The sequence below is a fragment of the Pan paniscus genome, chromosome 9, assembly GCF_029289425.2.
Source record: "Pan paniscus chromosome 9, NHGRI_mPanPan1-v2.0_pri, whole genome shotgun sequence".
In the NCBI taxonomy this organism is placed as follows: Eukaryota; Metazoa; Chordata; class Mammalia; order Primates; family Hominidae; genus Pan; species Pan paniscus.
In genome coordinates, this window is record NC_073258.2 from 57,397,577 (window position 1) to 57,469,665 (window position 72,089).

The 72,089-nt window shown below is 35.6% G+C and overlaps 3 protein-coding genes and 1 pseudogene across 3 annotated transcripts; 2 read left to right on the forward strand and 2 right to left on the reverse strand.

The window, feature by feature from the left end:
• Positions 1 to 9,894: 9,894 nt before the first annotated feature.
• On the forward strand, positions 9,895 to 10,917 carry LOC100974481 (olfactory receptor 5T3). The gene is given in 1 exon segment (XM_003806080.4): positions 9,895 to 10,917. A coding segment is annotated over 1 exon segment (969 nt). The 5' UTR covers positions 9,895 to 9,948.
• A 20,206-nt stretch (positions 10,918 to 31,123) lies between these two features.
• On the forward strand, positions 31,124 to 33,792 carry LOC100968283 (olfactory receptor 5T1). The gene is made up of 3 exons (XM_003806067.5): positions 31,124 to 31,142; positions 31,606 to 31,723; positions 32,459 to 33,792. Exon 3 carries the CDS (start codon positions 32,612 to 32,614, stop codon positions 33,596 to 33,598), a length of 987 nt encoding a protein of 328 aa, XP_003806115.2. The 5' UTR covers positions 31,124 to 31,142; positions 31,606 to 31,723; positions 32,459 to 32,611; the 3' UTR covers positions 33,599 to 33,792.
• Positions 33,793 to 47,190: 13,398 nt separating this feature from the next.
• On the reverse strand, positions 47,191 to 48,127 carry LOC106634409 (olfactory receptor 8H1-like). The gene is given in 2 exon segments (XM_014343679.4): positions 47,191 to 47,553; positions 47,555 to 48,127. Coding segments are annotated over 2 exon segments (936 nt in total).
• A 5,485-nt stretch (positions 48,128 to 53,612) lies between these two features.
• LOC100974808 (olfactory receptor 8I2-like) lies at positions 53,613 to 58,253 on the reverse strand (annotated as a pseudogene).
• Between the last annotated feature and the right edge of the window lie 13,836 nt (positions 58,254 to 72,089).

Below are 72,089 nucleotides of genomic sequence, written 5' to 3' on the forward strand. Positions count from 1 at the left end.
CAAATTCCCAAGTCTTGGATGTGAGATGAATATGCAGGTCCAGGAAGGTCAAATAACCCTGAATATATTCTATTCAAATAGGTCTTTTCTGAGGCACATTATAGTGTCAAATTAATTGTCAAAAATTAAAAACAAAAAAAGAATTTTGACAGCATCAGGAGAAAAGCTTCAAGTCACATGAAAGAAAACCCCCATTAGACTAACAGGGGATTACTCAAGCAGCAACCTTACAGACCAGGAAATATGGGATGGTATCTTCAAAGTACTAAAAGAAAAAAAAAAGCTATCACCCCAAGAATATTATCCACAGCAAAGCTAGTCTTCAGAAATGGTGGATAAATAAAACCTTCCACAAACAAGCAAAAACTAAAGGAATTTATCGGCATTAGACCAGCTTTAAAAACAATGCTCTGCCAGGCACGGTGGCTCACGCCTGTAATCCCAGCACTTTGGGAGGTCCAGGCGGGCAGATCACGAGGTCAAGAGATCAAGACCATCTGGCCAACATGGTGAAACCCCGTCTCTACTAAATATACAAAAATTAGCTGGGCATGGTGGTGCATGCCTGTAGTCCCAGCTACTCGGGAGGCTGAGGCAGGAGAATCGCTTGAACCTGGGAGGCAGAGGTTGCAGTGAGCCCAGATTGCGCCACTGCACTCCAGCCTGGCAACAGAGCCAGACTCCAAAAAAAGAAAAAAATGCCCAAGAAAGTCTTACATCTGGAAATGAAAAGAAGATTGCCACCATCATGACAACATGCGATATTACAAAACTTACTGGTAGAGCCAATACACAAAGAAAGAGAAAATAATCAAATCAAATCACTACACAACCACCCAACCACAAAAATAAGCAATAAGATTGAAAGTGAGGAATAAAGGATATACATAACAAATAGAAAACAATCAGTAAAATCCCTGATGACTCACAAGGTGGTGGTTGCTGAAAGTTGGGGAGGCTGTGGCAATTACTTAAAATGAGAAATCAATAAAGTTTGCCACATTGGTTGACTCTTCGTTTCACAAAATATTTATCTGTATCATGCAAAATGTGGTCTGACAGCATTTTATTCATAGTAGAGCTTCTTTCAAAATTGGAACCAATCAGCCGGGCATGGTGGCTCACGCCTGTAATCCCAGCACTTTGGGAGGCTGAAGTGAGTGCATCATGAGATCAGGAGATCGGGACCATTCTGGCTAACACGGTGAAAACCGTCTCTACTAAAAACACAAAAAATTAGACGGGCATGGTGGTGGGTGCCTGTAGTCCCAGCTACTTGGGAGGCTGAGGCAGGGGAATGGCATGAACCTGGGAGGTGGAGCTTGCAGTGAGCTGAGATTGCACCACTGCACCCCAGCCTGGGTGACAGAGCGAGACACAGTCTCAAAAAAAAAAAAAAAGTTGTAACACCAATCCTCTTAAACCCTGCCACTGCTTTATTACTTACTAATATGCTTTGGTTGTGTCCCCACCCAAATCTCATCTTGAATTGTGCCACCCATAATCCCCACACGTCATGGGAGGGACATGGTGGGAGGTAATTGAATCATGGGGGTGGGTTTTTCCCTTGCTGTTCTGGTAATAGTGAATAAGTCTCATGAAATCTGATGGTTTTATAAAGGGCAGTTCCCCTGCACACTCTCTTGCCTGCAGTCATATAAGATGTGGCTTTGCTCCTCCTTCAACTTCCACTACAATTGTGAGGCCTCCGCAACAAGTCCATTGAACCTCGTTTTTTTATTAATTACCCAGTCTCAGGTATTTCTTCATAGTGGTATAAAAATGGGCTAATACACTAACTTCATTTAATATTCTAAATTATTTGTCATTCTAATGATGTTAACAGCATCCTCACCAGCAGTAGATGTCATCTTGGAAAATTCTTTATTTGCTTGTCCATAAGAAGCAATTCCTCATCTGTTCAAGGTTGGTCACGAAATTGCAGCAATTCAGTCACCCTCAGGCTCTACTTCCAGTTTTAGTTCTCTGCCTTTTTCCAGCATATCTGCAGTTACTTCCTCCACTAGAGTTGTGAACCCCTCAAAGTCATTCACGAGGATTAGGATCAACTTCTTCCAAACTCCAATTAATATTTATAATTCGACCTCCTCCCATGAATCAAAAATATTCTTAATAGCATCTAGAATGTTGAATATTTTCCAGAAGGCTTTCAATTTATTGTACCAAGATCCATCAAAGGAATCACTATCTAAGGTAGCTATAACATTACAAAATGTATTTCTTAAAAAATAAGACTTAAGGCCAGGAGCGATGGCGGACGCCTGTAATCCTAGCACTTTGGGAGTCTGAGTCAGGTGGATCACAAGGTCAGGAGTTCAAGACCAGCCTGGCCAATGTGATGAAACCCCATCTCTACCAAAAATACAGAAATTAGCCGGGCATGGTGGTGCATGCTTGTAATCCCAGCTACTTGGGAGGCTGAGGCAGGAGAATTGCTTGAACCCAGAAGGCGGAGGTTGCAGTGGGCCAAGATTGTGCCATTGCACTCCAGCCTGAGAGACACAGCGTGACTCCATCCCAAAATAAATGAATAAGTAAGTAAGACTTGAAGGCCAGGTGCAGTGGCTAACACTTGTAATCCCAGCACTTTGGGAGGCCTAAGTCGGGGGATCACCTGAGGTTGGGAGTTTGAGACCAAACTGGTGAACAGGGTGAAACCTCATCTCTACTAAAAATAAAAAAAAAAAAAAATTAACAGGAAATGGTGTCCGGTGCCTGTAATCCCAGCTACTCAGGAGGCTGAGGAAGAAGAATCACCTGAACCCAGGAGGTGGAGGTTGCAGTAAGCCAAGAGAGCATGTCACTTCACTCCTGCCTGGGCAACAGAGCGAGACTGTCTCAAAAAATAAATAAATAAATAAAAAATAAGACTTGAAATTTGAAATCACTCCTTGGTCCATGGGCTGTAAAATGGATGTCATATTAGCAGTCATGAAAGCAACATTAATCTCCTTGTACATCTCCATCAGAACTTTAGGTGACAAGATGCATTGTCAATGAGTAGTAGTATTTTGAAAGGAATCATTTTACCTGAGTAGTAGGTCTCAACAGTGGACTTAAAATATTTAGTAAACCATGCTGTCAACAGATATTCTATCATCCAGGCTTTGTTATTCTACTTATAGAGCACAGGCAGAGTACACCGTATCTGTACACTTATTAAGGGCCCTGGGATATTTGGAATGGTAAATGATCACTGGCTTCACCTTAAAGTCACCAGCTACATTAGCCCCTAACAAAACCATCACTCTGTTCTTTCAACGAAGCTCTAAAGCCAGGCATTAACTCCTCTTGTATAGCCATGAAAGTCCCAGATGGCATCTTCTTTCATTAGAATGTTGTTTTGTCTACACTAAAAATCTGTTGTTTAATATAGCCACCTTCATCAATGATCTTAGCTAGATGTTCTGTATAATATATTGCAGCTTCTACATTAAAACTTGCTGGTTCACCTTGCACTTTTTTTTTTTTTTTTTTTTTTTTGACAGACTCTCACTCTGTTGTCAGGCTGGAGTGCAATGGTGAGATCTTGGCTCACTGCAGCTCCCACCTGCTGGGTTCAAGGGATTCATTCTCCTGCATCAGCCTCACAAGTAGCTGGGACTACAGGCGTGTGCCACCACACCCAGCTAATTTTTGTATTTTTAGTAGAGATGGGGTTTCACCATGTTGGCCAGGGTGGTCTGGATGTCTTGACCTCATGATCTGCCTGCCTCAGCCTCCCAAAGTGCTGGGATTACAGGTGTGAGCCACCACGCCTGGCCCACCTTGCACTCTTTATGGTGATAACTTCTGCCCTTAAACCTCATGAACCCTCATCAACCCTTTCTGATTGAAACCTCATCAACCCTGCTAGCTTTCAACTTTTCTTCTGCAGCTTCCCTACCCTCTCAGTTTTCACAGAGTTGAAGACAGTTAGGACCTTGTTCTGGATTAGGCTTTGGTTTAAGCTAATGTTGCAGCTGGTTTCATCTTCTATCCAGACAACTAATATTTCCTCCATATCAGTAGTTAGGCTATTTCACTTTATCATTTATATGTTCACTGGAGTAGCACTTTTAATATTCTTCAAGAACTTTTCCTTTGTATTCACCACTTGACTAATTACTTATCACAAGAAGCCTAGCTGTTGGCCCATCTTGGTTTTTGACATGCCTTCCTAACTAAGCTCAATTATTTCTAGTTTGATTTAAAATTAAACACATGTGACTCTTACTTTCACTTGAACACTTGGCCGTTATTGTAGCATTATTAATTGGCTTAATTGCAATATTGTTGTGGCTCGGGAAACAGTGAGGCCCAAAGTCAGGGAGAGAAGCTGAGGAACAGCAGGTCTGTGGAGCAGTCAGAAAACACACAACATTTATCAATTAAGCTTGCCATCCTATATGGGCACAGTTCATGGTGCCCCTAAACAACTAAAATAGTAATCGAAGGTTACTGATCACAAATTACCATACATAAATAAAGTTTTAACTATCACGAGAATTATCAAAATGTGACATGGAGACACAAAGTAGGTATACATTGTTGGAAAAATGGTGCCAATAAACCTTCAATTGCCAAAAAAGAATAAAACCCCACAATATCTGCAAAGATCAATAAAACAAATGAAATAAGCTATGCTTGTATAAGGCTTGTATCTGAAGTTTTTTTTGTTTTGTTTTGTTTTGTTTTTTTTTGAGACAGAGTCTCGCTCTTTCACTCAGGCCAGACTGCAGTGGCTCTATCTCGGCTCACTGCAAGCTCCGCCTCCAGGGTTCACGCCATTCTCCTGCCTCAGCCTCCTGAGTAGCTGGGACTACAGGCGCCAGCCAGCGCACCCGGCTAATTTATTATATTTTTAGTAGAGACGGGGTTTCACCGTGTTAGCCAAGATGGTCTCGATCTCCTGACCTCATGATCCACCCGCCTCGGCCTCCCAAAGTGCTGAGATTACAGGCGTGAGCCACCGCGCCCGGCCTGGTACTATCTATCTGAAGTTTTAGGCATCCATTGGAGGTCTTGGAATGCATCCCCCATGGATCAAGGGGTACTACTATATCATATGTTTATATATATGTGTATTTATGTATATACACAGCCCTACACATATGAGGTATGTATATACATAAATGTGTGCATATACATATATACACACATATATATGTATGTGTGTAGAGATATATATATACACATACATAGTTACACACACATAAATATATACAAAACACACACATGCCTAGAATCTACATAGAGAAATTTAGTAGACAAAGGAGGTATAACAAAGTTATTATATTTCTTTAATTCTCCAGATGTTCTTGAAGAGCAACTGGATTAGAAACTGTAGATCTAGTGAATGGTTTATTTTTTAGGTAAGCATATTGAGTCTGGAATAGGGAAATAATTTTCATAATTATTCATGCATTTATATATTTAAAATTTATTTTTGGCCTATTTTGGGGAGAAACAGAAAACTTCTATCAGGGACTATAAACACCATGAAGACAAGCAAAGACACAGAAAGGGATGAAATATGACATTGTTGCAAGCTTTGGATATATTTTAGAGAGGGTCTAGACTGTAACTTTATGATGTGGGGATATCAGAAACAATATCTGATGAAGTGATGTAAAATGACACTGAGAATTATTTTCAGCGACCCACTTTTAAAGATGAGCAGACAACGAAGATTGCCTTTATTATGTCAGAAATCAATTGACCATATATATGTGAATCTGGTTATCAACACTTTATTCCATTTTATTAATTGAAGTGTATTTTTTTACCCAATATTTCACTATCTTGGTTATTTTAGCTTTGTGGTAAGTCCTAAACTCAGTCCCATTCACAGATTGTGTAAACATTCCAAATTTATTTTTCGTTTTCAAAACTGTTTCGACTCCGTTTTTTTTAATTTTGCATATAAATTGTGGAATCAATTTCTCAATTTGTACAAAAAATTCTTACTTAATTTTAACTAGAATTGCATCGAATCTATAAATCAGTTTGGGATTTTAATTAATAGATAGTTCACAGTTAGGCTGCCTTCCAGTATAAACTTTCTTTTCTTTATATTTTACATTCAGATTTCAGAAACCAATATTTCCTATCTACCAATATACAATCTCTGGGTATGGAACCTAGCTAGACATTTATGTATTTTCCATAATTTCCCCAAGACTTACTTATGTACATAGCTGGGTAGTAGCTTATACATTAGTATGTAGAATCCCCAAGACAAGACTAAATTCAACGCAAAAAGTTTGACCTTTATCTCTGTCAGAGGTCTTATATTCTAAGGTCCTATTATATAGAACATTATTATCTGTACACTATTCCATCTCTCCTGTCAATATTTCCTATTCATGTATTCATCTTTATCTCTTCTCAAGGGATAGAACACTCAAGGTGTCTAAATCTGCTTCTCATACAACTTAGAATTATAGCACTTTAAAGTCAAAAAAGTAAACTTTATTAAAGATTGTAAATCCTGTCATGAGTTGCGCTTCCATATTATTTTATTACATGTCTCCAGGATTTCCAGAGAATGTGCATGGTATATTCCCAGAAAAAGGAAACTGGAAATCAGAGAATTTCTCATCTTACTGGCATCAGAGCTGGGACTATGTCTTGTATCATTAGGATTCTTTTCCACTGAGGGATCACTTTTTTTTTTTTTTTTTTTTAGCCAGAAGCCAAAGTTCTTTCAGGTAATCATTTTCATCATGTAGTTCATTACTCCAGAAACATTCACTTGTTTACTATTTTAAAAGTATTCTTGATACATTTCTGTCCCAGAAAAGAATTAGTGTGTGTTTTCAATGGGCCATCCCTGAGGACTTGAAGAGCTTGAGAAGCCGGTATAAGAATCCACATGTATAATATTTATCATGTATCTAATTGAGCGAGCAGCTTATTTCCACAGGTAGGAGGAAAACCTCTTTATTACATATAACACATTATAGAAGCTATATTATATTTGAAAATATATGCTTTAATATTTAAATATAAAAGGATTCTATTAATCTCAAAAATTGTACCACAAATTAAATCATATGCCTTCTAGGATATATACCACAGAAAATATAAAGGACTTCCTACATATTTTCGTGAATAGAGCCATAAATTAGAAATTTGTTTTATTTTCTTTCTGATGAATAGTCAAAATAGGGGCAGCAGGATTAAGGGACAATGTTTCATATTTAGAAAAATTATTAGATACAGAGAAAATTAACTTTCAACTAGCTTTTGGGTTTATTTCATTTTGGGTTCAATTTATTTTATTTTCTGATACAGGAATACCAGAAAAGTTAAGTTTATTGTAAAAGTTAGGTAATTGACTAAGAAGCAAGTTTAGTTATTATTTTAAATTTTCATATTCTATTTAAGCTTAATATCTTTAAATAATTTAATAACACAAAAATTCTATTTTACATAGTTTCTAGGACATAACATTTCTAAAACTATGGCAGGTTACATCAGGGTTGCACTGTGGTTCTATTAAAATATTGATTTTGTAAATTCCTGTTTATATTATTATATAAATAAAAATTTTAAGTCATATGTTATATGTATGCATTATTCACATGTAATTAAAAAATTATTTATTAAAATTGATCTTAATGCATCTCATAAAAAAGAACTGTGCAATCACCTCATGTTTATGCAGTTGAACGAGGTATATGTGAAAGTTTCATCCAATCTTACTTATCCTTTGGTTTGGAAGGAGAAGTAATTTTTCCAAGCTTATGCTGCTAAACATGACATTTAAACATAGAGTTTTAGAGTCCAAATATAATTCCCAGTATTCTACAGTTGCCTTATTTCAGATATCTTAGGAAAATAAAGTCTGGAATTGTAATGTAGCTGACCTTTCTCCTCTATGTGGTGGTAAACATGTATTTTGTAATGGACTCCTTTGGTAGATTATTAGCACATTTTTCAAAATTCACTGGCATTTTTTTTTGAACCGTGCTTCTTCTTACCTGGCTAATTCCTGTTTGTTCCTGACTCTTGTCGGTAAACGTTTGTATATATCCCATTGATTCTTCTAACACAGAAAGAAAGAGAGAGAGAGGAGAAAATATAGGAGAAAGAGAGGATAGGAATTTGTATAAGAGAATTGTATTTTTTTATGACTCAAAAATACATTAATTCATATTTAAAATATTTATTGATAACTTTATAAGCTATTTTATTCACATAACACAAACAAAATTACTTAATATATTTGTGTATGTGTGTGTTGTCATGAGTAATATGTAAGTAGTCTGGATTTACACAGAAAGTGGAATTTAACTGAATTATATCTTTTGCTGTAGAATTTTCTAAGAATCAAATGAGAATTTTTGTTTTGTTCTGTAGTCCCTCATTTATGAGGTTATTTATTTTGTATATTAAAAAAAATCTTCCCCATGGATCTGTTAGGACATTTCTATAATAATATATATAAACACTTGGCCTTTTTTTTTCTTTCTAAAAGTGGTTTTAGTCTTATTTGTTCATTCTCTTCTTAATGTGTGGTCATCTTAACATGACAAAATTTTGGTATGTCTCACATCATGAATATAAATCATTTGTAAGTCACTGAATTCAGAATGGACCTGCATATGACAGAGTTGTCACCCCTTTTAAAACTTTCATAATCTATGACATGATAAAAGAAAAACAAAGTCACCTTGCTTAACTCTCCCCTCTAATTATACCTCTAAATTTAGTGTATGTAGTACTAAACCGTTTCAATAACAGGTTTTCAGTCTAGATACAGAAGTCCCTGTAACCTTGTTACCTTTTTTCTTTTAATTATTTATTTATTTTTGGTCGTGTAATTGTCTTTCTTCATACTTGTCAATGTGAAACAGAATGATACCATCAGCAAAGAAGTCCAGAGGACAAACACTACTTTCTTGCAAATATAGTAATGTTATTTTTTAGCCAGATATTCTATAATTTTTATTAGTTATTATTGGTGATTTTTATTTCATAGTAATTTTAGAAACTCTAAAAGCAACTATAATATATTAAAAGAATGGCCATGATTTATTTTTAACAGAAATATAAAATAAAATAAAATAAAATAAAATAAAATAAAATACATCCAAGGACTTTGCAAAAATAACAAACATATGAATTATTAGTAAGATATATCTCACATTGTTATTAAGTTGAAATTTAAAAACAGTTATGATAAATAAGGTACAGAGGCCAAAATTTGCTAACTAGGTGATATATATTTCAGGAAGAAAAAATCCTGAAAATAAAACACATTGTAATGTTTGTAAAGGTACGTCTATCTCCAGAATACGGTCTGCTCTTCTATGTAATGGAACAAGATAATTGCCAGAACAGAGGACACGAAATGGTTTTATTTAAAAAGGCTGCTGCATGCGACAAGTTGAAATGTATGTCTGACTTATCCCCATTTTCTAGTCATTTGGAAGCCTTTTAAATTAAATAGTTTTGATATTTTTAAAAATTTAAATTCAACTGTGCTGTGAGTGTGGTTTCTCTTATTTTAAAATTGTGAACATTTACAAAAGACATTTCATGTACTTCATCACAAATCTAAAACTGTACTCAAGTGTGTGCTTTCCACTATAACATATTTAGTTTTAAACATTTCTACATTCAGTAATCTTTGTGAGCTTTAGGACATAATATGAGAGCAAGCAGTAAAAAATTCAACTGAAAATTAACTGGAAAATAAAATCACTTTAATTAGCAGGGTTTTTTAAAAACATGATAAATTTAGCCAAGAAATTAATTACATATTTTTTCCTTTTACTTATACAGTGAAATTCATCTATTTGGCTCCAATTACTTCATCATTGTCTATTCCATTACTATCAGGGAAATTATTATGCCCCAAGAAAAAAACAAGGATACAATTGAATGGACTCCATTTTCACAGGCTATAACCTTTATAACCTGTAAGTAAAAACTGAAATGGACAAGTTGTCATCAGGTTTGGATATATGCAGGAATCCACTGAAGAACAAGACTGAAGTCACCATGTTTATATTGACAGGCTTCACAGATGATTTTGAGCTGCAAGTCTTCCTATTTTTACTATTTCTTGCAATCTATCTCTTTACCTTGATAGGCAATTTAGGGCTGGTTGTGTTGGTCATTGAGGATTCCTGGCTCCACAACCCCATGTAGTATTTTCTTAGTGTTTTATCATTCTTGGATGCTTGCTATTCTACAGTTGTCACTCCAAAAATGTTGGTCAATTTCCTGGCAAAAAATAAATCCATTTCATTTATCGGATGTGCAACACAGATGTTTCTTTTTGTTACTTTTGGAACTACAGAATGTTTTCTCTTGGCTGCAATGGCTTATGATCGCTATGTAGCCATCTACAACCCTCTCCTGTATTCAGTGAGCATGTCACCCAGAGTCTATGTGCCACTCATCACTGCTTCCTACGTTGCTGGCATTTTACATGCTACTATACATACAGTGGCTACATTTAGCCTGTCCTTCTGTGGATCCAATGAAATTAGGCATGCCTTTTGTGATATGCCTCCTCTCCTTGCTATTTCTTGTTCTGACACTCACATAAACCAGCTTCTACTCTTCTACTTTGTGGGTTCTATTGAGATAGTCACTATCCTGATTGTCCTCATCTCCTGTGGTTTCATTCTGTTGGCCATTCTGAAGATGCATTCTGCTAAGGGAAGGCAAAAGGTGTTCTCTACATGTGGCTCTCACCTAACTGGAGTGACAATTTATCATGGAACAATTCTCGTCAGTTATATGAGACCAAGTTCCAGCTATGCTTCAGACCATGACATCATAGTGTCAATATTTTACACAATTGTGATTCCCATGTTGAATCCCATCATCTATAGTTTGAGGAACAAAGAAGTAAAAAAGGCAGTGAAGAAAATGTTGAAATTGGTTTACAAATGAAGAATATTTTTAAAATTGAGTAAATGTGAAAAAATTGTTGAGTGTCAAGAGTTCACATCTCTATATTTTAGTTAAAGTATTTGCATATCAAAGAATAGTTTCAAAAACGCATTAAGCAGCCTGCCAATGCAGCATTTTTCAAATTTAAACAAATTGCATCACATATATGCCAATTAATTTGTTCAGAGACCTATATTAAATATTATTTGATATAAATATATTGTTGTTGTTACCAACCACACACTACTAACAACAGCTTTCACAGTAAGTAAAAATCAGTTACACACTTATAACTAGTAAGTGAATCCTACAAAATCCTGGGAATTGATAAATGCTTACATGGCTGATAAAAAGTTTTTGCATTCATTGTGGAGTTACTTCCTCAATCTATAAGCCCTAAGAAGAAATATCCAAATTTTACTTTACTTTCCCTAAATGTGCCTTCATAAACTGAGATCTAGTCAAGCTTCCAAACATGCTTTTTGCTGTGTTTATATCTACATCATGAATTCTTTCCACAATTAAATGCTTTCCTTGCCCCTTTTCAACCACAGAAGCTGATTGTAGTCATTGTGAAACTATATTGGTTGTAAATGCTAATATTTATTGAGAGTGTTCTGAAGGCTCAGGAAACACTATACCCCCGGAATGAAACTATGACATATGTATAAAAGACTGCTCTAAGGTCTGACAAACTAGCATATCCTTGCTCACTTTGTAGTCCTGCCATTATCTTCTATCTAATCTACTTTACCTATAAGAAATGACTGCAATGTCATCCTTCCAAAAAATTTACACCTAGTGAGCAAGCCCACAGAATGGAAATTATTTTGCTTTACCTTTACTCACATCTGGCTTTACTTTACGTATTCTGCTTTAGTAAGTTTTGTTAAAACATTTATTTGAAGATTCATTAAAAGTGGAAATTAATTGTTTTTTCAAAAAACACACACTTGTCCCTCCAAGGATATTTTTATGTGAATTAACCAGAATGATCCAATCATAACATAGTAGCCACACTTAAAATTTCAGATATCAGTTTCTAATCTTTACTAATCAATTATGCAAAGAGAACCCAACCCTCTCTTTTCGAACAAGCAAATGCTTGCAATCAAAATCTGTACTAAATTTCCTCTTAAAAAAATAAATCTATTTTTAGATACAAAACCCTGATTACACTGTAGACAAAATTTTCTTAAAAGAATAAGCTATTTGAATTACAGAATCTTAAAATGTAGTTTTCTGTGTATGATCTTTTGGGGAGAATGTTCTGGAAGAAAATTTAATATGCTTCAAAAATGTGTCTAAATAAATAGCTGTCTCACAAAATTTAAAATTTCTGCAGAATTCCAGAATCATTTATTTTTTTGAGGGTTTTTCAAATTATGGTGTCAAAATTGTTAGGTAACGTTTTAGTCAAAGTTGCTATCTCTTTTTTTGTTTTGTTTCTCTTTCAAATTAGCAAAAATAGTCATTCTTTGAGAAAGGAATAGGCAAGCATTAGGTAAAATGATGCACTGACATATGCCTAAAAATATCTGGTTAACAATGCATTCAACAAACCCATTCAGAACTTGTCAAGTTAACCATCACGAAAAGTTCACTATCTCTCTTTTTATCCTAATCGATTAGAAAACAAATGGTGTGAATAAGCAGTCTCGAATGACCTGCTATTTGTTCAGGTCAAGGTGAAAAAAAATGGTATATTTAACTCTCAAGTCAATAGAACATTTTGTTACATATCTCAGCTCAATTACCTTTCGCCCCAAAAGAATGATTTGACTCACTATGACCCCATGGAGCCTCTCTCACTTATCACAGTTGCCATTTAGCATGTGGTGTTGTGATTTTATAATATATTATCCAGATCTACCATGATGCTGACATTGTAACTTGCATAAAAACAGGCATTGGGCATATTTGTCCTCAAAATTGTATCCGTGAGTCCTAAAAGAGTACCTAGAACTTATGGTTTGCTGACAAAATATTTATTAAATAAATAGTGAGTACATGAATGAATTATATTTAATACTAATAATTAACTTATGCTTATCAGGTACTGGACAACCATGTAAAAGTTTTTACTATATTAACTTATGTAATTCTCATAACTTCAGGAAGTGATTGTAGTAATATCTTTTAACAAAGTTGAGGAAACAGCAGCACATAAATTTTAAGGAATTGGCTCAATGCCACATAGCTCTAAAGGGTGATGTCAGGATTCACATCTAAGCTGTCTGGTTACAGAGTTCCTGTTTTTAAGCTTGTTATACATGGAGTGAAAGAACAGATTTATCTTTTCACTTTACCAACTTTATTAGTCATCCTCCAGAGAGCATTATTGAGAATACTGAAGCTCCTCATTAAGTCTGTGACAGAAATAAGAAGAAAAAGGAATGCATTTTAAAAGTACTGAAAATGTGGTTTCCACTGATTTCGCCATTCATTCCATTCATTGAGATGTAGAAGTTTCCAGAAATCAGTATGTCAAAGAGGTATCCGTATTCTTATGTTTATGGCAGCATTATTTGCAGTAGCCAAGATATGGAATGAACCTAAATGCCCATCTACAAATGAATGCATAAAGAAAATGTCACACAAACACACACACACACACACACACACACACACACACACACAATGGAATACTATTGAGAAATAAAATAGAATGAAATCCTGCCATTAATGACAACATGGATGAATAAGTGAGTGAAATAAGCCAAGCACAGAAATACAAATACTGCACAATCTCACTTATATGTAGAATAATAATAATAATAATAAACAACTTGATTTTATAGAAGTAAAAAGTAAGTGAAAAGTGGTTATCAGAAGCTAAACAGGGTAGTGGAGACAAATTAAATGAGGTTGGTTGATTGATATAAAATAACAATTAAACAGGAAAAGTAAGTTCTGATGTTTTATTACACAGTAGGGTGACTGTGGCAGTAACAGTGTAGTATGTATTTTAAGATAGCTGGCAAAGAATATTTTAAATGTTATTCCACAAATAAATGATAAATGTTTAAAGTGATGGATATCCTAATTACCTTGATTTGACTATTTTACAATGCATACATGCATTGGAACATCACAGTGTATGCCATAAATAAATATGTACCATTCTTTTTTGTCAATTATAAATTTTAAAATTAATTAAAAATAAAAGTTATTGGAAGTGAAATTTCATCTGGATTTGACAATTCATTTTATTTATTGAGACCTTTTGAATTTGCAAGTTTTGAGCCTATATGATAAAACAAGACAAATATAAAAAGTAAAAGTGAGAGAGAAAAAAAAGACAGAGAGAGACACAGACAGACAGAAAAAGGAGAAGGAAGGAAATAGGAAGGGGACACACTGGAAAGATGAATATTGTAGAAGTTGAGTGGTTAAGATCAGTTATATGTATACTGATTCTGAGGTTCCATTACGTTTTTAATGCATAGAACTAAAACTCCAGAAGAATATTACAGTGGTGAGTGGAGAGTTATCCAGAAAAGAAACATTTGAAACCCCAGTATTGGGTGGGATTTTAAATGATATACAGAACTTCCACTTCCACACAGAATTTGGAAAGCAGCAAAGTAAATTCTTCTCATTCTAACAACTTAAAAAGCCAAGTAATCTTCAAAATTGTAGCTTTTCATGAGTCTGTCAGAGAACCAAGGTTCAAAACATCCAAGAAATCTGAATTCCAAAGAAGACCAAGTTACTTCAAATGTAGATGAGATGCCTGAGCATCTCTTTCTTTCACTGTGGGCACAGAGTATGAGATATATTTGTTCACCATACAGATAGGAAGAAATTACTGGCTATATACCCAAAGGATTATAAACCATTCTAGCATAAAGACACATGCACACTTATGTTTATTGCAGCACTATTCACAATAGCAAAGACTTGGAACCAACCCAAATACCCATCAATGATAGACTGGATAAAGAAAATGTAGTACATATACACCATGGAATACTATGCAGCCATAAAAAAGGATGAGTTCATGTCCTTTGCAGGAACATGGATGAAGCCGGAAACCGTCATTCTCAGCAAACTAACACAGGAACAGAAAACCAAACACTGCATGTTCTCACTCATAAGTGGGAGTTGAACAATGAGAACACATGGATACAGGGAGGGGAATATCACACACCAGGGCCTGTCGGGGGGTGGGGTGCCAGGGGAGGGATAGCATTAGGAGAAATACCTAACGTAGATGATGGGTTGATGGGTGCAGCAAACCAACATGGCACGTGTATAACTATGTAATAAACCTGCGTGTTCTGTGCATGTATCCCAGAACTTAAAGTATAGTTTAAAAAAGATGAAATTAGCTTAAAATTAAGTAATTTTAAAGGCCAAGTGAGAGTTATTGGGAAAAGCAGGAAGTCCTAGAATAAAGGAGTTTGCATTCACTCCCAAGGTTTTCTCTGCAGGCCCCCAACAAGCATTTATGAAAAAAAAATAAAATAAAATAAAATTAACTTCTTCAAATATCGTTTTTCCTGGTTGTCTTTGACTAAAGAGCATGAAAATTACTAGAATAAATGCTTTAGTGGAGAGGGTAAACACCATGCATGAATATGTGAGAAATATCAGAGATGGAAAATATATGGACGTATTCAATAAAATTCTATAAATAAAAACTCATGCTCACAGTCACAATATCTGAGACAAAGAATTTCTTTCACAAGCTTATCAGTAGATTCAGTAACTTGAGAAAAGTATTAGTGAACTTAAAGATAAAGCAACATAAATTAACCAGAGAGAAAAGTTAAAGAAAAAATATGGAACTAAAAGTTATCAAAGAACTGTAGGGCAACATCAAACAGTCCAATATACATACAGTTAGTGTTTCAGAATAAGAATCAAGGGAGAATGGGTCAGAATAAACATTTGAAGACAAAATGGTCAAGAATTTTCTAAAAATAAGAAAACATAAAATCACAGGTACAAAATACTCAGAAGACCCAAAGAAGGATGTGTTAATCAGGGTTCTCCAGAGAAACAGAACCAACAGGATGTATGGGGGAGGAGGAGGGTGAAGGATTCATTACAAGGAATTGGCTCATGTGATTTTGGGAGGCTGGCAATTTCAAATTCTATGGGGTGGGTCATTAGGCTGGAGATCCAGGATTATTGATAATCTAGTCGGAACCCATGGGCAAAGTGCTGTAGAACCAGGAAGAGCTGGTGACGTAGACAAGATCTGAAGGCAGTCTGCTGGAGAATTAGCTCTTGCTCTGGAGAGGCTAGTTTTTTGCTCCATGCAAACCTTCATCTAATTGAGTAAGGCCAACCCACATTATGGAGGTCAATAGGCATTCCTCAAATGCCACCAATTTCAATGTTAATCTCTCCCAAAACATCCTTAGAGTAACAAACACATTAATGTCTGACCAAATGTAAGCACATCATAGCCCATTTAAGTTGACACATTAAAATTAATCAATATAAGTGCACCCCTTGTCAACCTGGCAGTCATATATATCCCCTTAAAACATACTTGATCTCCAAATGAAAACAAAAATAAGGTCAAACTTCTACCTAACATGATATTTCCACTCTTAATAAAATCAAAACTGTTCTCACACTTTCCCCTAGAAGAGGATGAAAAGTCCTTAGATGATGTTTACTTTTTTTCCTTGATATTCCATACCTCAAGCACTATGCTGTAAAGTGGACTATACTTAAACAATGTGATGGAAAGCCAATGCACTCTATGCAGTAGTCCATTTTTTGCCTCTAAAACAGAATACCTGAGACTGGGTGATTTATAAAGGATAAAAATTTGTTTTCCCACATTTCTGGAGACTGAGAAGTCCAAGATTAAGGTGGCAGCATTTACTGTCTGATGAGACCCTTCTTGCTGCATCCTCACACGGCAGAAGGTGGACAGGAAAGGGAGCAAGCTAGCCAACTGCTGAACGAAGCCTTTCATATAAGCCTTAATTTCATTAACAAAGAAGGAGCTGTAGGGACAGCCTAATCACCTCTTAAAGGTCTCACTTCTTAATGCTTCCAGAGGAGACACATTTAAATATAATATTTTGCCCCAGGACTCCAAAATTTATGTCCTTCTCACATAGAAAATACATTTGTTCCATCTGAATAGCACCCCAAAATCCTAACTCATTCCAAAAGCAATTCAAAATTTAAAAATCTAGAGTTTTATTTAAATCTGCTCATGTATGGGAAGAGTCAATATTGTAAAACTGACCATATTGTCACAGGATACTTGGGGTGTTGGTTTGCCAGCTTGAAACCTCTGTGGCCTTATGCCTGAGTATTGCTCACACCCGCTGGACTCATTTTATTAACTCTGCCTGGCAGTCTGCCCTTGGCCTGAGCTACTGGCCCAGGACCCACACCTGCCAAGGGCAAGCCAGGTGCAGAGTGGCAAGGGGTATAGGAGCAAGTGGCTGGAGGTCCAGCCACTCCACACAGCCAGGCACACTGGCTGCTGCAGCTGGGCAGGCAGCTCCAGGTGCAAGCACAGGTCCCGGCTCTGTGCGAGGCTGTGGCTGGATCAGATGTATCATAAGCAGCTTCCAGTGTGGGTACCTGCATCTGAACAGGGGGAGTGTGGTGGTGTCTGAAAGCTTGGAAATGTTAGAAACCATAGAGCCCCAAAGAGGATGTTATAGCCCTGGCTTGGGGAGCCACTAGGTCTGGGCTCCCCAAAGGGCTGCAGCTCCTCCTCTAAATCATTGCCTGCAATGTGGTGGTTGGGGGGATGGGGGGTGGCAGGGGGCATGTTTCAGCCCTGTTTGTGTTACAGCTCTTTCAGTCCCATCATTTGGTGGTCCCAAGTTCTTGTCCCACATCCAGGAAGAATAAGGCACATTGACAACTGGAGGGTGAGCAAGGCAGAGAAGAGCTTCATTGAGCAACAGAATAGCTCTAAGGAGACCTGCAGTGGGTAGCTTCTTTCCAAAGGCAGGTCATCCTGACAAGTGTCCAGCTCTCAGTGGAGACGAGACCCATAGTTGTTAGCTCCTTTCCATAGGCAAGTCGTCCCAATGAGTAAAGGAGACCCAAAGTTGGTAGCTCCTTCCTGCAGCTGGTAGTTGGATTTCTGTCCAAAGTCTGGCTGAATCCGGGGTTTTCATGGGCTCAGAAAGAAGAAAGTGCATGCTGATTGGCCCACGGGTGGCCATGGAAGGACCCAGAAAAAGCAATATAAGTTCTCACTCCAGGCCATAGACACCACCCAGAACTGGCAGCCCAGGCCCCTAGGCTTCAGGCCGTCCCTGGCTTGAAGATGGGTGGAGACCTGCCTCTTTCTGCCCAGGAATTTGTCTGTCTCTCGCCATCCAAGGCACCCAGGCTGTTTGTGCCAAGGGGTTCCTGCAGGCCAATGGCAACCCACCCTCAGCACCCCCCACAGCCTCCCTCCCATGCTCATTGGTGCCCAAAGTCCACAGGATGCCAAGGCAGCAGGGGGCTGGTGTGCTAGTACTGCCCTGAGTTTGCACACACCTACCTGGGTTGCAATAGTGCCCAGGCTTGACCACAACTTTGCTATTCCTTGGAGTGGGAGCCAGCAGTGGGGAGAGGTGGGTAGCAAGAGCAGGCACTTTAAAGCCTATAGGGGCAGGGGGTCTCCTGGGCACCCAAGCACAGGGATGCCCAGGTCTGGAGCCACAGCTGGGTGGCTGCAGCTGTGCCTGGGAATACAGGGCTCCCACCCTGCCACCTTGTTAGGGGGCAGGGCTCCTTCCTGTTCCTGGCCCACTCTGGCTCTGTGGAGCACAAAGTCCCGGCTGCCTCCCCTGCTGCAGCCGTTGTCTTCGCAGCGGCTACTCCATATGGACTGCCGTTGCCATCAATACTGCCCAAAGCAATATACAGATTCAATGCAATTTCTGTCAAAATGTCAACTTTTTCACAGAATTAGGAAAAACAATCCCAAAATTCATATGGAACCTAAAAACAACCCAGCTAGCCAAAGCAATCCTGAGCAGAAAGAACTAATCTGAAGGCATCACATTACTGAACTTAATATTATACTATAAGGCTATAATAACAAAAAAGCATGCACTGGTACATACAAAAAAAGTATGTATCCATTCTTATGAATGGATACGTAGACAGATGGAACACAGAGAACCCAGAAATAAAGGCAAATACTTACAACCAAAGCTATAGTAAGAAAAAAAGCATGTACTCGTATAAGAATAGATACATAGACAGATGGAACACAGAGAACCCAGAAATAAAGGCAAATATTTACAAGCAAAACTATAGTTAACAAAAAAAGCATGTACTGGTATAAAAATAGATACATAGACATATGGAACACAGAAACCCCAGAAATAAAGGCAAGTACTTAAAACCAACTGATCTTTAAGAACGCATACAAAAATGTAAACTGAGCACAAGACACCCTATTTAATAAATGGTGCTGGGAAAACTGGATATCCACATGTCAAAGAATGAAACTAGATTCCTATCTCTCACCATATACAAAAATCAACCTAAGATGGATTAAAGATTTAAATCTAAGACCTGAAACCATAAAACTTTTAGAAGAACACCTAGAAAAATCTCTTTCGGGCATTGGCCTAGGCAAATAATTTATGATTGGGATCCCAAAATCAAATGCAACAAAAACAAAAATAAATAAATGGGACCTAATTAAACTGAAATGCTTCTGCACAGCAAAAGAAACAATCAACAGAGTAAACAGACAACCCACAGAATGGGAGAAAATATTTGCAAACTATGAATCCAACAAAGGACTAATATCCAAAATCTACAAGGGATACAAATCAGCAAGAATAAAAACAAATAATACTACCAAAAAGTATGCAAATGACATGAATAGACATTTCTCAAAAGAAGATATACAAATGGCCAACAAACATATGAAAAACTGCTTAACATCAATAATTATCTGATAAATGCAAATCGAAACCCCCATGAGAGATCACCTTACCCCAGCCAGAATGGCCATTATTAAAAAGTCAAAAAACAATAGGTGTTGGTGTGCATGTGGTGAAAGGGAATGCTTATACACCACTGGTGAGAATGTAAATTAGTTCTATGTCTATGGAAATCAGTATGGAGATTACTCAAAGAACCAAAGGTTATTTTGGTGAGCAATGTATCTTTTGGACTTTTCCAGTTTGGGTTGGTAGATGTTAACAGGCAAATTCACTTCAACTTTTCAATATCTTTAACCCTTTAAATCCATGTTTCTACAGAAAAATAAAAGCAGGGACTTCACATTTAACTCACTGTGGGCAACCTTTTGGTCCATGTTTTAGCCAAACAACAAATGTGTTAGGGTCTTTTCTCACTCTTTGAGCTGCAACATTAAATGCACTGTCTCTGCTTACTGGATTTGTATCAAAAAATTTGGTCTGATCCAGTATTATATTCCTTCCATCATTATCTTACATCCTTAATATCCATTTCCAAACATATTCTCTGAATTTCAGCCTGTATATGTTAGGAAACTCAAATACTTCTTTTAGAGTATAGCACACCTCTACGTAGTTTACACTTTGTCCCTCACCTATAGGACCCTGTTGGCATGATCATTGCTCACTGCAGCCTCAACCTCCCAGGCTCAAGTGATCCTCCCATCTCAGCCCTCTTAAGTAGGTGGGAACATAGGCATTTGCCACCACGCTATTTTTATTTCTTTATATATATATATGGGTTCTCACTATATTGCATAGGTTAGTCTTGAACTCCTGGACTCAAGTGATCCTCCCACCTTGGCCTCCCAAAGTGATGAGATTACGGGTGTGAGCCACCACATCCAGCCTCATTAGTGTCTTTAAAACTAATCATATTAGACAGCCAATTCCAGAAATACCAGAGCTACTAATTGTAAAGGTTAGCAAGTCCAATATTTGTAGGGTGAGTTGGCAGGCAGGAGACCCAGAAGGGCTACTGTTTCAGTCTGAGTCCATAAGCAGTCTTCCATAGAACCAGGAAGAGTCAATGTGGTTGATGATGTCTGAGACAGTCTTTTGAAGAATACTCTTTTCTTCATGAGAAAGTGGTCATTTTATGCCAATCGACCAATTAGATGAAGCTCACTGAAATGATGGAGGGCAATCTGCTTTATTCCAATTCCACAGATTGGAGCCATGTATGATGTTAGGCCTTCTCTACAAAGCTTTTTCCTCTTTAAAATATAAATGTATTTGAATAACCACGCAGCACAATGATGTGCAGACAGGCAGACTAAAGAATTGTTCAAAACATAAATATATGAAGGAACTTCCTTTAATATATCAATTTGTTATATTTAATATTACAACATTATTGAATTTTTGTCATCATATATATACATTTTAAATACTGGTAAAAATTAGGTCACAAAATTAATATTATAACTAAATCATTGAAAAATATGTGACAAGAGCCTTGAACCAGATCCTTTATTTTTTGTTATATTTAATACATTTGTTTTTTAAATTATTAATACATACTCAAATATTCTATCAGGATTAAATTTAAATATTCTAAATTTAGTATCTTGATTGTGATTTTCTTCTGTCTACTCTTTATGACTTTGAAGTATTTTTTTAGTCAAGTAAAAGATGTTTCAGAAATTATGTGATCTGTTAATACCCAAAATTACCACAATTATATTACCACAATACTATTTGCTACATCATAGTGGGCTTAATACTACTTTAAATAAATGATATAGAGAAAAGCTATGATGTTAAGCACTTCAGCTAAATTTGTCTTTAAGCCAGCATTTTTACTAGATGCCAAAAGATGAGTTTTCCTGGTTTAGCCTAAGTCAATATTAGCATATATTCAAAAGATTGAGAGTTATAAAGAGTAAATGACTATGATTCTGAAAGAAATTAATAATATAGGATCAGCTTTGAAAAATTAATATAAAGCCACATCTATAAATACAAATTTAGTAGATGACATAAATCTCCAAATACCTTGAGTTTGACATTGAAACTAAATTTGCAAAGGAGGAGAGAAATAATAGCCATTTATTGAGCACTTGCTATAGAAATAGACTTTTGTGCACATTGTTTGATTACAACTTTGTAGTAAATCTCACAGCTATCAAGTGCCAGAGGCAAGATTAAACCTCCTGTCACCCAAATAATGGATGGACTTTTCAATGATTTACTGCCTTCTATTAGACCTTGTCTACATTCTGAAAGTTTCATTCCAACCCCACCCACTATCCCCAGTGAAATAAAACAAAACATGATTCTCGAGGTATTTGGATTTTTTTAACCATTGAAGCTAGAGAAACAATAGAAGTAAGTAGCAGTCCTAAGTGACTTCTAGATACCATGGCTAGCAAAAATAAACTTAAAATAATTTTTATTGTTTTTCTTGTTATATCAAAATATAAATGCTCATTAGTTGAATAAGATAAATATGTTCTTGCCCTTTATTGGTAAATTCCTGATTGTTCATACTTCAAACTGATCTGTTTTCAATTGGTTTTCAATTATTGGCCAGAACTTTGCACAAATCAGGTGTGTATGAATACAAATTATTCACCTATACAATGGTCAAGAATTAATGTGTTTTCTACAGTCTTTTTAGTAGCTAAAGTGTTTAGTACAAAATAACATATTTGATCTTGTTTTCTTAGGTTCTAGCTACTAAAATAATCTCCAAATGATCTGAAAATTTCTCTTACCTGTGGAACAGAAAATGTAGGTTTGATTTCCTAATGAATATGGTTCATATAGATTGTTTATATCCACTTACTTGAATGTTGGTGAAACTCACAGGAGATATGCCCAAGAGAATTTGCTTTCATTATCTTCCAGTTTAAGAACAGCAATATGATTTATTCAATAGTGAAAAAGTAAATGGCTTAGAAAAAGGTACCATATGTTGACATTTATTGAATGGTTTTTTGTCCTCTGGTTAAAATGATGGCATTTAAAAATGTTTTAAAGTGTTTTAATATTAAATAAAAACCTTAAGATATGAGACATACATAATTTAATTTATTTGTTTATTTTTGAGACGAGGTCTTGCTCTGTGGCCCAGGCTATAGTGCAATGCTGTGATTTCAGCTCATTGCAACCTCCACATCCCAGGCTCACCTCCACCTCAGCCTCCTGAGTAGCTGGGACTATAGGTGTGCACCACCATGTCTGTCAAGTTTTTCTAATTTCAGTAGAGATGGGGTTTCTCTATGTTGTCCAGGCTGGTCTCCAACTTCTAGGCTCAAGCTGTTGGCCTGTTTTGGTTCCCAAAGTTCTGGGATTACAGTCATGAGCATCTGTGCCTGGCCATGACACACAATTTTATAACATAACTTTGACACTGGCTTAAAACTTAACTTCTCTGAGGCCTAGTGTCCTCATGCTGGCAATATAAGCCATTTTATATTGCAATGAGTCAGTAAATACAGTGAACTATAATAACATTGAATCACCATATGTCTTCCACACAATCTAGCAGATAGATTTACAGTCATTCAAATGCATTACACTTTCATTCTGTTAAAATTATAAACTGCTATGTTTGCAGTGAATAAAGTATAATACTTGAAATCATTGGAGTATTAATAGCAAATTAATAAGAAAGCTACAAAAATGCCATAGACTTAAAGAAGGCAAAAAATTTACATCTCTGTAAAACATCATAAGTCATCTCATGTTCCAATATTGGGTGCACAGATATTTAGAATTGTTATATACTCTTGTTGAATTGATCCCTTTATTTTTATATTATGACTCTTTTTGTCTGTCTTTTTACTCTTTTTTATTATTTATTTAAAGTCAGTTTTATCTGAGATACAGTGTAGTTTTTCTGCTCACTTTCGGTTTCTATTTGCATGGAATATCCTTTCCGACTACTCCTTTATTTTTAGTCTATATGTGTTTTTATCGCCAAGGATACAGTTTGATCATTCTTTAAATTCATTCCACAAATGTATATCTTTTAACAGGAACATTAATCCATTTACAGTCAAGGTTAATACTGATATGTGAGGTTTTATTCCTGTCACATTGTAAATTTTTAGCTAGTTGTTTTACACATTCTTATTTTTTTCTTTTTTTTTTTTGTAGTTTAGTGTAGTTCTGTTGTATTGCTATTTAATTCCAGTCTCTTCCTTCTTTGTGTAATTGTCTTATACAATGGCTGAATTTTATAATCCCATGTGATTTTTTGGTAGTGAATATCAGCCTTTTGTTTTTATGTTTAGGACTTTTTCTAGTATTTCTTATGAGGCTGATCAAGTAGTGATGCATTCCATCACCATTTGCTTGTCTGGAAAAGACTTTATTTATCCTTCATTTATAGAGCTTATTCTAGCTGGATATAAAATTCACAGCTCTTTTTTTTTTTTTCCTCTCCTTTAGCACTTTCAAAATAGCCTCTCATTCTCTTCTGGCTTGCAAGGCTATTGCTGAGAAGTTTGTTTGTCTGATGGGGCTTCCTTTTCAGCAGACTAGACACTTTTCTCTTGCTAATATTGGAATTTTTTGTTCACATTGAATTTAGACAGTCTGATGACTATACAGCATGGCAAAGTCCGATTTGCAATGTAGTTTTCTAATGATCACTGAGACTCTTGTATCTGAATGTATAAATCCCTTGTTAGCATTCTTCTTATCAGCACATAGAGCAATGGAACAGAATAGAGAACCAAGAAATAAGACCACACACCTACAACCAACTGAACTTTGACAAACCTGACAAAAAAAAGCAATGGGGAAAGGATTCCATATTCAATACATGGTGCTGGGAGAACTGGCTAGCCATATGCAGAAGATGGAAACTGGACTTCTTCCTTACACCATATACAAAAATCAACTCAAGATGGATTAAAGACTTAGATGTAAAACACAGAAGAAAGCCTAGCAATACCATTTTGGACATAGGCATGGGCAAAGATTTCATGATGAAGATGCCAAAAGCAATTGCAACAAATGCAAAAATTGACAAATGGGATTTAATTAAACTAAAGAGCTTCTTCACAACAAAAGAAACTATCAACAGAGTAAACAGCAACCTACAGAATGGGAGAAAAATTTTGCAATCTATTCTCTGACAATGGTCTAATATCCAGAATGTACAAATAAGCAATTTCACAAGAAAAAAACAAACAACTCCATTAAAAAGTGGGCAAACGGGCTAGGTGCAGTGGCTCATGCCTGTAATCCCAACAGTTTGGGAGGCCGAGGTGGGTGGATTGCCTGAGCTCAGGAGTTTGAGACCAGCCTGGCCAACATGGTGAAACCCCATTTCTACTAAAATACAAACAACTAGCTGGCATGGCAGCGTGCACCTGTAATCCCAGCTACTTCAGAAGCTGAGACAGGAGAATAGCTGGAACCCAGGAGGTGGAGGTTGCAATGAGCTGAGATCACACCACTGCACTCCAGCCTGGGTGACAGAGAGAGACTCTGAAAAAAGGAAAGAAAGAAAGAAAGAAAGAAAGAGAGAGAGAGAGAGGGAGGGAGGGAAGGAGGGAAAGGAAATATGGTACACACACGTGACAGAGCAAGACTGAATAAAAAGAGAGAAGAACGAAAGAAAGAAAGAAAGAAAGAAAGAAAGAAAGAAAGAAAGAAAGAAAGAAAGAAAGAAAATGTGGTACATATACACAAGAAATGTGGAATACTATGCAACCATAAAAAAGAACAAGATCATGTTCTTTGCAGGGGCATGGCTGGAGCTGGAGGCCATTGTGCTTAGCAAACTAATGCAGGAACAAAAGTCCAAATACACATGTTCTCACTTAGAAGTGGGAGCTGAACAATGAGAACACATAGACACATGGTGGGGAGAGTAACACACACTGAGGCCTGTTGGAGCATGAGGGGCAGGGTGGAAGGAGAAAGAGGTTCAGGAAGAATACCTAGTGGATGCTGTGCTTAATACCTGGGTGATGGGATGATCTGTGCAGCAAACCACCATGCCACAGGTTTACCTATGTAACAAACCTGCAGATCCTGAACATGTACCCCTGAACTTAAAATTAAAGTTGACAATTTAAAAAAAAGAATTAATATCTTAAAATGAATATACCACCTAAAGCAATCTATAGATTTAATGCAATCTCTATCAAAAGACCAACGTGATTTTTCATAAAATTGGAACAAATAATCCTAATATGCATATGGAACAATAAAAAAAGAGTGAATAGCCAAATCAATCCCAAGTGAAAAATAAGGCTCAAGGCTTCACATTACCAGGCCTTAAGTTACACTATAAGGCTATAATAATCAGAACAGTATGGTAGGATATAAGGCAGACACAGATCAATGGAAAAGAATAGACAACTCATAAATAAAGCCATATATCTACATCCAACAGATTTTTAACAAATTTAACAAAAACACACACTGGACAAAGAATCCTATTTGCAATAAATGGTGTAGGAAAATTGGATTACCATTTACATATACAAAAATCAACCCGAGTTGGATGGAGGACTTAAATATATGACTTGAAAATAGAAAAATACAAGAAGAAAAACTAGGAAAAAATCTTCTGGACATTGGTCTATGCAATATTTCATGACTAATACCACCAAAACACAGTCAACATAAACAAAAATAAACTCATGAGATGTAACTAAACTATAAAGCTCCCATACAGCAAAATAAATCATCAACAGGGCACAGACAATCCACATAATGAGAGAAAATATTTGCAAATTATGCATCTGATGGGAGACTAATATCTACAATTTAGAAAGAATTCAAGCAATTCAACGAAGCAAAATAACCTTATTTAAAAGTGACCAAAAGATATAAATAAACATTTTACAAATGAAGACATGCAATGCACATGGCCAATAAGCATATGAAAAAATGCTCAACATCACTTATTAGAGAAATGAAAATTAAAACCTTAATCAGATATCGTCTCACACCAGTTAGAATGACCAATCTTAAAATGTCAAAAAAAAAAAAAAAAACAGATGTTGGCAAAGAAAAGGGGATGCTTATGCACTGCTGTTGGGAATGTAAACTAGTACTACCTATATGTAAGACAGTATGGAGATTTCTCAAATAACTGAAAATGGAATGACTATTTCATCCAGCAATCCCACTACTGGGTATCTGCCAAAAGATAAATCAGTATCTTACTTTGGGTAGATACCCAGTAGTTGAATTGCTGGATCAAATGGTGGTTCTATGATACTTGTACTTTTATGTTTATCACCACACTATTCACAGTAAGAAAAATATAGAATCACTCTAAGTGTTCAACCATGGATGACTAGATACAGAAAATATGTTATATATAAGCAGTTGAATACTATTTACCATCAAAAGAATGAAAGCATGTGTTTTATAGCAACATGGATGAAACTGGAGGCCATTATCTTAAATGAAACAATTTTAAAAAAAGAAAGTCAAATATGATATGTTCTCACTTATAAGCAGGAGCTAAATAATGTATACATATGACACAGAGTGTGGAATGAATTACAATGGAAAGTTGGAAGGGTGAGAGAGTCAGAGGTATGTGGAGAATAAGAAATTACTTAACAGGTACAATGCACATTATTCAGGAGATGGATACACTAAAAGTCAAGATATTCAATATATTCAATATATCCATACAACAAAATTGCACCTCTACTCAATGCATTCAGAAAGAAAGAAAGAGAGAGAGAAAGGGAGAAAAAGAGAAAGAGAGAAAGGAAGGAAGGAAGGAAGGAAAAGTAGAAAGAGAAAAAAGGAAGGAGAGAAAGAAATTGATGCAAGGCAGGCATAAACTTTCATTAATAAACTCAGAATCTCCATCAACATATTTAAAAAATCAATAAGCAAGCAAACATGAAATGAGTGAAAGGAAAGTGAAAAATATATAAATGGATGATTTTTGTTTTTTCAAAATTATATCAAAGACTACCACCACAAAACCTGAAAATAAAAAAAATATTGAGTCAAAGCACCGTGTTGCAACAGAATCTTGTTAAATCAGCAATTTTTTTTTTTTTACCAGACACACAATTAACTGGGAAAAGGAAGGATTAACAGTACCTATAACACATGGAATTCGTGAATTTTCAAACTCCACCAGTAAAAAGAAAAGACAATTTATTGAGTGAAAATTCCAGCAAAGTCAAGCTGGAAGAGTAGATAAGCTTTTATATGTTCCAAGTTTCAGGAGAATTACCACCCCAACCCCTGTGCAGTCTCAATACAGGTGTCACCAAAGGATTGTGAATGATTGAAACTGTGCTCAAGGTAATTAAGGATGTCGGAAATATGCAGCATATACACCCTTTCAGTAGGACCAGTCTTCACCCTAAGGAAAACAAAATGCTGGAAAAAAAAAAAAAAAAAAGCTAACTGAGTCAAGTAGAATCATTGGGAAGAAAAGCTTCATTAAGAAAGGAGAATTCTGGGAGATGTAGGTCTCAGAACACTGTTAGGGCAACATAAAATGTCCAAGGTGTGGAGAACCACTTTGAAAGGCAAGAACTGACTGGCTATAGGACTCAAGGAAGTGCAGGGAGAATTTGCTCATAAAATAGGCTTAGGTCTGAGAGCTAACGTAGCTATACAGTAATATTTTAAGGCCACAATGAAAACTAGAGAGTGATTCCTTCAGCATGAACCTGGAAAAGTTACTTTGATATATCACCAACTTCCTATGTACCTTCTTCTGAGAGTCAAGATACCCAGCACATTTAAACATGGATGGAGCAGGAAGATGGCAATTGAACTCCATATGATGAGGGTTAAAGTATACAAGGATGAAAATAACAAAGTAATGTTTTAGAAGGTTGCCAGCAGCCCGTTACCATTGTCAGCAGCCTCAGTTACCTTATTCTGTCCTCTAGTCATTATCTATTCTGAAGCAATGATAAATTTATGTAATAGCTAGTTTTCTAAAGTTTTAATATAAACAGAAAAATTTACCATTTATAAGTGTCAGTTATATGAATTTTGATAAACACAACTAGGTAAGCAAATCAAGTTATAGTATATTTTCATTGCCCTATAAAATCCTCTCATCACTTTGTAGCCAATTACTTTCCTTTACTCCCAAGTTCTGGCAACCACAGATGTGCTTTCTGTTGTGATTTTGCCTAGTCCAGGATATTATATCAATGGAATCACAATGTATGTAACTTTTTGAGTTTGGCTTTTTCAACTTAGCAAGAAGTATTTGAGATTCATTCCTGTACTAGATAATTATATTTTATACCTACTTATCACTGAGTAGTATTCCATATTATGGATGTACTACAATTGTTTTATTCATTCACTAGGTGTTGGAAATGTGTTTATTTTTCTGAGTAATGTGCCTTTGAATTTCATCCATGTCTCTTTATGACTTGATAGTTCATTTCTTTTTAGAGCTGAATAATATTTCATTATCTGGATATACCACAGTTTATTAATACATTTATTTACTGAAGAGCATTTTAGTTGCTTGTAAGTTTTGGCAATTATAAATAAAGCTTCTGTAAACATCCATGTGCAAAATTTTGTGTGGATATTGTTTCCTTTGGGTAAGCACCAAGGAGCATGATTACTGGATTATAAGTAAATTTAGCTTTGTAAGAAGCTTCCAAACTGTCTTGCAAAGTAGTTGGACCATTTTGCATTCCCACCAGTAATGAATGAGAATTCCTGTTTTCCTGTTGCTGCACATCACTGCCAGCATTTGCTGTTTTCTGTGTTCTGGGATTTTGGTCACTCTAGTTATGAAGAGATATATCATTGTTTTTATTTGCATTTCCCTGATGGCCTGTGATGTGGAGCATCAATTTCATATGGTTACATGCCATATGTATATCTTTTATGGGGTATCTTTGACTCATTTTTAAAATAATTTTTTGACTTTTTTTTTTTTGAGACGGAATCTTGCTCTGTCGCCCACGCTGGCGTGCGGAGGCACAATCTCAGCTCACTACAACCTCTGCCTTTCAGGCTGGAAGCTGGAACTACAGGCGCGCCACTGCACCAGGCCTTTTTGACCATTTTAGGTGGTTTTTAAGGTCTTTGACTCATTTTTAAATCAGGTTGTTTGTGTTCCTATTGAGTTTTAAACAGTTCTTTGTAAATTTTAGATAACAGTCTTTTATCAGATGTGTCCTTGCAAGTATTTTCTCCTAGTCTGTTGTTTGTCATTTCATTCTTTTGATCATCCATGTATTTTTCATCACATTTTGGATAATTTCTTATGTGCATATCGAAGAACAAGTATATAGATTAGTATATCAATTCTTGAAGATAGAAAAGATCTCGCAGAACTTAAAAAATTGACCTTCAACTCTGCCATATATCTAAGAGTCTAATGTTCTAGTTCACAGAAAATTATTACATAGAACATCTGCATATTGCCCTAACTCTTCTGTTAATATTCCCCATTCATAGATTTACCTTATAATTATGTGCATTAATATCTCCTCTATTAATTTTTTTTTTTTGAGATGGAGTCTCACTCTTTCACCCAGGCTAGAGTGTGCAGTGGCATGGTCTCGGCTCACTGCCAACCTCTACCACCTGGGTTCAAGCAATTCTCATGCCTCAGCATGAGAATCCCCAGTAGCTGGGATTACAGGCGTCCACCACCAAGCCTGGCTAATTTTTTGTATTTTTAGTAGAGATGGGGTTTTTCCATGTTGGCCAGGCTGTTCTCAACTCCTGACCTCAGGTGATCTGCCTGTCTTGGCCTCCCAAAGTGCTGGGATTACAGGCATGAGCCACCGCACATGGCCTATTAAATTTTCAATGAAGTTAAATCTCTCTCATACCATTTAGAATTAGAGGACTGTCAAATTTAAATAAATATAGTAACCTTTATTATATGATTATATGTCTTGTCATAGGTTATGTTTTCATATTATTTCATTATGTATGTGACAATAGGACTTCCAGATAATTCATAGGTTATAATTTCAAGAAGAAACTGAATTTTAGAGAATTTAAGTTATTAATTTGATAGCACGTAGATAATTAGAATCAGAGCTAGCACTATGGCCTGTATTATTAGCTTTCTTTTTCAGTAATATGCATATTTTTTCCACTGGGGGATTATTTTGGACCTAGGTAGAAAGTACACTTATGTGATCGTTGGAATCATGTAATGCATGTTCCAGATCAGTTACTTGTTCACTACAGAAAAAAAAAATCATAATATTTTTTATCCCAGAAGATAATTAGTGTGTTTTCTTCTTTGGGCATCCCTGTGGAATTCTAGAGCTCAAGGGCCTGGTATAAGTATTCAAATGCACAATATTCATAGCATACCTGAATTGAGTGAGCAGTTCATTTCCAAAGGTAAGAGAAAAGGAATCTGATCACTTGTAAAATATTAAGAAGCTCTCACCTTGAATTTAAGACTAAAATATATTCCTTACTATTTAAATATAAGAAAGAGGGTTCTATTTAATGTGAAGCTATATTACAAATTGAATCACATACTTTCCAAGGATCATAGGAGAGAATACATGTGTTGTTTTAGCAACAGTTTATAAAAATAATTGTATTACTTGTTATTGGATGGTATTTATTTTATAGAAATTTCAGAAGTTATGTAAGAATCATAGTAAAAGGATAGCCATAATTCATTTTTGATATAAATATGTCACAAAAATACACCCAAGGACTTCACAGGCATAATGACCAAATGATCATATAAATTGACACGTCTGATATTGGTTTTAAGTTAAAATCTGAAAAATAATAATGGTTAAAAAAACTGCACAGGCCAAAATGAACAAATTGGTGATATTTTTTTCAGGAAAGAAAAGTGAAACACAAAAGGAAAAATAAATGAAAAATGAACACCAAATTCTTTTGGTTTGCAAACAAGGCGCATCTATCTCCAGAATCAAATCTCTTGTATCCACCACCATTCTGTAAGTACTAATGCAACAGCAGGAGAATTGCCAAAAAAAAAAAAAAAAGGATTTGAAATGGTTTGGTCAGAAAGACTGTCTCAAATGATAAATTTTAATATAAGCCTGATATTGCATTTTCCAGTTATCTGGGCATATTTAAATATTAAATAACTTACATCCTGTTTTTCCCATTTAAATACAACCCAGTCTTATAATGTAGATATGATTGTTCCCATATTTAAAATGAGAAAAATAAAGTAATTCAATGGACTTTTTAGAAAACCTAGGAATAGCACTCAGTCTTTATGAGTTTTGAAACAATTTAATATTAAGAATAGATGGTAGTACATTTGATGGAAAATGAACAGGAAATTAAACTGATTAAATAGACTTTTTTTACACTTTAAGTTCTGGGGTACATGTGCAGAATGTGCAGTTTTGTTACATAGGTATACACGTGCCACGGTGGTTTGCTGCACGCATCAACCCGACACCTACATTAGGTATTTCTCGTAACGTTATCCCTCCCCTAGCCTCCCACCCTCCGACCGGCCCTGGCGTGTGATGTTCCCCTTCCTATGTCCATGTGTTCTCATTGTTCAACTCCCACTTACGTGTGAGAACATGCGGTGTTTGGTTTTCGGTTCTTGAGATAGTTTGCTGAGAATGATGGCTTCCAGCTTCATCCATGTTAAAAAGATAAATTTAGCGCATGATTGAATAAAATAATTTATTTAATTTATTTAATTACAGTAATGTATCCACTTGGACACAATTTTATCACCACCTATGCATTTGCTGACAAGGATTTCATCTTGCTTTTCCAAGAAACAAACATGAGGATATAATTGGATAAACTTAATTTTCACAGGCTGCTGCATTTAGTACATATAAACAATAGCTAAAATGTCAGGGTTGCCTTCAGATATGGATCTATACAAGCTTCAATTAAACAATTTTACTGAAGTCACCATGTTTATATTAATGAGCTTCACAGAAGAATTTGATGTGCAAGTCTTCCTATTTTTATTATTTTTAGCAATCTATCTATTCACTCTAATAGGCAATTTAGGGCTGGTTGTACTGGTCATTGGGGATTTCCGGCTTCACAGCCCAATGTACTATTTTCTTGGTGTTTTATCATTCTTGGATGCCTGCTATTCTACAGTTGTCACTCCAAAAATGTTGGTCAATTTCCTGGCAAAAAATAAATCTATTTCATTTCTTGGATGTGCAACACAGATGTTTCTTGCTTGTACTTTTGGAACCACAGAATGCTTTCTCTTGGCTGCAATGGCTTATGATCGCTATGTAGCCATCTACAACCCTCTCCTGTATTCAGTGAGCGTGTCACCCAGAGTCTATGTGCCACTCATCACTGCTTCCTATGTTGCTGGCATTTTACATGCTACTATACATACAGTGGCTACATTTAGCCTGTCCTTCTGTGGATCCAATGAAATTAGACATGTCTTTTGTAATATGCCTCCTTTCCTTGCTATTTCTTGTTCTGACACTCACGTAAACCAGCTTCTACTCTTCTACTTTGTGGGCTCTATTGAGATAGTCACTATCCTGATTGTCCTGATCTCCTATGGTTTTATTCTGTTGGCCATTCTGAAGATGCATTCTGCTGAAGGGAGGAGAAAAGTCTTCTCTACATGTGGAGCTCACCTAACTGGAGTGACAATTTATCATGGGACAATCCTCTTCATGTATGTGAGACCAAGTTCCAGCTACACTTCGGACAATGACATGATAGTGTCAATATTTTACACCATTGTGATTCCCATGCTGAATCCCATCATCTACAGTTTGCGGAACAAAGATGTAAAGGAGGCAATCAAAAGACTGCTTGTGAGAAATTGGTTCATAAATAAGTTACAGTTTTAAAATTGAGTAAAGTTGCAAATAATATTGGGTGTCAGTCCACATCTCTATGGTCAGAAAGTAGAGAAGAAAATGTGTTTCTTTTAGTTAACAGTGCTTGTAACTTCTAGAATATTTTCAAATAAAGCATCAATCAGCCTACTAATTCACCATTTTAGAAATATCAATATATTGTATCATGTATAAAATATGGCTTGTATTCATAGCCTATGACAATGTTTAAACTAACCTGCATTAAATATTCATTGATGTGCAAACATTGCTGTTTTTAGTTTTTGTATAACTTGATTTTCACTGGCTATGTTAATAATGATGTCCTCTGGATTCTATGGCTTCCTGTGTTCCTACATAACTCTATAATGGGTGCTAAAGTAAGTTTTCCCAGCACCATTTATTGAAGAGGCTCTCCTTTCCCCAATGTATTTTCTTGGCACCTTTGTTGAAAATGAGTTCCATAGTATAATCTGAAGTCAGATAATGTTATGTGGGTGGCAAGCCATCCAGGTGCCGAGGCAAGAGACCGAGGGCATGAGCTGTTCCAGTATAATAAAATATATAAAACAACAAGAGTTATACTAGATCTAGATCATAGACATGATTATATATGAATATCATTAATCGTTAGTTTGTAGCAATTACTCTTTATTCCAATATTATAATAATCCTCGCTCTATAATCATAACCTAGGAAAAAACAGGCCATACAGAGGTAGGAGCTGAGGGGACATAGTGAGAAGTGACCAGAAGGCAAGAGTGCGAGCCTTCTGTTATGCCTGGACAGGGCCACCAGAGGTCTCCTTGGTCTAGCGGTAATGCCAGCGTCTGGGAAGACGCCCGTTGCCATGCTGACCATGGTCTAGAGGTAGCCTCAGTGTCAAGGAAAAACACCCGCTACTTAGCTGACCAGGAAAGGGATTCTCCCTTTCCCCGGGGGAGTTTAGAGAAGACTCTACTCCTCCACCTCTTGTGGAGGGCCCGACATTAGTCAGGCCCGCCCACAGTTATCCGGAGGCCTAACCGTCTCCCTGTGATGCTGTGCTTCAGTGGTCACGCTCCTAGTCCGCCTTCATGTTCCACCCTGTACACCTGGCTCTGCCTTTTAGATAACAGTAGCAAAATTAGTGAAAGTACTAAAAGTCTCTGATATGCAGAAATAATGGTGCAAGCTGTCTCTCTCTCTCCCTCTCTCTCTCTGCCTTGGCTGCCAGGCAGGGAAGGGCCCCCTGTCCAGTGGACACGTAACCCACATGACCTTACCTACCATTAGAGATGACTCACACTCTTTACCCTGCCCCTTTTACTTTGTATCCAATAAGTAACAGCGCAGCCAGACATTCAGGGCCACTACCAGTCTCAGTGTCTTGGTGGTAGTGGTCCCCCAGGCCCAGCTGTCTTTTCTTTTATCTCTTTGTCTTGTGTCTTTATTTCTATGCTCTCTCATCTCTGCACACAAGGAGAAAACCCACCAACCCTGTGGGGCTGGACCCTACAATGTTATTTCTCCATTTTTTTTTCTCTTTGCTTATGATAGCTTTGGCTATTCTGGGTCTTTTGTGTTTTCATATAAATTTTAAGATTCTTATTTATTTTTGTAAAGAATGTATTTGTATTTTGATAGGAATTGCATTGAATCTATAGATTGCTTTTGGTAGCCCAGGCATTTTAACAATATTGATTTTACCAGTTCATGAACATGGAATATCTTTCCATTTTATGTGTCCTACTCAATTTCTTTCATCAACATTTTATAGTTTTTATGGTACAGATCTTTCACTTCTTTGGTTATTCGTAGGTATTTAACTTTATTTATGGATATTGTAGATTTTTAAATTTCTTTTTCAGATTGATTGCTATTTCCATCGTAAACCAAAGATAAAATTCAAACCCCCGCCTCCCACCCTTCCCCACAACCATCTGAATGGACTCCCTCCTCGGGCAGGGGACTCTAAAATTTAATGTGAAAGACCAGATTAGGCCATGACTGGAAGTAGGATCTGATGTGCCTCATTATAATCCTCCAGTGCTAGCATCAACACAGACCGTAAGTCTCATGAGAAACATTTACGATCTATTCTAAACTTGCTACTTGGAGGCTTCATCTGCATGATAAAACCTTGGTCTGCACAACCCCTTATCTTAATCCAGACATTTCTTTCTACAGAAAACAACTCTTTCAACCAATTGCCAATCAGAATCTACTCAAATCTACCACTCACCTGGAAGTCCCACCCCTCCCCACCTCCTGCTTCAAGTTGTCCCACCCTTCCAAATCAAACCAATGGAATTTTACATGCATTGATGGATTAAATTTCTAAAATTTGAATATGTCTTAGTGTAGGCTATCAGTCAAAATTATGGTTATTATTTAAGCTATTGTAGAACACAGAGGTAACCAAATTTTTTTGTCAGTTGTCTGTTACTATGACTATTTAAAGTCATTTCCATGATTAATTGTTTAATTCTGATGCAGTTTCTGAAAACCTCACAAGCACACAAAATCCTAGAATATAGTATCTTTTAGGAGGTTCATGAAAGGATAGAAAGGACCCTGAAAACCACTCACTCTCGAATAAATACAGCTTTCTGATAACTTTAGAATCATATCATTTGGACTGGGTGAGAATTTCCTCAACTTTAGTGAAAGGACTGACTGGTTTATAAAACTGCTAACCCAAGTAGAACAAAGAATAATTGAATAGCAAGAAAACACTTTGCCAGATTTTTATGCTACATCAGCCATTACTAAAATTGTTTAGATATACAGTTTGAATGAACTCCATGGTCTGAGTCAATTTACCTATGATAACCCATCAGTTATCAGTGCTATGCACCTAAATTGGAGAAACAACTGATATTCAAGAGGACACAAGTTCAATGTTAAGCCTGGACTTGTGGAGAACCAGGACAGCCACCTTGTCCTTCCTGAGTCCCTAAAGCTTTGTTGTTAAGAGTTCTGCATTCTGTGACTCATCATGCAAAAGATAAAATGATCCAAATTAAATATATATTGGTGTGGTGACTTCTAAATTGCTGAAATAGTTTATGACCAATGTTTGGTTTGTCAAACCCATATTCCTAGGAAAACAATCAAAGCTTCAGGTACATTTCACTACCTGATGGATCATTCAAACATTTATAGAGGGACTTCATACAATTGTCATTTTCAATGCATGGGTTTTGGTTGTATAAAAGTTTTCTCATACAAGAGGGCTGATGTTATAACAGTAGATTATTATGCTACAGTATATGTTCACCAGGTAAAGAAAGCTTTTTTATAGTTTGCTGACTGAGGACAATAAACCCCTTTACAATCTAGAACCCAAAGACTGGATCTTTTGAGAACAACAGAGAAATACTGCCCTTGTCATCCACACTGTAGCAAAACTTCAATACCTTGAATCTTGGGTTCAAAATCTCACAACTCAGAAGGGTCCGTCCACACAAGTGAAATTGTACACTTCCCTTTGGAACCCTTAAGGTAAAGGTAACCAGGGATGTTTCTCCACAGAAGAAGATAGCATCCTTGATGTGAACAGCTTTTTCCCAAGATCGCAGATGAAGATTTCTCTACTATCATGAGACTCTTATCTTTGAATCTTTTTTTCCCTTGCTTAAGTCTCTATGAACAATAGAAGTGAAATGGGAGTATGTTGTGTGCATTCATGGGGTATACTTTTATTTGTAAAGGATTTTGAAGCCAGCCTTATACATGGATAACCTAATACCTTGACAGATGGAAAATGAAGGCCAAAGGTAGATGAGAAATTTTAATGGTACATATGTGTTGCCTCATAATCAGTCAGAAACAGAACATTGGTTCACTCCTTTTAACCTACCTCATAGGTTAAAGAGAACATTAAAAGTAGGCCCTTTACTAGAATGGCATCATTTGTTAGGTCCTCTTTTTCCATGGTTTTAAGTAAAAGACGCAATGATTAGGAATGTATCCCTCATGATAGGCTCTATAGCAGATTCTATTGTATAGGTGATGAATATACAACAGACTTTAAATTCTCTTGTAAAAGTTATGCTAAATAATAGAATTGCTCTACATTACTTACTGGCTAAACAGAGAAGTATCTGTGTAGCTGCTGGCACTTGTGGACTATGGAGAAATATATCATATCAGGTTTTATAGAGGGGATTAACAAAGAGACTGCTTAGTAAAGTGAGTAGACTTTTTAGCTCATTCTTTTATCTTTTTGATTTTAGGTGGTTTGGTTTAGGGGGACCCTGGGTAAGGAGCGTACTCCAAACTCTTGGTATTATCCTCCTGATAATAGTAGTTTCCCTGGTGCACTGTATTATCTTAAAAATTTTAAATGTTTAAATGTTCTAAGGATGGAGCCATCCTTAGAATGTCAAATGGTGTCTCTTCAACTGGAAAGACAAGACCTGAAAGAAATGTGAGACCATATGGGCACCGTAACTTATGAAAGACATGATGAGACTGGAAACCCAAAATGATGGTAACTGAGAGTGGTGCTTAGGCCCTAAGTGTTTGTCACACTCTCACCTGAGAACCTGAACAAAAGTGGAAAATTTTTAAACAAAATTATGGGTGGTCATTGTTTTGGACTGAGCTCATGCACTAGGCCCCAACAGACCAGACTAAACCAAAGTGGAGTCACTCGTGCTAAATGTGACATAATTAAGCTAAGACTTTAAGGATACACTTAGATCCTAGAACACACCAGGTTTTGTTTTCTCTCCTGTAAAAAGGATGTTCCAGCATAAGGAGGTACCCTCTACTCTAACCCTTTCAAAAAAATGAATAAATAACCTGAAGTCCCTGTTCCCATCTTACAAAACCTACTGTTCTGCTATTTCCCAGTGGCTTTCAAGCCCAAATAAGTACCTTTATAATGGTGAAACTGACATCAATTACTAAATTTTTTGTCCACCTTTAAAAATTGAGAGATGACCAAAGAGAGAAATTATTAAATCAAGTTTAGCCTAAAGCTACCTCATTACATATTTTAACTTTGGCCAAAAGGTTTCTTTGTACACCACAAACTAGAACAAGTGGAGGTGTAAACAGACTGAACCTACACTTCTGCCAATCACCAAGTTTTGGCCAATCAAAAGGAGCCAATTGTTTGAACCATGTTCAAATATGGCAAACACCAAGGTGTAACCAATTCAGCTATCTCTGTACCTCACTTTTGTTTTCTGTATGTCATTTTTTTTTCTGTCCATAAATCTTCCACCATGTGGCTGCACTGGAATCTCTAAGCCTACTCTGGCTCCGGTGACTGACCAATTTGCTAATCATTCTTTGCTTAACAAAATTCCTTTAAATTTAATTTGGCTGAAGTTTTTCTTTTATCATGTGTCCTCCTCAATTTCTTTCATTTATGTTTTATAGTTTGTATGGTACAGCTCTTTCACTTCTTTGGTTAAGTTAATTCCTAAGTATTTAACTTTATTTGTAGATATTGCAGACTTTTTATTTTTACTTTTGAATTGATTGTTACTGACATTGTAATCCAAAACTGAAATTCAAATCCCCTTCCTCACCCCACAACCATCTGAATAGACTCCCTCCTAGGCCAGGGCACTCTAAAATTAACCTCAAAGACTGGATCAGGCCATGACTGTAAGTGAGGGTCCTATGTGCCTCACTATACTCCTCCAGTATTAACATCAACACAGACTGTAGGTCTGATAAGTAACATTTACAATCTGTTCTAAACCTGCTACCTGGAGGCTTCATCTGCATGATAAAACCTTGGTCTCCACAACTCCTTATCTTAAACCAGAAATTCCTTTCTATTGATAATAACTGTTTTAGACAATTGCCAATCAGAATATCTTTAAATCTATCTATGACCTTCCCCTTCTTCAAGTTGTTCCACTTTTCCACATTGAACCAATGTAAAAATATGATTGATGTATTGTATCCGTAAAATGTGTAAAACAAGTTTTACCCTGACCACATTGGGCATATGTCATAAGGACCTCCTGAGTCTGTGTCACAGAGGTATCCTGAACCTTGGCAAAATAAACTTTCTAAATTGACTGAGACCTGTCATCGATATTTTCAGTTTGCAGTGTATAGAAATGGTCAAAAGAAAGAGCCAAACTCCGTAAAATATTTGAAGAGATTTATTCAGGGCCAAATATGGGTGGCCATTGCCCATGACACAGCCCCCATGAGGTCCTGACAACACGTGCCCAAGGTGGTCAAGGCACAGCTTGGTTTTTATACAGTTTAGGGAGGCATGAAACATCAATCAAATACTTTTAAGAAATACATTGGTTTGGTCCAAAATGGTGGGACAAGTCAAACAGTGGGAGGCAGCGGGTTCCAGGCTATAGGTAAATTTAAACCTTTTCTGGGTGACAATTCGTTGAGTTTGTCTAAAGATCTGGAATCCATAGAAAGGAAATGTTCAGATTAAGATAAAAGATTATGGAGACCAAGGTTCTTTTGAAGTCTTATAGTGTCTGCCCTTAGAGACAATAGATGACAAATGTTTCCTATTTAGATCTTTAAAAGGTGCTAGACTTTTAATTTATCTCATTAGGATTGGGAGGGCCTGGAAGAAAAAACATATATCTATGTTAATAGAGATTCTTTACAGATGCAAATATTCCTTTAAGGACAGCTTTACAGGGCCTTTCAAGATATGGGAAAGACACATGTTTTGGGGTAAAATATTTTGATTTTCTTCCCTGTTTCATAATGTTATGCCAGAGTCAGGTTGGAAAGTAAGTTATGATACATAGGGTTAAATAAAACCCATCTGCTGAAAATCTATGGTTTCTAGGACATGACTACTGAGATCATTTAGATAAGAATGTGGACAAGATAAAACAATTAGAGCTTAGTCCTCAAAATGCTACTAATTTTTTATGTTGATTTTGTATCCTGCAACTTTATTGAATTTGTTATCAGCTTTTTAATTAGTTTTCTGGTGGAGACTCTAGGTTTTTTCAAATATAAGGTCATATCGTCTGCAAATAAGAATAATTTGACTCCTTTCTTTTCAATTTAAAACCTCTTTATTTCTTTCTATTGTCTGATTTCTCCAGTTAGGACTTCCGGTACTATTTCAAATAATAATGTTGAACATGGGCATTCTTGTCGTGTTCTAGATCTTAGAGGAAAGGCATTCAGTTTTTTTTGCCATTCAGTATGTTACTAGTTGTGGGTCTGACATACATGGCTTTTATTATGTAGAGTTATGTTCCTCTTATACTCAGTTTTTGGAGGGTTTTTGTCATGAAGGGATGTTGAATTTTATCAAATCCTTTTTCAGTATCAATTGAAATGTTCATGTTTTTGGTCCTTCATTCCGTCGATATCACGTATCACTTTGATTGATTTGTGTATATCAAAAAATACTTGCATCCCTGGGATAATTCCCACTTCAACATAATCAATGACATTTTTAAACCGTTGTTGAAATGCTTTGCTAGTATTTTGTTGAGAATTTTTGTATTGTATTGATGTTCATCAGGGATTTGACCTATAGCTTCTTTTTTGTTTGTTTGTTTGTTTGTTTCAATGGGTCTGTCTGGTTTTGGTATACTGGACTTGTAGAATGAGTTTGGAAGTACCCATCCTCTAGTTTTTGGAATAGTTAAGTAGGATTGGTATTAGTTCTTCTTTAAACATTTTGGTAAATGTAAAATTTATGACAAATATAGCAAAATGAATGGGAGAGATCTGACTTTATACTACTCTAAAGGTCTTATGTGAAAAGCTGAGATATAGATTATTTTAGGTAAACTATAATACATAAAACATGTTTTTATAATCCAGGGTCAACACCAAGAAGACAGAAGATAAATATAACCAATATCAGGAATGAAATAAAGTATTTTACTCTGGTCCCCACAAATACGAAAAGGAAAATAAGAACATTATAAACAACATTTTGCTAATAAAATTGACAATTAAATGAAAAATACAATCCTGTAAAGAAGCTTACATCAGAATAAATGGGTAACCAGGGTAGTCCTATGTCAACTTAATAAATTGAATATGTTCTAAAAACCATCCATATGAACACAACGTTTGGAATTGCCTTCCTAGTGTCAAAAAATCTCACCTTTCTCTCAGACTAGAATGTGGGCAAAGTACTAGATTAACTCTCTTCAACAACATAGAAGAAGACATCAGGGAGATAATAGAGCAACAACATAGAAGAACCTGTGTCCTAAGATTGTCTTGTGAAAAACAGCTCCCCACAAAGTCTAGTCAGGTCAAGAGTAATAAGAATAAAACAAAGAACACTCTGCAGGTTATATTTAAGGATACTTTGTTGTTGTTGGGTCTCTCTGTTTCTGAATCCTTTTTTTTTTTTTAAACATCAGAAAAGCCTGTATCCTGATTAAATACAAATTCTCTTCCCAGCATCATCCTGTCATCTGATAAACTGTTCTTTCCTTTATTGAGTGCTTTTTCTGTAAATAGGACTGTACCTATACATCTGAGATTTAGCTAGTACTGCCAAAATCACACTCTCCTCTACCAACAGCCCTAGAGAATGTTTATCAGCAGCATATCCCTTTTAATAACCTCTATTTATTTATAATAAATTATTAATTAAATTTATTATATAATTAAAATATATAAATTAAATAAAAACCTCTATTATATATAAATAACCAGCCTTTAATAGGGTGTAAGGGATTTTTTTTTGTTAAGAAAAGAATCCAAAATGCCCATCAACCAATGAGTGGATAAAATATTGCTCTATGTATATATATTCCATATATATGGATATATGATGGAATACTACTCAGCCATAAAAAGGAATGAATTAATGGCTTTAACAACAATCTGGATGGAACTGGAGACTATTATTCTAAGTGAAGTAACTCAGGAATGGAAAATCAAACATTGTATGTTCTCACTCATAAGTGGGAGCTAAGCTATGCAGATGCAAAGGCATAAGAATGACACAATGGACTTTGGGGACTTGAGGGAGAGGGTAAGAGGGGGGTAAGGGATAAAAGACTACAAATTGTGTTCAGTGTATACTCTTCTGGAGATGGGTGTACCAAAATCTCACAAAACACCACTAAAAAGCTTGCTCATGTAACCAAATACCACCTGTTCCCCAAAAAATGTGTGGAAATAAAAAAATTTTAAAAAATCATGCAGTTATCACTGGGAAGGAAGTTTCAGGAAGAAGAGAAAACAGAAAACTTCAGGCAGTGTTAGTAATACTATTTACAGAGAAGAGCTGGGAGATAATGGAATAGAGACAAAGTAAGTGTGACAGGTGGAATAATAAGAAATGAGTTCATAGATTCAAGAATTGAGGACATCATTTTCAACCAATGAACACTTATAAAGTTCTTGGTTTTTATTTTTAGTGTGAGGAAATACTGTATAGGGTTTGTGAAGAGAAATGATATAATCCAACCTACTATTTAACAGTATAACTCTGGCTCCTACATAGAGATTCAACTCAAGAGGAATAAGAATAAAATTACATGCATGCTACCACACTACAGCAATAATTCTGAAACTAAAAAGACAGTTATCCGGGCCAGGATGGTAGCAAAAAATGTGTTCAGACACCAAACGTATTCCATATTTAGAAGAACTTTAATATACTAATGGAATGGAAGTAAAGTGTATTTAATAAAAATAAAATTCCAAGATAATTCTTTTTTTTTTCGGGGGGGAGAGAGCATGTTTTCTTGGTATTGCATTAAATGTCTATGAGCTGATGATACAAAAGAAAAGCAAACACTTACAAGGACATGGGTATAGATTCTTACTAATTGATGAAAACCATTCAAACTGCAAACACAGTTTGCAAATAATAATTGCAAAAGTCTGAGACAAACACTTTCCGAGATGTGAGTGTATCAATAGGATTCTGATGTTACCAGGACTACTTTGATATTCCTTTGCATTTGTTTTCTGCATTAACCTGAAATTCCCCCATGGAAGTTGCTGGAACCACTGACTATCCCGTCCTCTCTAGAACTTCAGTTTAAATAATCAGAAGTCCATTTGCTTCCCAGGCTGCACTTCTGCTTATTGTGCAACTTTCAAAGGGCAAAGTGTCCTTTTCTGAATATTTGATTGAATGCCCAGAATTTAAAAGGATTTCTCCACCTCTCTTACTTGTGGCTGAGAAAGCCGTCACTCGCAGACAGTTCTCCCTAAGATGTGTGTCTATATCTGAAACAGTTACAGGAAGCCTCTCCTGGCCACATAGAGTTGAAAGAAATAGTTAGGCTTGTAAGAAAAGTTATTGAAAGGTGACAAGAATTACATAATAATATGAGCTGAGTGTCCAAATGTGTCCTCAGGAGAGGAGGGCACTGTCCTCACTTCAAGCCAAGTAAAGGCCCCAGACCCACCCATTGCTGGCTTGAATGCTCTGTTTCAGCTTAAGCTAAAGCCTATATTTACCCAGTTCTGGAGCTCCTCTGTGTTTTATTTATTTTTTAAAAATTCTTAATTTGACTTTTTTTGTGAGTACATAATAGATACATATTTATAGAGTATATGAGGTAATTTGATGCAGGAAGACAATGCATATAATCACATTACTTCAATATAATTCTTAAACCTTTGCTTGAACAAGTAAAGGGTGGTTTTCCATTAATGTGTGATTAAAATTTAGATATTGTTAGTACTGACCTGGCAGTTAAATTATAATGATAAAGTATGTTAATTATATATGTAAAGCCCATTGAATATTGTCTGAACAGTGCTCAGAAAAAACTATATTATTACTATTTTCATCTAGCCATCATTATTTGAAAGAAAAAATAGCTGTTCATATTTTGCTATGCTGAATTACAGGGTTTTTTTGTATTTATGTTATATGGCATTTTGGCATGACACTATGAATCAGAGGACTATGCCTTAAATTAGACAATATCTTACATAAAATATAGTTTACATCACTATAATAGCAAAAGTATAGGTCAAATGTGAACAGTCTAAATCTTTCATATTGCACATAGATTATTGTATACTTTTCTACAACATTATGTGAATACATTTTAGCTTATACAATGAAGAGGACAAGGTAGTCCTAATTAAAATAGAATTTAAGCAATTTCTCAGCATAAGTGTTGTCTACAAAGTGATAGATTCTGTTGGCCATCTTTGTAACTCAAATTGACAGGATCCATTTTCTAAATCATAGAAGTAGACATAAATGAAAGCAACATAAAACCATAGCTTATAAAAATGACTAGAAAAATGGAAAGAGCCTATAAATACATGAAATTATATCATGCATTTATAAGATGAGAATGAGCCAAAAAACATATTATTAAACAATAAATCCCTACTACATACTTGTTTCTAATTGCAAACGAAAACAAATAGGGGAAACTATAAATATATATTCTGGACAACATGGATATCAAAGCAAAAATTAGATCATAATAATTTTATATAGCATTAGTATTTGATAAGGCAAAGTTTTGAAATAAATTAAGAAAGTAGAGGAAATAATATATATTTAAAAGATCTGAATAAATTAGTTGACAGTTTGAATTACTGAAAAAATATTAAAATATTAACTCAAAATGGAGGTTACATTCTATTTTAAACATTCATAAAGCACTTAAAAAACAGAGGACAATTTTACAAAGAAAACAAATTTCAAAAGGTAAAAAACAATTGCTTGAATGAAAACAATCTAGTAACTGTTACAAAAATTTAAATAAAAAATCAAATACTTGGAAAATGGAAAATAGCTTCTAAAATAACCTTTAAATAGCACAGAAAAACAATACTGTGATTCCAGAACATGTAAAAGAAAAATTTAAAAATAAAAGACATTTTATCACTCTACCTGACTAAAGTTTATGAGATGTCACAACATCTGAATTCATCGTCAATTCTTTGCTTTACAACTTTTCTCTATTAAGAAATGTAAAAATCAATGAATAAAGCATTTAATTCAAGGATTTATTTTTAAAACTAAAACAAATTTGTAGACATCAGGAGCAAGGCAATGATTTTTAAAAACACAGAATTTTAACAAAGAAACAGTTTGACACTTTACAGAAGTCAAGTTTTCAAATGTTTAGCACACAAAAGAGATATCACTACATGTAGATTTTTAATGTGGTGAGTTAATATTTCAAGTCCAAAACATTGTGAAATGAGTCTTGATTTTGCCCATGTACCAAGAAAAAATTTATATTATAGTTGTCAATGACAAAGAGATTATCCAATGTTAAACTTGTAAATGGATACAGAAAGCTGAAAATCAGTACACAGAAAGTGATAGTTTATATATGTTATACACATGCACATATTCAAAACTATTGATCTAGAAGAACATGCACAAAACTCGATATTTGTTTTTCTTAAACTGAAAACAAGTTTATTAGAAAAATAAAGAAAGAAAAGAATGGCTATGCCATAAGCAAAACAGCCAAAACTCAATATTTTGAGGGTTTCTATTTTCCTTAATATTTTATAATATTTTTCGAATTTTCTCTAACAATATATGCTATTTTATTATAACTTAATTTTATCAAAATATTTTATTTCCTAAAGTCCAAATTGTGAACTACTGATATTATCTTTTTTTTTCCTTTTTAGTTGCTTGTGTGTCTGTAAATTAAATTAACCAAAAGTAATTTGTAAAACACAAGTGAATATCCTTCACAAAAGGCATTGCGCTGGAATGCAAGTCTTCTAATGAGAATAGGCAGCATTGATTATTGTCACCTTAAATACTTTACAACTACTCTCTGATCAAATTTGGAGTTATTATTTATCTTGTGCCTTAAGGAAAGAGAGTTTTAAATTTTAGGTAACATATTCTGGGTTGTATAGCTGAAAATGTAGCATATTTAGAATCTAACTCTTGGAAAACTTTATTTCAAAATAGTACTCATAAAGACTCTGCTATAATTCTTCCCCATATAATAAATGAAATAGCTTCTGAGACTGTTATCATTGTGCCCTAAATCGTTGTTTTCCATAATAAATTTACCTACAACTGAAGTATGCATAGGAATTTGTGTAATATAATTTTAAAGGATAACAATATTTTCTTATTTTCCACGTCAGTTGCTTCTAAAAACATATATTTAGACTGTAAATATGACACACATATTATTATTTTTTGTTTTGTTTTGTTTTGTTCTGTTTTGTTTTGAGACGGAGTTTCGCTCTTGTTGCCCAGGCTGGAGTCCAATGGCACGATCTCGGCTCACTGCAACCTCTGCCTCCCAGATTGAAGTGATTCTCCTACCTCAGCCTCCCAAGTAGCTGGGATTACAGGCATGCACCACCACACCCAGCTAATTTTTTGTATTTTTACTACAGACGGCATTTCATCATGGCTAGGCTGGTCTTGAACTTCTGACCTCATGTGATCCACCCACCTCGGCCTCCCAGGGTGCTGGGATTATAGGCATGAGCCACCGTGCCCGGTCAACACATATTATGATTTCTAATTGCAATCTGGATTTCTGAAAACATACACCTTGAAATGTTCAAGATCATGTTTAGTCAAGCAAAGGTTAGCACAACAAAAATGCAAACATGAAGGATTCAATTGTTTTTATAGGGAGACCAAGGAAATACCAAATAGAAAAGAAAGAAAAGATGAGTTTAAATGTTCAGCATTCCTGCTATTTTAATTACCTGGAGTCCTGTCTTCTCTGCATGACTCTAATGAGAGCATTTTTAACTTCTTTGTTTCTAAGACTATAAATGAGTGGATTCAGCATGGGAATCACAATAGTATAAAAAACAGAAGCCACTTGATCCCTTCCCAAAGAATAAGACTTTCTTGCTTTTAAATAAGTAAAAATCATAGTTCCATAAAAGATGGTGACTCCCAAGAGATGAGAGGCACAAGTAGACAAAGCTTTCTGCTTTCCTGAAGTGGAATTAATTTTCAGGATGGTAGAGAGAATGGACACATAGGATGCAGATATTGTGATAAGGGACACCATCAGGGTGGAACCAGCTAAAATGTATATCATGATTTCAATGTCGTTATGTGTCCGTGCAGGACAGAGCTAAAATTGGAGACGTGTCGCAGAAAAAGTGACGGACTACATTTGAGTCGCAGAAATGCAGTCTGCTCATCCAAACCACATTGACAAAGGAGTTGATAAAGCTAATCACATAGGGCCCAGTGACAAGAGCGCGACACAGCCTTTTGGACATAATAACTGGGTAACGTAGAGGACTGCAGATAGCTACATAGCGATCATAGGCCATTGATGAGAGAAGAAAACATTCAGCAGCTCCCAAGAAGACAAAAAAGAACATCTGGGCAAAGCAGCCCATGAAGGAAATATAGTTGGAAGTCAGTAAGTTCGCTAAGGTTTTAGGTGTGATGACAGTTGAGTAACTGAGGTCAATAAATGACAAGTGAGTAAGGAAAAAATACATGGGAGTGTGAAGCTGGAGGTCCAGGCGGATTATCAATATCATCCCCACATTCCCCAGCATAGTAATTAGGTATATCAGGAGAAATAGCATAAAGAGGGCCATCTGGACCTCTTCAGAATCTGACGGTCCCATAAGGATGAAGTCAGGCACATTTGTGTTATTTCTTCTACCCATGATGTTCAATTGCTTTAAACTGCTGAGAAATCAAAGTTGATACTTAACAGGAATGACTTCAAAAGGTTTCTGATTATACAATAACCTAGATTTAATTCATTTAGTGTTTCTATAAATTGCTAATACATTTATAGAATGTGACCTTAAAACGGAATTAAATTGCCAATGTAGATAAAAGTGTAAATTAACATTTAGATGTGATATAAAAAATGTAACATATTGCATAATTAGAATGAACCTGACCTTGTTCTGAATGCCTTCCTTTATTAATACATTTAATCCACAAGAAAATACTATGCCATAGATACTACTATTATCCACATATTTTAGATGAGAAAAAAAGAGTATGGAAGGTTTGAGTAACTTATCCAAAGTCAGAACAATTAAATGTTGACACTGATTCTGCCAACATATGTTGACTTCAGAGAGAAGGCTTATAATACTATACTCCTGTTTATAAATAATTTCAGAAAACTTGAGAAAGAGCTAAACATGTAATAAACAATGAGAGGAAACAGTTTTTAATAGATTATTTACTGCCCCTTTGTTTCTAATATTATTTAATGGTAATTTTAAATAAATTTCACCCTTAAGGATTTTAGCAGGATACATTAAAATTATAGACCATATATAAGTATTAATTTATACAAATATGATGTTTTAGTAACTTAACCAATCAAAATCAAATTTCTTCCAAAAATTATACGATCAAAATATGTACTTTGCTTGTAGACTCTGATTCCATCAACTCTACATATCTCTTTTCACAAACCCGGACATTACTCAGGGTAAGGACTAGATGACATGTATATGTATATTCTTATGATAAAGTCCTGAATTAATTTCATCTGAAATAAAATCTTCCAATTTTGAGAATAATACTTACCGTGTCTGAGCCAAAGTTGGTGAAAACGCTTTCTTCTCATATTATCTGTCTAGAAATTTGTCAACCTCAATTTTTCTTATAAATAAAATATGAAAAGCATTTAAGGAGATAAAATTTTCTCTGATATAATATTTGTTTTCCTTGAGATAAGTTGTTTTTACATTTTTGTGCATTCATTTTGTTTTATTCTGTGTCAAAAAACCAACCTAGAAATTTCGTTTAGGTTCTGGTCAAATGGAAAGATTACCAGGAAGTTGTGTGTCAAAAGAACACTGGGAATCTCTGTGACTATAGGTAGATTATTCTTTACCTCTCGCTCTGATAATTCCAGAGTACCTCATATATGAGGGGCTGATGATAATGCACCTTTTGGTAGTCGCTGTGGACCAATTACCAATGAAGAATTGCTTGGTATGTTTCCAAGGATAAAGGTGCAAGGAATAAAACAGCCATGATAGATTTTGAGCAAAGGTTTTCCTTTTTACCTTACAAGCCACACAAATGAAGGAAATTATGGATTGGTCTTTTCTTGTGATGTTTTCAATATTTTACTGGGATGGTGGAGAAGCCATTTCCAGAAAAATACTTAATTATTCTCTGACTGACACCATCAAAGATGGAATAACACATTTTTTTCAATTAAAATTTTGTATATTTAAATGTATGATACTATCATAGAAGTAAACATGTTAATTAGAAAAGAATCGGCCGGGCGCGGAGGCTCACGCCTGTAATCCCAGCACTTTGGGAGGCCAAGGCGGGCGGATCACGAGTTCAGGAGATCGAGACCATCCTGGCTAATACGGTGAAACCCCGTCTCTACTAAAAATACAAAAAATTAGTTGGGCACGGTGGTGGGCGCCTGTATTCCCAGCTACTCGGGAGGCTGAGGCAGGAGAATGGCGTGAACCCAGGAGGCAGAGCTTGCAGTGAGCCGAGACAGTGCCACTGCAGTCCGGCCTGGGCAAAAGAGCAATACTCTGTCTCAAAAAAAAAAAAAAAAGAAAAAGAAAAGAATCAGAATATAACAAAATTCAAAAAAGAAAATGAAAATAATTCTAAACTGTTAACATTTTGTAAACAGTATAAATTTTACTAATTATTTTCTTTTGTGCACTTAATTCCTATATGTACATGTATGTATAGGTTGCATAATAATACTATATATTCAATGTATTTTCATCATTTGATAACCAAAATTTTTTGCTATGCCATGAACTATGTTATATTAACCTTTTATAAACCCTACAATTCTATGGTTCAGGTTTTGGCTAATGCCCCGGGGAAAACTTACTAAGTTAACTAACTGTTTACCAGCTGATAAATAGACATTTTGAAGCATTACCAAAAAAGTGATGCAGGTGATTTATTCTGGTTTGGCAGTGTCACCTAATTCATCTACATGAAATATTTGTGCAATATGTTTTGCTATTTTCATGTACTTTTTAAATTTTTATGAAATAAAAGTGAGAGCAGAAAGACAAAATCAGCCCTGAGACCAATAAACATTTTATAATGAATTTAGTTGCTTAAAACTTACTTCCTCCATATATAATCAGGTCAAATTTTTTCTTAAATATGGGTTAAAAGTATATAAAAATTGAGCTGAACTATTGTACAGAGAACTATTTGCCCAAGATGGGGAAGCAAAGGAAGAGCCTGGAAGAAAATACAGTGTGAATCAGGGTAAAATATTAATGTGGTTTTGTGTTAAGTCATGATAATAAAATCAATTTTCATGTAAATTTAAAAGTGAGTCTAGAAGGAAGCATGCCTGTAATCTAGAATTTCAGGAGATAATTTGTTGGTATGTATAAAGCAGCTACTTTTGTATGTATTTATTGTACATTTGATGAGTTTTTGGAAGAGCAATTCTGTTCATCAGAAATTTAGTGATCCTGAGATAGGCTAATGTGGAGATTAAAAAGCCAGAATCACACCCTTTGACAATAGGTATCATTAGGGTTTAAGCCAAATAAGAGGCAAAAAGTGACTTTTTACGTCAAGGCCACCTCAATAGACTTGGTGATTGCAAAGTTGCCATGAACAAGGGGTTTTCTTGCTCATGTTTTTTTCTAACGTTAAAAACTATTTTGTTCAGGTTCAGAGTTGTTTATAATGGCAAGAAAATTATTTTACCATTTACTATGTAATGGCAAAAGCCTAATTCTGATCAGAGATTTTAAATCTCTCAATTTAAATGATATATAGTGTAATGCTCTAGGTAATTATATTTTATTTTTGTTGTTATTTATTTATTTAGAGACAGAGTCTCGCTTTGTTGCCCAGGCTGGAGTGCAGTTGTGCTATCTTGACTCATTGCAACGTCCACCTCCTGGGCTCAAGCGATGCTCCTGCCTCAGCCTCCCAAGTATCTGGGACTACAGGTGCTCGCTACCAGGCTGGGCTTAATTTTTGTAGAGACAGGGTCTCCCTAAGTTGCAAAGGCTTGTCCCGAACTCCTGGGCTCAAGCGCTGTTCCTGCCTTGGCCTCTCAAAGTTCTGGGATTACAGGTGTGAACCACTGTGCCTGGCCTTAAGTCATTATGTTTTACACCATGTTACTTATGCCCCTTCTATTCTCTCTCTCTCAATCTCTCTCTCTCTCTTCTGGATTATGTTTACTATTGTTTTCTTTGTCTTTCATCTTTGACTCAATAAAAAAAATTGACCTTTTTTTGATAAATTTTGTTCAAAAACTTACTAACTTGCTTATTCATTAGTTATTTTAGTTATTTGTGTTTTACTATTTTATTTCCCCTACTTTATCAGGTTGCATACTTTGGCTAGGTATTGAAAATACCTAGTAAAAGTATTTTCTTATGGTTACCTGTTTAATAATACCACCATTTAATATTTGCATTATTCATCTGGGTGTCACTTTTCACTTATATATAGTGATCTGAATTATTCCTATTGTAGCATATTATGAAAATAGTGTAAAGTTAATTTTTTTATTTCTTATTTGACTAAGATTAACCTCAGTTATGCTTAGTCATTAAGTTATTAAAATCTTAATAAAATTATAATTCTAATTTTTTAAAATTTTGAGTTAAAATTATTTTTATCTTACAAATATTGATTGATTTTTATTTATTTATTTTTAGAGATGGAGTGTCACTCTATTGCCCAGACTGAAGTGCAGTGGTATGATCTTGGCTCACTGCAGCCTCTGCCTCTGGGTTCAAGCGATTCTTCTGCTTCAGCCTCCCTAATAGCTAGGACTACAGGTGTGTGCCACCACATCTGGCTACTTTTTATATATTTTTGGTAGAGACTGGTTTTCACAATGTTGGCCAGGCCGGTACTGATAAAACTTTTTCAATGGTTATCTTCTGACAACACCTGGGAGAGTTCATTAAATCAGGTTTAAGTCTCTTTTCAAGGAAAGCACCACCTCTCCCACCCCACACACATGAACAATACACACACATTTTCTTCCTTTAATGCTATAGAATTAACAAAGTTTTTCCGTTTGATTTGGAGATGCAAGAGTCACTGTATATATCCAAAATATTCTAGGAATTATGCTACCACTAATGAGACATCTATAGTTAATGATAAATTAAACTCTCCTTTTTTAATAGAAAATATATGCCATAAACAGAGCACTTTTCTGTGTAATCTAAAATTGTGTTCATACATATATGATGAAGAACTCATCTGTAAGGGGCAAATGACTCCATAGTATCAAGAGATTTCTCTATACTGCCTGGTATCTGTTGTTCCATTAGTGATTGCACTGAAATTATTTCAATCTTTCATTTTTCATTGTGGCTAATATTTGCTTTGTTATTTTTATTTTTTGTTTGTTTGTTTAGTTCTGTACTCTTTGCTTTCAGGTGATCAGCTGTCATTTAATATTTTTAGTAAAATGTAACTGTTCTTATTCCTCCATCTTCCATTTTTCTACTCTCAAGTTGCCAATAGCTGAGAAAACAGAATGTCAAATTATATTGTCAATTTAATTTGTTTTTTTTTAGTTTTTAAAACATTTTTTAGTTTTTTATGGGTCCATAGTAAATGTGTATATTTATGGGGTACATGCGATGTTCTGAAACAGGCATGCAATGTGAAATAAGCACATCTTGGAAAATGGTTTATCCTTCTTCTAAGCCTTTATCCATTGAGTTATTATGTTGGTGCAAAAGTAATGGCGGTTTTTGCCGTTTGTTTTATGTTTGTCTTGTTTTGTTTTAATAACAAAAACTGCCATTACTTTTGCACCAGTCTAATACAAACAATGCAGTTACGTGATATAAGCCAGGCACAGAATGACAAAAATTGCATGTTCTCAATGTAATAATTTTGAACCTGTTTCAGTGAGATGGCATACTCACATATGAATGTTCAGATGCCTCTTATTTCCTTGTACATGTCTATGTCTGAATAATTTATATTCTGAATTGACCTCCAAATACAGGGTGTTAGTGGTCCATATAATGAAATAATAATTAAACTTACAAACTGCAAGTCTCTAAGTTCTCATTTAGTTTGTGTTATGCTTTTTGATGTTACTCTGCTATTTTCCTAGTTGTTGGCATAATTGAATTACTGAAGCCATCCACGTTTGTTTTAATTATAACATACATAAATTTGTCATGGAAAAAGTTTTCTATGTATGACTCTCAAAGAGCATTTTTTACATCGTTGTTCCTCAGACTCTAGATGAGTGGATTCAACATGGGAATGACAGTCATATAGAATACAAATGCCAACTGTGCGTGGATCAGGGATGATGTTTTAACCGGTTGCAAATAGGTGAAAATCAGGGACCCATAGAAGATAGTTAACCCATAAGGTGGAATGCGCAGGTGGAGAAGGCCTTCTGCCATCCTGCTGCCGACTGGTTCTTCAGGATGGCTGAGATGATGGCGATATAAGTGACTGTGATGATAAGGAGAGAGCTAAGAAGAGTGAATCCAGCTAAGGCAAAGCTCACCATTTCTGTGCTGAATGCATCTACACAGGACAGTGCTAAAAGAGCTGTGGTGTCACAGAAAAAAAAATTGATGCTGGAATCACAGAACAAAACCACTTATCACACAGACAGATACCAGAGAATTTGTGAAACCTATTGTGTATGACATTACTCCCAGCCAGTTGCACACTTTCTAAGAAATGACTACTGAATGAGGGATTCCAGATTGCTACATAGCAATCATAGGCCATTGATCCCAGCAGGAAACACTCAGTACACACCAATCCAACAAAAAAGTACATTTGAACAAAGCAGCCAACAAAGGAGATGGATCTCTGATTGGATTGGAAATTCGCCAATGTCTTAGGTGTTATGGAAGAGGAGTGAAATATGTCAATGAATGCTAAATTGCTGAGGAAAAAGTACATAGGGGTGTGAAGCTGAGAATCCATTCTGATTAACATGATCAGTCCCAGGTTTCCCAAAATAGTGAATAGATAAATGATGAGAAACATCAAGAAAAGACTGACTCGTAATTCAGGGTGATTTGCATATCCAGAGAGGACGAAGACAGTCACCTCAGTGAAATTGTTGCCAGCTGTTTATATCAACTCAGGCCTTTGACTTACCTGCTGAATAACAATAAGGAAAGTTAGAGAAGGATTCAAATCTAAAGGCCCTATAATCAAATTTGACTCAGACTCCAACTATGAAAGAGTTACAAATGGAAAGGAAAATTTAGTGATTTCAAGTTAGGGATTTATGCATAATTTTTTTATTTTTTACAAACTGACAGACATTAATTAAAACAAAGTTCACAATTTTTTGGACTAAAAAACATGTGTCTGGAAGGATGTCTAGGATGAAAGATTCCTCCTGAGATGTACCGTTCTCTGCCCCAGTCCAACATCGGGTCTTGCAATTTAATGAAAATAACTGTATCTAATGAATATTCCAATTTATCTAATGAAATTAATTTTATCTAATGAATACAGTAATTTATCTAATGAAATTAATTTTAGCTAACAAATATAGCAATTTAATGAAATTAATTGGTGATTTATCTAATGAAATTAATTGTATGATACTCAGCAATTTATCTAATGAAATTAATTATATGATACTCTTAGAAAAAATAAAAAACCCATTTAGAAAAGGAAGTTCTACAATTTGTGAACTTAATAATTCCTTTTTGTTGCAGTCTTATTTTCTTAACATCTAACTACTTCACAGGATTATTTTAGGAGCTTAATAAAATCTTAGGTGGACATAGCTAATATTTCCTTGGACTCTGTAAAGCTTTTTAGATTTTGTTAAGAAAAAAATAGAAAAGACAAAACTAGACGCATCCCGCTCACTTGACATGTTAATGCTAAAACTTCTTATACTTTTTTCTCCTATCATGTATTCTTTCTGTCTTTGGGTGAGGTGAGACCAAATGTCTTGCTCGTCATGAAGGGCATTTTTCTTAAAGCCTGATGGAAGACGCAGACATTAAAAAATAAAAAGTTTCTCAATGTGAGAAACATGCAAATAATAATCACAGGCTGGCAGACATGCAAATTTTAGGGGAAAAAAGGTAATAAAATTAGATATGCCTGGGATTCAATAATCCAAACGAAACATCCTTTTTTTCAGTTATCTTCCATTTATTTTCAGGTTTGTTATATTTGCCTCATCTATAATTCTGAATCCCATGAATTGTCAACATAATGACTTGGATCTGTTGTTGTTGTTACTGTAGTTATTTAGCACAGAGCTCTATTTCCTATATAATGGACCCTAGATATTATGATGTTGATGAAAAATATTGGTGGTTTTGATGATAATGCTGGGTATTATATATATTATCTTCCATTGATAGGATAGAAATAAGAGCCAAATTAACTTGTTAACTTGTTTTTGTGTGCATTCTTGAGAATTGAAAGTTTATATTTTTTGTTCAAGTCTAGATTCTTATTTAGAATTAGTTTTGATCTTAGCATATTTCTAAAGCAATCCCATGACAAAATATTTTCTTCTGAAATCTCATACGTTAAGCAGTATTCTTATACCTGCAACTCTTCCTCAAACACTTAAACTCACCTAATAAAGAGGTTAGACAATTATCATCTTTAATCTCTTGAGATTCGTATCTTAATTGTACTCGAGGATCTCTTCTTAATTTGTCTGGGGTATGTCTCCAATAGAAGTCTTTGGAAATGTATAATCTTTATTTTTGTGTATTCAGTTAAATAACAGCAGATATTATTTAAAAATTCAATTGATGTAGCTTTAAAAATCATGTTATTTACATGTTATTGGTAGATGTATACATGAAACATTTATGAAAAGTTAAATCTTTATGAAAATAAAGGTGACATATGATGTTAGGGTATCTCAGATAACCACTGTTTCCCAGATAACCCTCTTATGCAACAGAAGTAAGCTTTCCTACTCATTGACTTAATACTGTTAATATGTGTTGAAATTACATTACCATCCATGTCAACAATCATAGATGTGTTTACTTTCAACACAGGCAGTTATTTTTAATTGTGCTTAATGGTATATACATAATATCGTTGGCTGATAATAAGTATGCCATCTAAGAAAATGAACAAGAAACCTACGGTACAAATCAAACTCATGCTTTCCATTTAATGATCAATTTATGAGTAAATACAATATTTCTCACAATTGTATTCATATTATTATCATTTATTTTTGTTTGTTTGTTTCAGAGCAGCTTCCTAGCCTACACTACTATACAGATTCTGGTTTATTAGGTTTGGTATTGACCCATAAAATTAAATTTTTAAAAATGCCCCACGTTACATGGATTATACTTGGGCAACCACTAGCTTGGAAGGATCTCTCAGACTTGTCTAATTAAATTATTTTCTGCTGTGATTGTTACATTCTCCTTATTTCTTGTTTTTAAAGGGGGGCTTACTTTTAATTGACAAGTAATAACTGTTTATATTTATGGAGTACATAGTGGTGTTCCAAAACATAATGTGTAGTGACCAGGTTATACATATCTATCATCTCAAACATTCATCATTTCTTTGTGTTGGGAATATTCAATATCCTCCATCTAGCTGTTTGAACCTACATAATATGATATTGTTAACCGTAGTCATTGTACGGTAGTACAGAACAATAGAACACATTCCTCTTTTCAAGCTGTAATTTTGCATCCTTTAACAAATCTCTTCTTACTGTTACATAATGAAACAAGACAGATATTTTCATGGGGAAAAGAAAATACATTTTTCCTAGCAACAGAAACCATCTCTAATATTACCTGTCACATTAGAGGTTTTAAAAAAGTAATAAAATCTATTATAGATGTGCCTTATCACTCACTGATAATATTATCAGATATTAGGACAAAATAAATGGTATACAGTAGTCCCCCATTTTTTGTGGTTTTACTTTCTGTTGTTTCAGTTACCCTTGGTCAATGAGTCTAAAAATGTTAAATGGAAAATTCCAGGAATAGACAAATTAGAGGTTTTTAAATTGTGCATTTCTGAGTATTGTTATAATGGTTCCATTTTATTAGTGGTTATTGTTAATCTTTCACTGTGTCTAATTTACAAATTAATCTTTATCACAAGTATGTATGTATAGAAAAAAGTATATATCAAGTTTGGTAGTATCTGAAATTTCAGGTATCCACTGGGGTTGTAGATTCTTTGAGGATAAGGAGAGACTACAGTAATTTTTCCCCCACTAAGTGTGCAATTTGATAAAATAATACTTTGAAAGAATTGGGCTGTACCCCTTCAATATTAACTTTTCATCTACTCTTACTTATTTGTTCAACACAAATTGATTAAACAGCTATTAGACGGCAGGCACTATGCTTTTTGTGGGACTACAACTATGAAAATGATATCATTTCTCCTTTCACACTACCTAGAGTTAATTGTCTCTTTCAAGATTCAAATTTTGTCTCAGCTATTTAATATTCTGATATTTGGTGAACTAATATGTATAGTGTTCACAAATACACAATTGCTGTAGGGGCTATTGTTGACCATGTTACAGGACAAATAGACATTTAATAACTACTTGATTAACTGAATTTACATCTTCTTGCACATCTATTTTGATTTCTGTCAATCGAATCTTTTTAACTTTTCATTAACTATTTTGGCTTTACTAATGTTAACTTAATCATAGGGTGAATATTAATACTTAAGAAATGTATGGTGATAAAATAGTATTAGCTAAACTACAGACTTACTAAATTTCACCAAGTTTTCCACTGAAGTCCTATTTTCTCTTCCAGGATCCAATCCAGGATGCCAGGTTGTGGTTAGTGTCATGTCTCCTTAGTCTATCGGAGTCTGTTCCTGTTCAATATTCTTTTCTTTTCTTTCATGACTGTGATACTTTTTTAGTACCTGTCAAGCATTTTATAGGCTATCCTTCAATTAAAACTTGCCTGATGTTTTCTACTGATTAAATTGAGGTTTTTCATAATTGGGAATAGTTCCAGAGAGGCAATCTGTATACCATTTTCCATTTTATCACAGGGTATATGTGTTGATAGGTGATATTATTAGTGATATTAAACTTGATCATTTAAAGTAGTGTGTGCTGGACTTTTTTTTACTGTAGAAGTATAATTCTATCTTTGTATTTATTAAATATTTATTGGGGGAAAGCTAATTTAGACTATGTAAATATTTCATGACTACTTTTTACTATTCATCAATGTTTGTTGCTTGTAACAATTATTACTGTATAATTTTGGTAAAATTTACTATTTTCCTTACTCTTTCTATATATTGGAATTATTCTGTAAGGAAGAGTTGTTATTTCTCCCCTATATGTTTATTTATTCAGCCTTCTATTTAAATCAATATGCACTCATAATTATTTTACTCTTTATGTTATTATCTTATACTGACATCATTTATTCTGTTGTTCAAATCGTTCTAGCTTTGCTAATAGAATCACCACCAAATTGGCTCCTGGGCTCTTTGCTCTTTGAACATGTCCCTGTCTTTCAAAATTCTTTTTGTCACTGTTGTTTTATTTTTACTTACACTCTAGCAGCACAAAGTGCTCCAGGTCATCTTGTATTTTCCTGGACTCAGCTCTAAAATTAACCACTGCTCCAAGGAGTCTTGCTTTTATGAGACTACGGCATTTAGAAAACAGGATCTGAACAATATGATACTATTATATGTGTACTTATATATTTTCCCTTTAATAAGGATTCACACATATTTTGAATACTTTTACATTCTCAACATTTTGCCATTATAACTTTTCAAGTAAAGACTTTATGCTATGGTAAAAAATCTTTATATTTGGAAACCATAATTCTGAATTTGTATCTAGAAACATCATATAATTACTTTGTGACCATGTGAAAATTTCTTAAGCTCTCATATCGTCAGTGTCCATGTTTGCAAAGTGACAATACTAGCACCTGCCTCATGTGTTTTTGAATATTCAATTAAATATTATATATGAAGCACTTAGAATTATGTTGAGGATATGATAGGTATTTAATAAATACCTATCCTATGTTGGTAATACGAGTGACTTTATAATAATCTATTCTATTTATACAACCCCATTTATTAAACTATTTTCTCTACTGTTGGGTATCTCCATTAATCATAGTTTTAACATGTTTTTTGTTTTTTGAGATGGAGTCTTGCTATGTCACCCAGGCTAGAGTACAGTGGCGCTATCTCGGCTCACTGCACCCTCTGCCTCCCAGGTTCCAGCAATTCTCCTGCCTCAGCCTCCTGGGTAGCTGGGATTACAGGCGCCAGCCATCACGACTGGCTAATTTTTGTATTTTTAGTAGAGACGGGGTTTCACCAGGTTAGCCAGGATGGTGTCGCTCTCTTGACCTGGTGATCCGCCAGCCTCGGCCTCCCAAAGTGCTGGGATTACAGGCATGAGCCACTACACCTGGCCTATTTTTATAGTTTTTAACTTTTATTTTAGGTTAAGAGGTGTATGTGCAGGTTTGCTGTATAGATAAATTGCATGCCACTGGGGTTGTGTACAGATTGTTTTGTCACCCAGGTAATAAGTATAGCACCTGATTGCTACATTTTCATTCCTCACCCTTCTTCCACCCTCCACTCTCAAGTATGCCTGTGTCTGTTTTTCCCTTCTTTGTGTCCACATGTACTCAGGGTTTAGCTTCCACTTATAAGTGAGACCATGCGGTATTTGGTTTTCTATGCCTGTAATAATTTACTTTGGATAACACCCTCTAGCTCCATCCATATTGCTGCAAAGGACATAATATCATTCTTTTTTATGGCTGTGTAGTATTTCATGGTGTGTATGTACCACATTTTCTTTATGCAGTCTAGCATTGATGGGCATTTAGGTTGATTCCATGTCTTTGCTATTGTAAATAGTGGTGCAGTGAATATATATATGCACACATATGCCTTTATGGTAGAAAGATTTATATCCCTTTGGGCATATACTCAATAGTGGGATTGCTGAGTTGAATGGGGAGTATTTAAAGTTTTTTTCAGAAATCGCCAAACTCCTTTCAACAATGGCTGCACTAATTCACTTTGCTACAAGCAGTGTATAAGCATTCCTTTTCCTCCACAATCTCACTGAAATTTGTTAATTATTGACTTTTAAATAATAGCCATGCTAACTGGTGTGAGATGGTATCTTCTTGTGGTTTTGATTTGCATTTCTCTAATGATGACTGATGTTGAGCGTTTTTTATATGTTTGTTAGCCATGTGTATGTCTTCTTTGAAAAGTGCCTGGTCATGTCTTTTGACCACTTTATAATTGGGTTATTTGGTTTTTGCTTCAAAACGTATTTAAGTTCCTTATAGACTCTGGATATTGACCTTTGTTGGTTGCATAGTTTGTAAATATTTTCTCCCATTCTGTTGCAGGTTGTCTGGTTACTCTGCTGAAAGTTTCCTTTGCTGTGCAGAGCTCTTCAGTTTAATTAGGCCACATTTGTCAATTTTTGTTTTTGTTGCTCTTGGCATCTTCATCATAAAATCTCAGTTTGGACGTTGTTGATGTATAGAAATACCACAATTATTGTAAATTTGTTTTGTACCCTGAAACTTTGCTGAAGTTGTTTATCAAATCTAGGAGTTTTTGGGTGGAGACTATGGAATATTCTAGGTATAAAATTATATCATCTGCAAACATAGATACTTTGACTTCCTTTCTTCCCATTTGGATCTCTGTCATTTCTTTCTCTGCCCTGATTTCTCTGGCTAGGACTTCCAGTACTAGTTGAATAGGAGTAACGAGAGTGGGCATCCTTGTCCACTTCCAGTTCTCAGGGTGAATGCTTCCAGTTTTTATCCATTCAGTATGATGCTGGTGTGAGATTTTCATCGATGGCTTATTATTCTGAGGTGTGTTCCTTCAATGCTTAGTTTGTTGAGGATTTTTTAACATGAAGCGATGCTGAATTCATCAAAAGTCTTTTCTGGATCTATTGAGATGATTATGTTTTTTAAAAAATTTTTGTCTATGTGATGAATCACATTTACTTATTTGCATATGTTGAACCACGTTGCTTTTTAGGGATAAAATCTACTCAATCATGGTGAATTAGCACTTTGATGTGCTGCTGGATCCAGTTTGCCAGTATTGAGAATTTTTCGTCTACTTTCATCAAAGCTATTGGCCTAAAATTTGTGTGTGTGTGTATCTCTGCCAGGTTTTGAGATCAGAATAATGCTGATCTCATAAAATGAGCTAGAAAGAAGTTTCTCCTATTTATTTATTTATTTATTTACTTATTTATGGAATGATTTCAGTAGAAATGGTACCAGTTCTTCTTTATATGTCTGGCAGAATTTAGCCGTGAGTTTGTCTGTTCCTGGGCTTTTCCAGATTTTTTATTACTGATTCAATTCCTGAACTCATTACTGGTCTCTTCTGGATTTCAATTTCTTCCTGTGTCAATCTTGAGAGGTTGTGTGTTTCCAGGAATTTATCAATTTTTTCTAGGTTTTCTAGTTTGTGTGCATATTAGATGACTAATAGTCTCTGAAAGTTTTTTGTGTTTCCGTGGGGTCATTGCCAATGTCCACTTTGTCATTTCGATTGTGTTTATTTAAATCTTCTCTTTTTTTTCTGTGTTAGTCTATCTGGTGAACTATCTTATCCATTCTTTTAAATAACTAACTTCTGGATTTGTTGATCTTCTGTATGGCTTTTCACATCTCAATTTAATTCAGTTTAGACCTGATTTTGGTTATTATTTGTCTTCTGTTAGTTTTGAGATTGGTTTGCTTTTGTTTTTCTAGTTCTTCAAAGTGTGATGTTAGATTTTTAATTTGAGATATTTCTAACTTTTTGATTTGCGTGTTTAGAACAAGAAACTTTCCTCTTAACAGTACTTTAGCTGTTTCCCAGATATTCTGATATGTTGTATCTTTGTTCTCATTAGTTTTAATGAATTTCTTGACTTCTCCCTTAATTTCATTGTTTGCCCAGAATTCAAACAGGCGCAGATTATTTAATTTCCATGTAATTATATGGTTTGAGTGATCTTCTTAGTATTGATTTCAATTTGTATTGTGCAGTGGTCCAAGAGTATGCCTGCTATAATTTCAGTTTTTTTTTCATTTGCTTAGAGTTGTTTTTATGGCAAATTTTGTGGTCAATTTAGGAGTATGTGCCGTATGCAGATGATAAGATATATTCTATTTTGTTGGAGTGGAGCATTCTGTAGATGCCTGTTAGGTCCATTTGGCCAAGTATCTAGTTCATGTTCCAAATCTCTTTATTAGTTTTATGCCTCAGTGATGTAATATTGTTAGTGAAGTGTTGGACTCTCCCACTATTATTGTAGGGTTATCTAATTCTCTTTGTAGGTCTCTAAGAACATGTTTTATGTATCTGGATGCTCCTGCATTGAGTACATATATATTTAGAATAGTTAAGTCTTCTTGTTGAACTGAACCCATATTTAGAACTCCCTAAAGGACCACATAATGCCCTTCTTTGTCTTTTTTTAATGGTTGTTGGTTTACAGTCTTTGGTCTGAAATTAGAATAGCAATTTTGTTTTGTTTTGTTTTCCATTTGCTTGGTAGATTTTTCTCCATCCCTTTACTTTGAACCTATGGGTGTCATTGCACGAGAGATAGGTCTCCTAAGCACAGCATACAGTTAGGTCTTGCTTCTTTATCCAACTTGCCACTCTATGCCTTCTAATTGGGTTATTTAGTTCATTTACATTGGAGGTTAATATTGATATGTGAAAATTTAATGTGTCCCATTATCATGCTGTTATCTGGTTATTACGCAGATTTGATTGTATAGTTGCTTTACATGGTCTATGTACTTAAGTGTGTTTTTGTGGTGGCCAGTAACAGTCTTTCATGTCTGTGTTTAACACTCCCTCGAGAACTTCTTGTAAGAATGGCAGGTGGTAATAAATTCTCTTAACATTTGCTCATCTGAGAAGATCCTTGTCTTTTGCTTATGAAGCCCAGTTTGGCTGAATATGAAATTCTTGGATGGAGTTTCTTTTCTTTAAGAACATTAAAAAGAGGCCCCCAATCTCTTCTGGCTTGTATAGTTTCTGCTGAAAGGTCTGCCTTTAGCCTTATGGGGTTCCCACTGTAGGTGGCCTGCCCCTTCTCTCTAGCTTCCTTTAATATTCTTTTCTTCCATGTCAACTTTGGAGAATTGACTATGTGTCTCAAGGATGGTTGTTTTGCATAATATCTAGCATGAGTTCTCTGCATTTCCTGAATTTAAATATTGACCTCTTTAGTGACATTGGTGATATTTTCTCAGGTAACATCCTCGAATATGTATTCCAAGTTGCTTGCTTTCTCTACCTCTCTTTCAGGGACACCAATGAGCCGTACGTTTGCTCACTTTACATAATCCCATGTTTCTCAAAGGCTTTGTTCATTCTTCTTTATTATTTATTTTGTCTGATGGAGTTATTTTGGAGATCCATTTTTTGAGCTCTGAGATTCTTTCCTCAGCTTGGTTGATTCCATGTTAATATTTGTATTATAAAATTATTGAAGTGAGTTTTTCAGCTCTATCAGACACATTTGCTTCTTTCTTAAAACGGCTATTTCCTCTTTAATCTCCTGTATTGTTTTATTATATTACCTAGATGCCTTGGATTGAGTTTGGGCTTTCTCCAGAATCTCAATGATCTTCATTCCTATCCATATTCTGAATTCTATGAGTGACATTTCAGTCATTTCTTCCTGATTAAGAACCATTGCTGGGAAACTAGTGTGGTCATTTGGAAGTAAGAAGACACTCTTTTTTTTTTTTTTTTTTTGAGACAGAATCTCCCTCTGTTACCCAAGCTGGCGTGCAATGGCACAATTTCAGCTCACTGAAACCTTGTCTCCCAGGTTCAAGTGATTCTCCTTCCTCAACCTTCCGAGTAGCTGGGATTACAGGCCCCTGCCACCATGCCTAGCTAATTTTTGTAGTTTTAGTCTAGATGAGGTTTCGCCATATTTGCCATGCTGGTCTCAAACTCCTGGCCTCAGGTGATCCACCTGCCTCAGCCTCCCAAAGTGCTAGAATTACAGATGTAAGCCACTGTGCCCGGCCCATTCCGGCTTTTTGAGTTGCCAGAGTTCTTTTCCTGTTCTTTTTCACCTATGTGGCCTGATGTTCCTTTAATCTCTGAAGTTACTGTCCTTTGGACTTTTGTTTTCTTCTTAATCATCTTTGATACCCTGGGATGTTTGATTTTCTTATGAGTTCAGTCAACTGGCTTTGACTCTGGAAGATGAGCTCAGCTCATCACTCCTAGGCTGTGTGCTCTAATTGTGAGGGTTTGTATTGTGCCACTGACTTTGTTCTCTGACTCCTTTAGGTTAGAAACCTGCTGTGCTGAAGGGGTCAAGGTGTTTCCAGTCCACTGGCCCCAATACTGTGATGAGGGGTGCCAGCCAAAGCACTTTGTAAAGGTGGTGGCTTGTGATCCATGCTCACATGTGTGTACCAGCAGCTGCAGTGTAATGGTGTGGTGCCCATGCATTGGAAGGGTAGTGATGGATTCACTGGCATCTATGCACACATTTGTGTTGGTGGCATTGGTGGTGGCAGTGGCTTAGTGCAGGTTGGGGAGATGGTTCCAGTGTCTGTACACACACTTTCACTGGCTACCGTAGTGATAACATGGCTGCCAGTGCCTCAGTGGGGGCAGCATGCCACCAGGGTTGGGTAGGACAGTGGGGTATTCTCATGCTGGAAGTACGATGGTGGGGTACGTGTGCACATATGCGCTATCAGAGGAGGGGAGACAGATCCGCCCATATGCACATGCTAGTCAAGTTGTGGTGGGACTTCCATGCGGGGGGAGGGTGTTAGCAAAACAGCAGGGGATGGTTGTGTATGGGCTGCTCATGTTGGCTTGGTCCAGTCTGCTAGACCTCTTCATTAGTTATGTGTGGCCTACCAGCAGAGCAGCTATGATGAGGGCCCCCGGAAAGCACTCTGATTGGATATTGGAGGCTGTGCTGCTAGTAGGGACAGCCAGGCTGGAGCCACAGGAAAGGCTGGGAGACAGGGGGGCACTCAGATGAGACTGTCCCCATCACACAGACAAGATCACCCTGTTCTGTCCAGGTCTGTAAGTCTCCTAAAGGCTAAAGCCTCCTAGAGGAGCTTGGTGATCCTTGGGGAATGGGTATCCCTGGCCATGCTCCACTGAAGCTGTTCCTGCAGCAAACCCTCTGTGCTCTGTAAAATCTGGAGTCCTGCCCCCATTACTTTTCTAAGCAGCAATTCCTGCCAGCTCAAGTGTCCATGGGGGATCATTGGTTCTCCTGCAACTAGGATTCTGGAGGCCCATGGATAAAGCAGGTTATTCTTTGTCTGTTTGACTCACCCATTCGCCAGGAGTGAGTGGGGTCCAGGAGTGGGTCCCAGTGCTCGACAGGCCTGTGTAGGGTTCTTGGCTTTCTACCCCTTTAGCCCAGTGTCTGCACCTTCTCTTTGTCTACTTTCAATGCCTTCTCTCTGAAGATCCATTCAGAGTGTGCCAGTCTTCCCAATGTCTCAGGAACTGGGAAATGTTATTTCTGGCTGTGTCCACTCGACCATCTAGGCTCCCCCTCTATGTTGATATTTTAAATACCCTGTTTACCTCTTTTGCTACCAAAAAGTTGACTATTATATGTCTCTGTGAGAATCTTTTGTGTTTATCAAATTTGTTTGGTTTAGTCTCCTATATCTGCATATCACTGATATTTCTCTAATTGCAGGAGTTTTTGAAATATTTTTATTCTTTTCTCCTTAACTTTTGCTGCTCCTCCAACTGACTCTATTGGTAAACATAATAGTAGTACTGCAAGTGTCCAAGGATGTCGTGATTTTTTGGTGACCTTTCTTCTATTTTATTTAGAATGGATATTGTCTATTTACCTCTTTTTAAGTTGGTTGATTCTTCATTTTGCCTCTCAATCTTCTGTTGCATCTAAAAAGTAAATTTTTCATTTCAGTTATTCTGTTTTTTAACTCCAGATTTTCTATTTGATTCTTTCAGAAAAAAAAAAATGCTTTTTTGATTTTCTCCTTTGGTAAGTCAATCATTTTCTACAGTACTTTTTTTCTGAAAATTCTAACTCGTAGAACTGTCAAAAAACAAACTTTTGTTCTTTATAAATTGTCCACTCTTAGGTGTTCTGTTATAGAAGCAAAAATGGACTAAAACAAATGCTCAGGCAGCTTACAGTTCTGCCGAAGGCTTCACTTTCTCCTTTTGCAGAGCCTCAAGTCAGGCATGGTTTCAGTCTCTAGGTTTGACACCTGAGTATCTGTATTTTATGAACCTCTACCAATTGCATATTATACACTGAACCATAAGGATAAATTTTCTTAATATATTACTTCCATACTCAACTCTCAAATCTATTTTTAATGGATTCAAATTCTTTATTGATGTTCATTTTTTGTGGATTTATTTTCTCAAGTACTATAAACATTTTTCCAATTCTTTGAAATACTAGTTATGGTTTCTTTGAAATATGAGTCGGCTAAATCCAACATCTATGTCCAGTCACAGGCGGTGCTTATAGACTACCTATCAATCATATCCAAGTATAGGTCATTATTTCCTCTTTCTGTTTTTAATGACTCAGATTTGTACTGAGAACTGGAAATTTTGTAATATATTTTAGCACCTCTAAAATTTGATTTTATTTATTTTTTTCCCTCTATGATTCTCTGTTGCTGTGTGTGTTTTTGTTTCTTTGTTATAAAATACCTTGTTTGAATTAATATGCAGAATTTGGCCACTAATTTATCTGCTCAGTATTTCCTTTGCATTATTAACTTTTAGCTTGACTTTCTAAGAGTTACCTGTTTGTCTTCTAGGTTAGTGGTCAAAGTTGTTCTAAAAATTTTTATTTCATAAGGCTTGCACCCTCTGCTGCTGACATGTGCCTGATTTGGGGAGCACATTAAACTGTATTAGTGTTCAAGTATACCCCAGCATTTACTTTCCTGTTGAGTACTCTCAAGTCTCCATTATGTGGGTATTTAGGTTGTCAGACAGCTGGTAGTGTGTAGGATATTGAAGTTTTTATCAAATCCCTCAGTTGGCATCTCCTTTCCAGGAACTTTAAATTTCTGGCTAGTCCTCCCTGCTGCTACTTACCCCAACTATAACCATAACCTGAGGTTAAAAGAGTTGCGTTCACTACTGTGCATGGATTTTCTACCATTTACTCCAAATCTAATTACCCCCTACCCCTGCCTTTAACATGGAAGTTGCTGGTTTTTATGGATAGGCTTGCTCTGGACAAAAAATAAACAAGGTAAAATTATCAGACATGTATCATAGTTATATAATTATATATGATATAATGCAGGTATATAATGCAGAAAGAAACACAAATGTTACAATATTGATACATCATAAATAAAAAGTGACAAATACAGCAATGAAATTATAACAATAACATATATGCATGGTAAATACACACACATACACAAATTGTATGTGTTCACAGGATCACATTAATAATATAGGACACATATTAATAAAACATTGAGTTTTTGTCAAGAAAGAAAAGAAAAATTTAGTTGAGGGTTAAACAGAATAAAAAATGAAATGCCGCAATATGTAATAAAGAAAAAAACCAAAATCTAAATAATTTGTAAACAGAGACCTGATGGTAAGTCACAATAAAATAAATATTAAGATAATTTATTAATACTAATAAATTTACTGTGTTCTAAGTACTATTTTTATTTTTTATTTTTATAGGTACATAGTAGGGGTAATTATATCCATTTTTTATTTGAAGAATAAAAAATTTAAAATTAAATAATTTTATCCCTGATGAAATAAAAAGGAACAACATAAATGAGTAAAAAAGCAACACCTCTCCTTTGTGCATTATTTTATTCCATGTAAAATTCTTAAAGTAATAGGACAACGTTGTAAACCATCTCCACTCTGTCACCTTTTTGAGGAAACCACTGTGTATATACCACCTGCCGTGTATATACAATATTTTTTTCTGTGAGCCTGCACTATAGATACAATATTTTAATCAAGAGTCCTCTGTGGTACAAATGCAAATTTAAGCAAGTGTAAAAAATAGGTAACAAACAAGTAAATTTAAAAAAAAAAAACACTTCTTGGCCTGCTATTAGGCCTTAGAAACTGAAGTCTTGACTATCTTGACACATCATAAACTGCATGATTTCTGACTCACTCAACCATAAAGTTGGACATACACAGTCCATTTTCCCTTCTTCATAATTTTACAAATAGATTTGTTCTCACTGCAGCTCTTAGCAACCTCTGCATAGGATTTTTTTTTCTTTCATCTTTACACTGAAAGAAAGGAAGCACTTTATGCCTTCTCTTTGACATATCTGAATTGCCAGCATCTTGACTCTTGCAGTACGAGACATCATTAAGTAAAATAACGGTTATGTAACACAGTTACTGCAATACTGTGACAGTCATCTGATAACCAAGATGGCTACTAAGTGGAACAGACAAGGAAAGTATACACTGTGGATAACTGGACAAAATATGATTCACGCCCTAGGTAAGATAGAGTGAAAAAGTGTGAGAATTTATTATGCTATTTTGAATGATATGTGATTTACAACTTATGAGTTGTTTTCTGGAAATTCTCTTTAACATTTTTGGAACACAGTTGAATGCAGGTAACTGAAACCACAGAAAGCAAAAAATAGATATCCAAGGCACTGCTGTATATAATGTTCAAGACTGAACAGGCCCTGAGGCACAAGTAAGTTACAGGAAGAAGTAGCCTGATGCACATGGTCCCCACTCCTCCTACACTATCTTCTGTCTCACAATCTCCACCCATGGCCTCATAGAGAGTGCCTTATGGTCAGTTGACAGAGGAAGAAAAGACTCCAGTCCCATTTAAAGATAGTTCTGCATCATATGCAGACACCACCCTAAAAGTGGGCAACTGTAGCACTACAAGCCTTTTCTGGGAAGTTCCTGATGGACAGAAGTAAAGGGAAATACTCTCACTGTGCACAACTTTGAGTGGTGCACCTGGTCGTGCACTTTGCTTAGAAGGTGATCATGAGAGAACAGACATGCGATAATTATGATTACATATGGATTCAGGGGCTGTGGCAAGTGGTGTGGCTAGATAGTAAAAAACGTGGAGAGGACATGATTGAAAAATTAATGACAAAGAAATTTAGGGAAGAAGTATGACCATAACTCTCTGAATGAGCAAAAAATGTGAAGATATTTGTGTCCTATGTCAATGCTCACCAAATGGTGACCTCAGCAGAGGAGGATTATAATATTCAAGTTAATAGTATGACACGTTCTGTGGATACTAGCCAGCCTCTTTCCTCAGGCACCCTGTCATCACCCAATGGGCTCACAAAGAAAGTGGACATGGTGGCAGGGACATAGGTTATGTGTGGTCTCACAGCAACATGGACTTCCACTCATGAGGGCCAACCTGGCCATAGTCACTGCTGAGTGTCCAATCTTCCAGCAGCAGAGAACAACACAGAGCCACTAATATGGCACCATTACCCAATGGGAATAGCCAGCTGCCTGGCAGGAGTTTGGTTACATTGGAGTTTTTCCAACATTTAAGAGCAGCATTTTGTTCTTAGTGCAATATATACTTACTCTGAATACAGATTATCCTTCTTTGCAAGCAATTCTGCCAAAACTACCTTCCAAGTTATAGAATGCCTTATGTACCATCATGATATTCCACATGGCATTATATATAATCAAGAAACTCACTTAACAGATAAAGAAGTGCAGCAATGTGTCCATGATCATGGAATTCACTAGTCATACTCACCATGCTGCCCAACATCCCAAAGAAACTGGCTTTGAAATTTTAATTACAATTCAGCTAGATGGCAATAACTTGAATAGCTGGGGAAAAGTTTGCAAGAAAGCTATACATGCTTTGAATTAGTCTCCAGTATATTGTGCTGTTTTTTGCCATAGACTGGATCTAGGAGCCTAGGAATGAAGAGATGGAAGTGTGAGTGACACCACTCACTATTTTTCTTAATTTTTTAATTTTTGTTATTATACTTTAAGTTTTAGGGTACATGTGCACAACGTGCAGGTTAGTTACATAGGTATACATGTGCCATGTTGGTGTGTTGCACCCATTAACTCATCATTTAACATTCAAGACACCACTCACTATTAACCCTAGTGACCCACTGTCAAAATTTCTGCTTCCTGCTCCATTGACTTTAAGCTTTACTGAACTACAGGTCTTAGTCACAGAGGAATGAATGCTTCCACCTAGAAAAATAGCAATAATTCTATTGAATTGGAAGTTAAGACTCTTACCCAGCCATTTTGAGCTCCTCATGCAACTGAATCAATAGACAAAACAGGAAGTTATCATACTTGATCCTGACTTTCCAGGGGAAATTGGGCTATTACTTCACAATACAAGGAAGAATAAGCCTGGAATATGGGACATTCCTTAGGACATCTCTTATTAATAAGAAAAACTGTAATAATAATATATGGAAAACTGTAATAGCCCAAACTAGCCAGAACTACTACTGGCCCACATTCTTCAGGAATAAAGGTTTGGGCCACTTCACAAGGAAAAAAGAACCATGGCCAACTACGTTGCTTGCTAAAGACAAAAGGAATACAGTATGGAAAGAAGAAGAAGACAGTTATAAATTCCGGCTATAATCATGCGGCCAGTTCAGAAATGAGGACTGTAATTGTAATGAGAATTCCATCCTAATTTTATTATAAATATGTCTGTGTATTTATTAAGATGCTTTATTCCATTTTTATTACCTTATTATATAAATAAGATATATGGACTTTACACCAATATTTAAATATTGTTAGTTTTACACTGTAGAATTTTACTCTGAGAAAATCAGGAGAAGAGTCTGTATCACTCAAAGAATATATGTCCTGTTCAGAATAAAGGATTAGTGAGTTTTTATTTATATGCAGGATAGTTGTGTCATGTACAGCAAAACTATGACCTTGTAATTGTCTATGTTTAGAGAGACTAAGTATGGTTTAAGTACACGCTTATGTTTGCCAAGCTGACAAGGGGTGGAGTAATGATGATTAAAGTGTTGACTTAACTAGGCTATATGATGCCCAGATAGCTGGCAAACATTATTTCTGGGTGTGCCTGTGAGGATGCTCCTGGAAGAGACTACGATTGTTAGACACAGTAACTATCATCCTCACCAATATAAGTGGGTATCAGTGTAATCAATTGAGGCCTTGAATAAAACAAAAAGACAGAGGAAGGGTGAGTTCACTCCCTGCTTAAGCTAGGACATCCTTCGCTTCCTGCCATCAGACATTGACATCCCAGATTCCAGAGCCTTCGAATTCAGACTATGATGTACACCCTTGGCTCCCCTGGCTCCCAATATTTCAAGTTTGAACTGAATCTATACCATCAGCTTTCTTGAAGTTTGCAGACAGCAAATCACAGGAATCCTCAGCCTACATAATTGCATAAAACAATTCATAATAAATCTCTATTATCTATCTGTCTAGCTATCTATCTATCTATCTATCTATCTATCTATCTATCTATCATCTATCTATCTATCATCTCTCGTCTAACTATCTCTTCTTAGTACTGTTTTTCTGGAGAACTCTGATACACTAGTGAATACAAACTGTCTTCTACAGCTAATGGACAGCCTC

Coding starts and splice junctions, on each gene's coding strand:
- LOC100968283 (XM_003806067.5), top strand. CDS start 32,612: ATGTCAGGGTTGCCTTCAGATATGGATCTATACAAGCTTCAATTAAAC.